Genomic DNA, 72089 nt, shown 5'->3' on the forward strand with positions numbered 1-72089 from the left:
TTGGATGCCATGCCTTCTGACTTTCTGAATGAGTCTACCATGGGATAGTTTATCAAACACCTTACTGTAATCAATATACACCACATCCACTGCTCTACCTTCATTAATTTGTTATGTCTCTTCCTCCAATAATTCAATCAGATATATGAGGCAGGACCTGCCCATCACAAACCCATATGTGTGTGTGTGCATTCATCTACGTACTGTTGAGAACCGCTTGTTCTTGCCAATAACACCCATGCACCATCACTCAGGGAATTGGGCTATAATATATATCTTTAGTGTGGCTGTATGTTTTACTGGTATCTTACATGCGCTATATGCACCTGTGCTGTGTGTGACTGCTGGTACTGTGACTTGCACCTTGGCCCTGGAGTAACACTGTCTCGTTTGTTTGTTCATGAGTATTCATGTATGGTTGAATGATAATTAAACTTGAACTACTCACTGAATGGAATCAAGCTTATTTGGAAGCTTGATTTTTAATGAGGCCTGTGGAGTTAAGCAATAACTGTACAAGAAAGATTTGCTCTGTACCTAGTTAGACAGCTGATCTGAATCTTGGTGCTTCATTAGAGTTGAAATATCTGAAAGTTCATAAACTTGCAGTGCTGTGCATGCTATTTTGTTCAATCAGTGGTTAATGGTACTAATCCATCAAAAAATATAAATTTATAAGGAGTTGGAGGTCAATATTACAAGTAAATTAAGAATGTTGACATTTGTGTACCTTATCCATTCTGGGAAGTTAATAAGGCCTTTGACTGATATATTGCAAATATATATGTGTGACTCCACCATGATGCTGGGATAGATCATTATCAATCTGCTTTCTAATTAGTGTAGAGCAATTTTCACTTGCAGCATATTGACTACATGTAGGTAACCCGGTGTCACAGCGAAAGAGCTGCTTCCAGTCACCGGATACTGACCTATGCTGACCTTGGGTGACGTCTGTATGGAGTTTCACATTCTTCCTTGTAATCCTGTGGGTTTTGTCCTATTCCCATCTCCCAAAAATATTGCTGCCTGATACTTCATTGGCCAAATTGCTCACTGTGTGAAGTTGGTTGATAGAAGGTGATGAAAGCTGATGGGAATATGAAGAGAGAAGAAAATACAAAATACGATAATATAAAACGGGTGATGGCCAGCCCAGAGTCTGTGGGCTGTATGGGCTTTTTCTCTTCTCTGTAAAAAGGGTATTGTCTGTAGAAGTATTTCTGAAGATTAGTCAACCAACTACATCGGAGACAGCACACTGCTGTATAACAACTTCAATGGAGCAAAAGCATTTTATTGTTCTTCAGAGGAACAAAATAGAATAATTATTGTCGCAAACAACAGGAATTCTGCAGATGCTGGAAATTCAAGCAACACACATAAAAGTTGCTGGTGAACGCAGCAGGCCAGGCAGCATCTCTAGGAAGAGGTGCAGTCGACGTTTCAGGCCGAGACCCTTCGTCAGTCACAATAATTATTGTGACTGCTGGCACAGTGTTTTACACCTAGGCCCTGGAGAAGCACTGTCTCATTGGGCTGTATTCATGGCTGTATTCAAGGGCAAAGTCAAAGAAGAAAATTGTCAGGGAAATCTCAAAGGGAAAAAGAGTGTAGGTAAGTGGAAAGGTTCAGTAAAGACTTCCAAAGCCTTGGACTTAGCTGAATAGAGTAGCCAGCACTGCTGGAATGAGATCAAAGCAAGAGTTGAAGGACTGATAAGAGTTGGAGGCCAGAAAAGATTACAGAGTTACAGACACAATGGAAAAGCATGAGATAATGTTAAAATGAACACGTTGCTCAGCAGGAAGCAAATTGGCCAGCCAGCATGTAGGAAAAGGAACATGCATAAAAGTTGCTGGTGAACGCAGCAGGCCAGGCAGCATCTCTAGGAAGAGGTATAGTCGACGTTTCGGGCCAAGACCCTTCGTCAGGACTAACTGAAAGAAGTGCTAGTAAGAGATTTGAAAGTGGGAGGGGGAGGGGGAGATCCGATATGATAGGAGAAGACAGGAGGGGGAGGGATGGAGCCAAGAGCTGGACAGGTGATTGGCAAAAGAGATAGGAGAGGGTCATGGGACGGGAGGCCTATGGAGAAAGAAAGGGGGAGGGGGGAAGCCCAGAGGATGGGCAAGGAGTATAGTGAGAGGGACAGAGGGAGAAAAAGGAGAGAGAGAGAAAGAATATACGTATATATATATATATATATAAATAAATAATGGATGGGGTACGAGGGGGAGATAGGACATTAGTGGAAGTTAGAGAAGTCAATGTTCATGCCAGCAGGTTGGAGGATACCCAGACAGAATATAAGGTGTTGTTCCTCCAACCTGAGTGAGGCCGTGGATAGACATATCAGAATGGGAATGGGACGTGGAATTAAAATGTGTGGCCACTGGGAGATCCTGCTTTCTCTGGCGGACAGAGCACAGGTGTTCAAAAGGTGTAGGTGTGGGAAAAGGATTCATTGAAAGCTAAGGTATAACCAACTGATAAACTAGTTTAATCAGGAATAAAACTAGGGATGACACCCAGTAATGTGTTGGTGTGGTTGAACCAATACAAACAAATGCTCGCATGATGGTTTCAGCAGTGGAGAATCTTAATTAAATTAGAATAGCAAACAGAAAATAATTGCTAGAATTTAGCTTTTATCCATACATGTACATTTGTGAATGGTTCCTTCTTTTGACTTCATTGTGCTTTGATTAAAAATTCAATAAGTACTATATAGTAACAGATGAGCTAATGAATGAAAGGAGATCGAATTAAATGGAATGCATTGTGTGGGGATAGATCAACAGAAAGTAATGAAAAATTAAATAAAACAAAATGTAAACATTGTGTACTTAGTACAAGCCTAATATTTCTGACAGGCTGTATCACTGTCTGGTATGGAGGAAGGGGTATGGGGGCTATTGCACAGGACCAAAAAAAGCTACAGAATATTGTAAAATTAGTCAGCTTCATCTTAGGTTCTAGCCTCCATAGTATGCAAAACTCCTTCAAGGTGTGGTGCCTCAGAAAGGTGGCATCCATTATTAAGGACCCCCACCACCCAGGGCATGCTGTCTTCTCATTGTTACCGTCAGGAAGGAGGTACAAAAGACTATAGGTACACACTCAGTGATTCAGGAACAGTTTCTTCCCGTATGCAATATGATTCCTAAATGGTCATTGAACCCATAAACACAACTACACTCTTTATATATATCATTATTACTTCTGTTTTTGCACTATTTAAAATCTATTCAATATATATACTTACTATAATTGATTTTTTAATACTGATTTTCATGTATTGCCTTGAACTGCTGCTGCTAAGTTAACTAATTTCTCGACACATGCCGGTGATAATAAACCTGATTCTGATTTCCTAAAATAGATTGAAAACTTCACATGAAAATAAAGAAGGGTAAAAGGGAGATGAAATTTTGGTTAGACAGTAAATTCATGAAATTATAATGAAGTAAATATTGCATGATGTATTATGGGATCATATATTTATGTAATTCTTCCACAACCTGTCATGAGCCCTGCCAGCCTTGTGCCCATATTTGTTAATTGCTGTCTTATCGAGAGTCATTCAGTTTATATGCTTTCTGTTGAATCTTGTCAAGTTTATTTTGACTGCCATGGGTTTTCACCCTATTGTGATTATTTAAGGTAGACTCCCAATTAGTGCAGGTCATGGGGTTCTTGTGTGTGTTTTCAGAATGATTCATCTTGAGGTGTCACTTGGTCAAACCATCATTTCAGTTGGAGTTCTGATGAATAAACTCCTATTTCGGTCTTAACATGGGAGTTTGTCATTCTTCCACACCTGGGTTCAGTCATCAGTCAGCGCACCCTGTGACAGAAGGACCCCATGCCATAAATTAACCCAGCGGAGATTCAACGGATCTTGGGCATCGGATGACCGGAGGAGAAGGAGCCTTTTATTCTCAGCACTTGTCCCAAAGCTACATTCCAAGGTTCACCAGTCCAAAATGTTCATAGTCATCAATATTTCCTGAGTCTCCCATGGGCCTCCATGTTTCCAAGGATTATTCCATGTTTCCGAGTTTGATTCCACGTTCCCAAGTTATATGCAATATCCCTAAATTTCCCAGCTCTGTTGCAAAAACATAGAAACCATAGAAACTCCACAGAAACAGGCCATTTGGCCCTTCTTGGCTGTGCCGAACCATTTTCTGCCTAGTCCCACTGACCTGCACACGGATCATATCCCTCCATACACCTCCCATCCATGTCTCTGTCCAATTTATTCTTAAATGTTAAAAAAGAACCCGCATTTACCACCTCGTCTGGCAGCTCATTCCATACTCCCACCACTCTCTGGGTGAAGAAGCCCCCACTAATGTTCCCTTTAAACTTTTCCCCCCTCACCCTTAACCCATGTCCTCTGGTATTTTTCTCCCCTTGCCTCAGTGGAAAAAGCCTGCTTGCATTCACTCTATCTATACCCATCATAATTTTATATACCTCTATCAAATCACCCCTCATTCTTCTACGCTCCAGGGAATAAAGTCCTAACCTATTCAACCTTTCTCTGTAACTGAGTTTCTCAAGTCCTGGCAACATCCTTGTAAACCTTCTCTGCACTCTTTCAACCTTATTTATATCCTTCCTGTAATTTGGTGACCAAAACTGAACACAGTACTCCAGATTCGGCCTCACCAATGCCTTATACAACCTCATCATAACATTCCAGCTCTTATACTCAATACTTTGATTAATAAAGGCCAATGTACCAAAAGCTCTCTTTACGTCCCTATCTACTTGTGACGCCACTTTTAGGGAATTTTGTATCTGTATTCCCAGATCTCTCTGTTCTACTGCACTCCTCAGTGCCTTACCATTAACCCTGTATGTTCTACCTTGGTTTGTCCTTCCAACGTGCAATACCTCACACTTGTCTGTAATAAACTCCATCTACCATTTTTCAGCCCATTTTTCCAGCTGGTCCAAGTCCCTCTGCAGGCTCTGAAAACCTTCCTCACTGTCTACTGCACCTCCAATCTTTGTATCATCAGCAAATTTGCTGATCCAATTTACCATATTATCATCCAGATCATTGATATAGATGACAAATAACAATGGACCCAGCAGTGATCCCTGTGGCATACCACTAGTCACAGGCCTCCACTCAGAGAAGCAATTCTCTACCACCACTCTTTGGCTTCTTCCATTGAGCCAATGTCTAATCCAATTTACCACCTCTCCATGTATACCTAGCGACTGAATTTTCCTAACTAACCTCCCATGCGGGACCTTGTCAAAGGCCTTACTGAAGTCCATGTAGACAATATCCACTGCCTTCCCTTCATCCACTTTCCTGGTAACCTCCTCGAAAAACTCCAACAGATTGGTCAAACATGACCTACCACACACAAAGCCATGTTGACTCTCTCTAATAAGCCCCTGTCTATCCAAATGCTTGTAGATTCTGTCTCTCAGTACTCCCTCCAATAACTTACCTACTACTGACGTTAAACTCACCGGCCTATAATTTCCCGGATTACTTTTCGATCCTTTTTTAAACAACGGTACAACATGAGCCACTCTCCAATCCTCCGGCACCTCACCCGTAGACAGCGACATTTTAAATATTTCTGCCAAGGCCCCCGCAATTTCAACACTAGTCTCCTACAAGGTCCGAGGGAACACTCTGTCAGGTCCCAGGGATTTATCCACTTTAATTTTCCTCAAGACAGCAAGCACCTCCTCCTTTTCAATCTGTACAGTTTCCATGATCTCACTACTTGATTCCCTCAATTCCATAGACTTCATGCCAGTTTCCTTAGTAAATACAGATGCAAAAAACCTATTTAAGATCTCACCAATTTCCTTTGGTTCCGCACATAGCCGACCACTCTGATCTTCAAAAGGACCAATTTTATCCCTTACGATCCTTTTGCTCTTAATATACCTGTAAAAGCTCTTTGGATTATCCTTCACTTTGACTGCCAAGGCAACCTCATGTCTTCTTTTAGCCCTCCTGATTACTTTCTTAAGTATTTTCTTGCACTTCTTATACTCCTCAAGCACCTGATTTACTCCCTGTTTCCTATACACTTCATACAACTCTCTCTTCTTCTTTGTTAGAGTTGCAATATCCCTTGAGAACCAAGGTTCCTTATTCCTATTCAATTTGCCTTTAATCCTGACAGGAACATACAAACTCTGCACTCTCAAAATTTCCCCTTTGAAGGCTGCCCACCTACCAATCACATCTTTGCCAGAGAACAACCTGTCCCAATCCACACTTTTTAGATCCTTTCTCATTTCTTCAAATTTGGCCTTCTTCCAGTTCAGAATCTCAACCCTAGGACTAGATCTATCCTTGTCCATGATCAAATTGAATCTAATGGTGTTATGATCACTGGAACCAAAGTGCTCCCCTACACAGACTTCCGTCACTTGTCCTAACTCGTTACCTAACTGGAGATCCAATATTGCATCCCCTCTAGTTGGTCCCTCTATATATTGATTTAGAAAACTTTCCTGAACACACTTTACAAACTCTAAACCATCTAGACCCCTAACAGTATGGGAGTCCCAATCAATGTATGGAAAATTAAAATCCCCTACCACCACAACTTTATGTTTCCTGCAGCTGCCTGCTATCTCTCTGCAGATTTGCTCAGATCAGTTTCAAATTTACTGGCCCTGTCTCGAATTCCACAGCACTCTCTGGGCTGTCAGATGCTGGCCTTAGGGAGTGAGGTACTGTCATGACCCTGCTAGCTCTGTGCACCCGCGTTTGACTCTTTGTTGTATTATCAAGAGTCATTAAACCTTTGTGCTTTCGGTTTAATCTTGTCAAGTTTCTTTTGACTGGTGTGGGCTTTTGGCCCACTGTGATTATCTAAAGCGGATTCTCAATTAGCACTTACTGTGGTGTGGGTGTGTGTAACACCTTGTACTGTTTCATGCTAATGTAATGGTTTCTCTGTAGCAGCAGTGTTTGGGTTATGACTAGAGATAACGGGGACTTTGGAATGTGCACTGGCCAATGAGAGGAGATGATTTTCTTTCTTGTGTGCACAGGCAAAGGTTTTGCAGGCTTTGTTTTGGTGGAAGATGGAGAGAGAAAATGCCAGAACGGGGAAGTTGTAGTCTGCAGGACGGAGTGGACCTGGAATGGGGTCGGGAGTCGATGCCCGGGGGGGGGGAAAATCAATGGAAAACAAACAGACGGGAAAACAGTGAGCTCCAACATTGTGCATTAGACTGTCTCATGAGAATGTGCCCTATTTAGAAACATAGAAACATAGAAAATAAGTGCAGGAGTAGGCCATTCGGCCCTTCGAGCCTGCACCGCCATTTATTATGATCATGGCTGATCATCCAACTCAGAACCCCGCCCCAGCCTTCCCTCCATACCCCCTGACCCCTGTAGCCACAAGGGCCATATCTAACTCCCTCTTAAACATAGCCAATGAACTGGCCTCAACAGTTTCCTGTGGCAGAGAATTCCACAGATTCACCACTCTCTGTGTGAAGAAGTTTTTCCTAATCTCGGTCCTAAAAGGCTTCCCCTCTATCCTCAAACTGTGACCCCTCGTTCTGGACTTCCCCAACATCGGGAACAATCTTCCTGCATCTAGCCTGTCCAATCCCTTTAGGATCTTATACGTTTCAATCAGATCCCCCCTCAATCTTCTAAATTCCAACGAGTACAAGCCCAATTCATCCAGTCTTTCTTCATATGAAAGTCCTGCCATCCCAGGAATCAATCTGGTGAACCTTCTTTGTACTCCCTCTATGGCAAAGATGTCTTTCCTCAGATTAGGGGACCAAAACTGCACACAATACTCCAGGTGTGGTCTCACCAAGGCCTTGTACAACTGCAGTAGTACCTCCCTGCTCCTGTACTCGAATCCTCTCACTATAAATGCCAGCATACCATTCGCCTTTTTTACCGCCTGCTGTACCTGCATGCCCACTTTCAATGACTGGTGTATAATGACACCCAGGTCTCGTTGCACCTCCCCTTTTCCTAATCGGCCACCATTCAGATAATAATCTGTTTTCCTATTTTTGCCACCAAAGTGGATAACTTCACATTTATCCACATTAACTTGCATCTGCCATGAGTTTGCCCACTCACCCAACCTATCCAAGTCACCCTGCATCCTCTCAGCATCCTCCTCACTGCTAACACTGCCACCCAGCTTAGTGTCATCCGCAAACTTGGAGATGCTGCATTTAATTCCCTCATCCAAGTCATTAATATATATTGTAAACAACTGGGGTCCCAGCACTGAGCCTTGCGGTACCCCACTAGTCACCGCCTGCCATTCTGAAAAGGTCCCGTTTATTCCCACTCTTTGCTTCCTGTCTGCTAACCAATTCTCCACCCACACCAATACCTTACCCCCAATACCGTGTGCTTTAAGTTTGCACACTAATCTCCTGTGTGGGACCTTGTCAAAAGCCTTTTGAAAATCCAAATATACCACATCCACTGGTTCTCCCCAAAAAATTTCTTTTTTGTTTCTTTACTAACCCTATAGTCAAATTAAGAATTACCAAGCTCAATCGTTTAATTGCATATTGTGTACTGTTTGTTATTTTATGGTACTGATTTCTAACGGGGGAACATATCACGCAGCATCCACCCAAACAAGATTTCTCAAGTTTGTCCGGGCTGGAGGCTGTCTCCCCCTAGATTAAGCCCTAGCCAAACCTGAGGGTTACAAATGTATGTGTGTTTGTGTGTGTGTATGCGTGTGTGTATGCATGTGTGTGTGTGTGTATATTCTGCGTGTGTGTGTGTATGCATGTGCGTGTGTATGTGTGTATGCGTATGTGTGTGTGTGTGTGTGTGTGTGTGTGTGTGTATGCCTGTGTTTCAAGAGGATTTGTCTTGTGCTGTCACTCAGTCAAACCAACAAAGTTCAGTTGGAGTTCTGATGAATAAACTCTTTTTTCTGTTTCCACATGGGAGTGTGTCATTCCTCCACAGCTGGGTTCAATCGTCTGTCAGCGCACAACATCACACAACCAGAAGGTATTTGAAAATGATTCACAAATTATAAATGCTTTTGAGGTGTGTTCACTTTGCAATGTGGGGAATTGGATGAACTGTTGACATGCAACAGCTCAGAGTAATAGTAGAATGGGCAATTAAAATGTCAGAGAAACAGAAGCTCACAGTTCCTTCTGTGAAATGAACGCAGATGCTCTGCAAAACGGTGACCCGTCCTTATCTGTGAGGGAGACCACATTGATATTGAATGCAGTGGATTAAACGTGTGAGAGTGAGTGAACTACCACTTCATCTGGATGGTCTTGCAATCAAAGTTCAAAGTAAATTTATTATTGAAGTACATACATGTCACCGTATACAACCCGGAAATTCATTTTCCTGTGGGCATTCACAGCACACACTGTACAAGCAACACAATGGAATCAATAAAATACCATCCCCGACAGGATGGACAAACAAGCAGTGTGCAAGAGACAACATACTGTGCAAATACAGAAAGAAAAAGGAAGAAATAATAATAACTCCACGAGTGCATGTGCAATTCTGATCATTTTGATAAGAAGTATACACCACCAAACTGAAATGAGAGCACAGCACAGACAAACAAAATAGTTATCACTATTGAAGAAAAAGTTAACCAATGGAAGAGCTGGACCCTCCATTGAAGATATCCCCATGATCTGAGCAGACTAGATGTTGACAAGGAAGCTTGGCTCAGAGTTGGAGACCTCGTCCAAGAAACAGAGGGGTTCCTTGTGGCAATGCGCGACCAGGTGGTTAACACAAAAAATATCTGAAATATATAATAAAAGATGGTAATTCAAAATGATAAACACAGAAAATGCCAAGGAAAACCAGAAACAATCCAACACATTACAGGATCCTGTATCAGTTTAGCACAATCTGATTACTTGAACATGCACAATCAAGTGGCCAACATCATTCACCAACAAATTGCTTTCAAAATCAAACTCATAAAATAAATGATGCCCTACTATAAATACAAGCCTGATACAGTTTTAGGGATAGAATACCACAAATTATATTATAACTGATTTGTTTATACATTAGGACAATCCATAATAACTGTCCTGGCATAATAATACAGAATAAACAAGCAAGAAAACTTAACTTAATAGAATTAGCCATTCCAAACAAACATAACTTACAGAAATCAGAAAGTGAAAGACACCAGAAATATGCCGAATTAAAAGAGTAAATTGAAAGAATTGGGAACGTGAACAGGGGATAGATACATTCTCCCAATAGTAATATCTACAAATGGTATCATCCCCAAGTCACTACCAAAGAGTATCAAACAATTAGGCCTACACAGCAATATCTATGTAAATATTCAAAAAAACACAATATTACCCATCACTAGAATAGTCTGAAAGTTTATAGTCCATAAAATAGAAATTTACAGCACATTACAGGCCCTTCGGCCCACAATGTTGTGCCGACCATGTAACCCACTCTAGAAACTGCCTAGAATTTCCCTACCGCATAGCCCTCTATTTTTCTAAGCTCCATGTACCTATCTAAGAGGCTCTTAAAAGACCCTATTGTCTCCACTTTCACTATTGCTGCCGCAGTGCATTCCACACACCCACCACTCTCTGTGTGAAAAACTTACTCCTGACATCCCCTCGGTACCTATTTCCAAGCACCTTAAAACTATGCCCTCTCGTGTTAGTCATTTCAACCCTGGAAAAAAGTCTCTGTCTATCCACATGATCAATGCCTCTCATCATCTTATACACCTCTATCAGGTCACCTTTCATCTTCTGTCACTCCAAGGAGAAAAGGCCAAGTTCACTGAACATATTCTCATAGGGTATGCCCCCCAATCCAGGCAATATTCTTGTAAATCTCCTCTGAACACTCTCTATGGTACCCACAAGTTGAGAAAGGAGAGTGCTTGGCTATGCCCATCCCTCAGGTTTCACCAGTTTGAGCTGAGAAAAAATAAATTGCAATAACATTGATTAGAAATAAGGACTCAATTTGTGGACATGAGACGACGAGTCCTGAAAGTGAGCCCATAGGTTGTGTGAACAGTTCAGTAATGGGGTTATTTTCACCGTTTTAGAGCCTAATGGTTGGGGTGTGCCAATATCAATGTCAAGGGCGGGTCGTGCCTTATGAGCCTGATTGAATTTTTTGAGGATGTGACTAAACACATTGATGAAGGTAGAGCAGTGGATCTAGTGTATATGGATTTCAGTAAGGCATTTGATAAAGTTCTCCATGCAAGGCTCCTTCAGAAAGTAAGGGGGCATGGGATCCAAGGAGACCTTGCATTATGGATCCAGAATTGGCTTGCCCACAGAAGGCAAAGGGTGGTTGTAGATGGTTTGGATTCTGCATGGATGTCGGTGACCAGTGGTGTTCTGCAAGGATCTGTCTGGGATCCTTCCTCTTTGTGATTTTTATATGTAACCTGGATGGAGAAGTAGAAGGCTGGGTAGTAAGCTTGCTGATGACACAATGTTTGGGAGTGCTGTGGATAGTCTGGAGGGCTGTCAGAGGTTACAGCGGGACAACAATAAAATACAGAACTGGGCTGAAAAGTGGCAGATGGACTTCAACCCAGTTAAGTGTGAAGTGGTTCATTTTGGTAGGTCAAATTTGAAGATAGAATATAATATTAATAGTAAGAATCTTTGCAATATGGAGGATCTGAGAGATCTTGGTGTCCATTTCCATAGGACACTCAAAGTTGCTGCACAGGTTGACAGTGTTGTTAAGAAGGTGTATGGTGTGTTGGCATCCATCAAACATGGGACTGAGTTCAAGAGCCGTGAGGTAATGTTACAGCTATATAAGACATTGGTCAGACCACACTTGGAATACTGTGTTCAGGTCTGGTCACCTCATTACAGGAAGGATGAGGATACTACAGAGAGAGTGCAGAGGAGACTTACAAGGATTGTGCCTGGATTGGAGGGCGTACCTTATGAGAATAGGTTGAGTGAACTTGGCCTATTCTCATTAGAATGATGAAGGATGAGAGGTGACCTGAGAGAGGTGTATAAGATGATGAGGGGCATGATTGTGGGGATAGCCAGAGGCTTTTTCCCAAGGCTGAAATGGGGTTAACACGATTGAACATACTTTTAAGGTGCTTGGAAATAAGTACTGAGGGGATGTCAGGGGTAAGTTTCTCACACAGAGAGTGGTGGGTGCATGATATGCACTGCTGGCGGCAGTGGTGGAAACAGATACAATAGGATCTTTTAAGAGCCTCTTAGATAGGTACATGGAGCTTTTAAAAACAGAGGGCTATGCCCTAGGGAAATTCTGTCATGGTCCCGACAGTTGATTCCTCATATTCTCCTAATTCCCTTTTCCCCGTGTTCTCCCGAGCTCCTTGATTGTGGCACCTGATTCTCATCTAAACCTGCAGCATAAATACCCTGGCTCTGCATCCACTCATCGCCAGATCGTTGTTTCAGCAAATGTGGTAATTCACGATCCCGGCCACTTAGGATTGTGTATTCTAAGTTTTCTTTCAGTACTGAGGTTTGCTGTACAGCTCCAGTCACGCTCCGTGTCAAGGTAAGTTTTTGCCTGCAACCTGCCTTTCCGTTCACTCTCCCATTCGCCGTTCAGCCTCCAGCAAGGCTCCGTGTCAAGATAAGTATTGCCTGCCACCCGTCTTTCCGTTCATCCTCCTGTTTGCCGTTCAGCTCCAGCCACACTCACAGGCCTCACCTGTATCCCCACTCTGTCTCTGTGCCAGTGTTCTGCATTTGGGTCCTCCCGTTCTTTGCAACAAATTCTAGGCAGACTCTAGAATAGGTTACACGGTGGGTACATCGTCGTCGGCCAAAGGGCCTGTAATGTGCTGTAACTTTCTATGTTCTATGCAATAACTGTTCTTGAACCTGGTGGCATGAGCCCTGAAGCTCCTATACCTTCTTCCTAATGGTAGCAGTGAGAAGAGAGCATGGCCCGAATGGTGGGGGTTCCTTGATGATGGATGCTACGTTCTTGCGACAGTACAGGTGTCCCCCACTTTTCAAACGTTCACTTTACAACACCTCGCTGTTACAAAAGACCTACATTAGTTACCTGGTTTTGCTAACAGAAGGAGTTTTCACTGTTATGAAAAAAGGCAGCGCGCGATAAAAGGCAGTGCGCGCCCCGAACAGCCAAGCTCCTCCCCCGGAACTGCATTCTAGCCAGCATTGCTTAAACACGTGCCTGTGAGCATCTGTGTTTTATGTCAATTTATCTTGAGCATCCGTTAGCAAGATGAGTTCTAAGGTATCGGAAAAGCCTAAAAGAGCTCATAAGGGTGTTACACTTAGCGTAAAACTAGACATAATCAAGCGTTTCGATCGTGGTGAACGAAGTAAGGACAAAGTGAGTTTGACTTGTGGAAGCTGACGAAGATGATGTTGAAGAGGTTTTGGCATCCCATGACCAAGAACTGATAGATGAAGAGCTGATGCAATTGGAAGAGGAAAGGATAATCAAAACCAAATGCAGTAGCGAACGGACCAAAAGCGAAGTCGTCCAGGAACTGAACGTGAAGCAACTGTGTGAGATTTTCACTGCAATGATTGCAGAAAAGTACAATTTTAATTTTGAAAGGGTACGTAGGTTCAGGGCATATTTGCAGGATGGTTTGAGTGCTTACAAAGAACTGTATGATAGAAAAATGCGCGAGGCTAAGCAGTCAAGCATACTGTCGTTTTTCAAGCCTTCCACATCAGCCACAGCAGACGACGAACCTCAACCTTTGACATCGAGGCAGGCAGTCATAGAAGAAGATGACCTGCCTGCCCTGATGGAAACAGACTACGATGAGATGACACCCCAATGTCACATCACCCTAACCTCTGGGCCGCGGACCGATACTTTGCAGCAAAGAATGCAGTGGTGCAGTGGTAACCGGGACGCACCCAGCACATCTTTAAGAAAAAAGCCGAAATAAACATGCTAATTAATTAGGTGCCGCCCAGCAGTCAGCCCAGATCAGAGGCGATTGCTGATTGTGTCGCCTCTGATCTGGGCTGACATTTATGTGCCGGGCGGCACCTAATTAATTAGCCTGTTTATTTCGACTTTTTTCTTAAAGATGTGCTGGGTGCCTCCCGGCTACTGCTGCACCACTGCATGCTTCGTGGATCGGTATCGGTCGGCGGCCTGGAGGGTGGGGAGCACTGCACCACCCAAACTCCGACAACTCAGCCTAACACACCATCATCAGTGTGCTCTGCGCTGTCTTCCCGATTCCGGTAAGTGATACTGCACTGTACATACAACACACATCAAAGTTGCTGGTGAACGCAGCAGGCCAGGCAGCATCTCTAGGAAGAGGTACAGTTGACGTTTCAGGCCGAGACCCTTCGTCAGGACCACCAGCAACTTTGATGCGTGTTGCTTGAATTTCCAGCATCTGCAGAATTCCTGTTGTCTGCACTGTACATACGTTGTTTCTACTTTATATATGCTGTGCATTTTTATGTGTTAGTTGGTATGATTTGGCAGCTTCATAGCTTAAAGGTTACAGGAGAGAGTTTCTGCCGAGAGAGCTTGCATGAGATTTTTGCTATGGTGGACAGTGCAACAATGATTGTAGAGAAGTATTTCTGTTTTATATAGGCTGTGTATTTATCACATCATTCCTGCTTTTACTATATGTTACTGTTATTTTAGGTTTTATGTGTTATTTGGCATGATTTGGTAGGCTATTTTTGGGTCTGTGAACGCTGTCAAATTTTTCCCATATAAATAAATGGTAATTGCTACTTCACTTTACGACATTCCGGTTTACGGACCGTTTCATAGGAATGCCCTACCTCCGGATGGCGGGGGAAACCTGTACTACATTTCGATGTGCTTAATGGTGGTTTTGGCTTTACTTGTGATGAACTGGGTCATATTCATTACTTTTTGTTGGCTTTTTCAATCAAGGGCATTGGTGTTTCTCTACTTGGCCATGTTGCAACCAGTCAATATAGTCTCCACCAAACATCTGTAGAAGTTTGCAAACCTCTAGATGACATGCCAAATCTTCACAAACTTCTAAGGAAATAGATACACTGCTGTGCTTTCTTCAAAATGGCACTCTTGCTAGAGTTGATAAATAGAATCCTGATATATGCATCTTCACTGTCCAGAAGTTCCAGGTTTGAATGAAGAACCAATAAAATGGCAGACAATGACGGTGGTAAAGCAGGATATCATGGTGGGAACTCCTTCATTTCCTCCTACACAGCCCATAACCTTCAGTTTCCTTACAAGTATGCCTCTATCTAAGAATCCTATTGTATCACCTACAGAATGCAAAAGCATCTAGAATTGGAAGAATGTGGAGGTTTAGTAAAACAGGGTGTAGGAGATTGAGGATATCGAGAAGGACATGTCTGGTGAAGGAACAGTTCAATGTCGGTCAGTAACTATAGAGTGACGGGTAAACTAAACCAAACCTATAGACAACTGAGTATCCGAGTGAGGCGATGCTTATCGCTTTTAGTCTCAATTCAAAAGAGTTAACTGAGCTTGTCTTATTAGCTGCGGTTATAAAAGACAAACGTTAGAAGAAAGCTGAAATATTGCCTTGTATTGGTCGTAATATCAGGGAGCTATTAAATAACTGTCTCATCGTTTAGGATTTATCTTTGACTAAGCCTGGCTATTACTGTTTTTTACAGACCTGTGCAGCATTCAATAGGTTGATCTAAATGTATGTTATTTGGCAAAGCAACTGCTCCGATGCCCATCTATCTGATACATTTCCATCTACAATTTAATGAAAACCTTATCATTGATCATGCCCTTCCATTTATTTGTGTTACACTGATCATATTTCAAAGCAAATTAATTCCAGTTTAGTCGTTCTCAGAAACAGTTGGAAGCATTTCAGAGCAGATTTTGTAGAACCACTGATAGTACATTACAGAAGGAAGCTATTCAGCCCTTCAATGCATATATTTTGCTTCAAATACTTACCATATTTCTCTTTGAAAATCAAAGTTGAATATTCTTCTGCAACTCTGAAGCAAATGGTTCCTGATCACAAGTCATCATAGTATGACATCATAAATCTGGTTTCAGGTCCCTTTATCAAGGGGAACCAAATCTTTTTAAAGTTCAAAAGTTCAAGTTTCGAAGTAAATTTATTATCAATGTACACATATGTTGCAATATACAACTCTAAGATTCATTCTGGATAGTTACTCTGCCTAGGTCTTTGATCATGTCAAACACTTCTATAGAATCACATTTTACCGTCTCTCTTTTAAGGAAATTCACTCAAACCTCTCCGGGCTGGACCCATAGATAGCCACACCTCTTGCATTCCACTGGTATGTTCTTTCTGCATCCTACGTGAGACAGACACACCTCTATGGAACTGCCAGCTGACATGATCATTATACAAGTGGTGGCCAAACTAATGTCTTATACAGGTTCTAAACAACTTCCACAGCTATGATATTAATAATGTAAATTTTAATTAATTTATCTTTAATATCCATTGAGCTACAGAATCAGGTTTAATATCACTGGCATATGTCATGACATTTGTTGCTATGAGGCAGCAGTGCATTGTAATTCATAATAATAAAAACTAGAGATTACATTAAAAAGTATATATAAAAGGAAATTAAATAAGTGAGTGAAAAATATTGATGTAGTGTTCATGGGTTCATTGTCCATTCAGAAATCGAGTGGCAGAGGGGAAGAAGCTGTTCCTGAAATGTTGAGTGTGTGTCTTCAGGCTTCTGTACCTCCTCCCTGATGGTAGTAATGACAAGGGGGCATTTCTGCTACTGCCTGTAAGGAGCTTGTATGTTCTCCCTGTGACCACGTGGATTTCCTCCGGGTGCTTCAGTTCTCTTCCCACAGTCCAAAAGCATACCAGTAGTAGGTTAATAGGTGAAATGATTTAAACAGACTGTATGAATCATTTTCAAACCAAAACAAGTTACCAAAGAGCTATCAGATTCTCTACCTCAATGCATGAAGTAAAATGATGCTTTATATAATGAGAATGAATAGATAAAAGCTTGTGGCAGCTCACCCACGCAGCAAGCGAACCGGCTCCAGCAGTCACTGACCAGCCCGCAGCCAGTGGCAACCGAGAGGACTCTGAGCGTGGGGCAGACCTCGGCCCGGAAGCTGACATCACTTCCGCTCTGTAAAGGGTGGGGGTTGCTGGGAGCGGGTTATATAAGCGCGCGCCGATTCAAACAGTAAAGGTTTTTCACCCAGACCCTGCTCGAGTCAGTGTGTTGTTTTCGCTTGTAGCCTGTCAGCGCGACTACAAGCTGTTGGAAAGAAAATTGTGGAGAAATAGGGAAAAAAAGGACAAAGAAGTGAAATTTCCCAGGGATCCTCCTGATTTTACAATCATTACCCTAGACAGCAAAGATGAATTGTTAGTCATAGAGTCATAGAAACATACAGAACAGAAACAGGCCCTTCAGCCCTCTAGTCCATGCCAAACCATTTAAACAGTCTACTCCCATCTACCTGCCCCCAGACCATAGGCCTCCACACCCCTACCATTCAAGTCCTTAACCAAATTTCTCTTAAGCATTGAAATCAAGCTTGCATACACCAGTTGCACTGGCAGCTCATTCCACAGTCTTACAACCCTGTGAGTGAAGTTTCCCCTCATGTTCCCATTACACTTTTCAGCTTTCACCCTTAACCCACGACTGGGGTAACGTATCACATAGTCCCACTCAACCTCAGTGGAAAAAGACTGCTTACATTTACCTTATCTATACCCCTCAAAATTTTGTATACCTCTATCAAATCTCTCAATCTTCCATGATCTGAGGAATGAAGTCTGAACCGATTGAATCTTTCCTCATAACTCAGACCCTCCAGTACTGGTAACGTCATTGAAAATTTTCTCTGTACCCTTTCAACCTTATCTAGATCATTCCTGTAGGTAGGTGACCAAAGCTGTTGCCTGCTTAACAGCACTAAACATAATATATATAATAACAGCTACTAGTCATATTCTGCTTCTAAAATACAATGCACTGCCACAGCGTTTTTAAGCACTTTCTGGGTGTAAAATTCTAGATATTGGCGAGACTCGACGCAGACTGGGAGACCGTTTTGCTGAACTCTGTCCGCCAGAGAAAGCAGGATCTCCCAGTGGCCACACATTTTAATTCCACATCCCATTCCCATTCTGACATGTCTATCCACGGCCTCCTCTACTGTAAAGATGAAGCCACACTCAGGTTGGAGGAACAACACCTTATATTCCGTCTGGGTAGCCTCCAACCTGATGGCATGAACATTGACTTCTCTAACTTCCGCTAATGCCCCACCTCCCCCTTGTACCCCATCCGTGATTTATTTTTGTACATACATTCTTTCTCTCACTCTCCTACTTCTCCCTCTGCCCCTCTGACTATACCCCTTGCCCATCCTCTGGGGTTCCCCCAACCTCTCGCCTTTTCCTTCTCCCTGGGCCTCCTGTCCCATGATCCTCTCATATCCCTTTTGCCAATCCACTGTCCAGCTCTTGGCTCCATCCCTCCCCCTCCCACTTTCAAATCTCTTACTAACTCTTCCTTCAGTTAGTCCTGACGAAGGTTCTTGGCCTGAAATGTCGACTGTACCTCTTCCTAGAGATGCTGCCTGGCCTGCTGCGTTCACCAGCAACTTTGATGTGTGTTGCTTGACATGACATATTTTTAATTTCTAATGATAACTCATCAGAATGACAAATGAGAATCTGGCAAATTCACACACAAAATTCTCATTAATTATTGCATTATTTATTATTCAGTGTCTTATGTTAAATGGAAAATCGAGTCATATATTATTTCTCTGATTAGTGATTTTCTTCAATACATTGATTCAAAATACTCAGAGTTTCCTGAAAGATTAAACAACATTAAAGATTCTCACCATCTGGGATAAGCTCTCTTTTCATTACTTCATCGGGGACCAGGGAGGAGTTACAGGAGCCTGAAGGCCTACTTTTAAAGTAAGTTTTATTATCAATGTACATATGATATATGCCATCATATACAACCCTGAATTTCATTTGCCTGTGGGCATACTCAACAAATCCATAAAATTTTAACTATAACAGGATCAATGAAAGATCAACCAGAGTGCAGAAGATAACAGAATGTGCAAATGAAACTATAAATAAATAGCAATAAATAATGAAAACATGAGATAAAGAATCCTTAAAGTGAAATCATTGGTTGCAGGAACAGTTCAATGATGGGGCAAGTGAGTGTAGTTATCCCCCTTTATTCAAGATTGTGATGGTCGAGGGGTAATAACTGTTCAGTGATTTAAGAGTATCTCCTTCCTCTCCACCACTAGATTTCTGAATGGTCCATGAACCCCCGAACATTTCCTTAATATTACTTTTATTTTGCTCTGATATATATTTTATAATTTAAAACTGCTGTCACAAACAGCAAATTTCACATCATATAAGAGCAATATTAGACCTGATTATGTTTCTGAACTACTACAAAGAGACTCCAAAAAATTACAGAGCTGGGCCAGTTTCTTTAAACATTAAAAGAACTGGTTTAAAGATAGCTGGTGAGCCGAGAAATGAATATCTCTAGCTTCAGTGAAGATAATAGCCATTGAAATTAGAAATTAGATGTCCATTTAGGAATGAGAAGGCAGAGGGGAGGAAGCTGTTCCTGAATCACTGAGTGTGTGCCTTCAGGTTTCCGTACCTTTTACCTGATGGTAACAGTGAGAAAAGGGCATGTCCTGGGTGCTGGAGGTCCTTAATAATGGATGCTGCCTTTCTGAGACACCCCTCCTTGAAGATATCCTGGGCACATTTTAGGCTAGTATCCAAGATGGAGCTGACTAAATTTACAACTCTCTGCTGCTTCTTTCGGTCCTGTGCAGTAGCCCCCCCCATACCAGACAGTGATGCAACCTGTCAGAATGCTCTCCGCGGTACATTGTGACGGGGTCCTAAATTACCCCTATGAACTGTGCTTGCTTACCCCTATGAATTGTGCTTTTGAAAAGAGAGAGAGAGAGTTATTTAACACTGACATCTTGTTTTTAAGTGAGAGAGAAAGAAAGAGAGAGGGAGACGAAGACTGCTTTGAAATTGTGTTATGAAACCCTAAGGTTCATAATTCCTGCGGACTGTCACTTTAAGGCACGAGGAAGAACTGAGACTAACTTCTGGATTTCTGCTGTTTTCAGAGAGGGAAGGCACCGAGCAGCTTGTAAGTTGCTATGGTGACCGAGGGCGGTGCTATTTGATGGACAATCGAAGTTATGGTTTCTCTGGAGCATGTTTATACTTCCCAAGGACATGGTCTGCTAGTGCATTCTTACACAGACAGAGAAGGGAAGAGTTACTTGAGTGACAGTTGGTACTCAGTACAGAGAGATAAATAGGAGGTCAGATGATAGACCTGCAACACCTTTTTGGACACTGAGTGAGCTTTGTTGTACCCACAGAAAAAGTGGGTATTTGGAGGATCGATCAGGCGGAACGATCAGTGGTTCTTGCAGTGAGAAAAGGGAGTGACTGGTAGGGAGTTGTCCGTATTTCCAACTCTTGCCTGGGTTGATAATTCCACCACAGAAGAACGGTCCCCTTTGTTGAAGTCACAGTCGGTGAATTTTAAAGGATTTCGGAGGACAACGGGAAGATTGATGGCGTCAGCTCATCTGAAGACTCAAATCTCTCCCTCTCTCTCTCTCCATCACTATTCAACTCAATATCACGAACTGAACTGAACTTTACTCATTATCGTAAGACTATCTATTTACCCCTAGACTTGAAGAAGCTTGGTTTTCCTATATATTCCACACTTACTTATATATAATCATTGCTAACCTGTTTGATTTATCTGCATTTATATTACTGTATTGCATAGTTACTAACAAATATCATTAGTTAATAGCAATACCGGACTGCAAAGTGTTTTCTATTTCTGCTGGTTCTTTAACCCGTCACGGGGTACATGACTACATCTATAGAAGTTTTTGAGTGTATTTGTTGACATGCCAAATCTCTTCAAACTACTAATGAAGTATAGTCACTGCCTTGCTTTCTTTATAACTGCATCAATATTTTGGGACCAGGTTAGATCCTCAGAGATCTTGACACCCAGGAACTTGAAACTGCTCATCTCTCTACTTCTGATCCCTCTAAGAGGATTGGTATGTGTTCCTTCGTTTTACCCTTCCTGAAGTCCACAATCAGCTCTTTCGTCTTACTGACATTGAGTGCCAGGCTGTTCCTGCGACACCACTCCACTAGTTGGCATATCTCACTCCTGTATGCCCTCTCATCACCATCTGAGATTCTACCAACAATGTTTTATCATCAGCAAATTCATAGATGGTATTTGAGCTATGCCTAGCTATGTATATAGAGAGTAGAGCAGTGGGCTAAGCACACACCCCTGAGATGCACCAGTATTGATCGTCAGCGAGCAGATGTCATCACCAATCCACACAGATTGTGATCTTCCGGTTAGGAAGTTGAGGATCCAATTGCAGAGGGAGGTGCAGAGGCCCAGGTTCTGCAACCTCTCAATCAGGATTGAGGGAGTGATGGTATTAAATGCTGAACTATAGTTGATGAACAGCATCCTAACACAGGTGTTCGTGTTTTCTGGGTAGTCTAAAGCCATGTGAAGAGCCATTGAGATTGTATCTGTCGTTAACCTATTGTGGTGATCGGCAAATTGCAATGGGTCCAGGTCCTTGCTGAGGCAGGAGTTCAGTCTAGTCATGACCAGCCTCTCAAAGCATTTCATCACTGTTGATGTGAGTGCAACCAGGCGATAGTCATTAAGGCAGCTCACATCATTCTTTTTAGGCACTGGTATAATTGCTGCCTTTTTGAAGCAAATGAGAACTTCCGCCCATAGAATGAGAGGTTGAAAATGTCCTTGAATACTCTTGCCAGTTGGTTGTCACAGGTTTTCAGAGCCTTGCCAGTTAATCCATCAGGACCTTCCACCTTGCGAGGATTCACTCTCTTTAAAGACAGCCTACCATCGGCCTCTGAGACAGAGATCACAGGGTCATCAGGTGCAGCAAGGATCTTCACTGCTGTAGTTATATTCTTTCTTTCAAAGCGGGCATAGAAGGTGTTGAGTTCATCTGGTAGTGAATCATCGCTGCCATTCATTCAATTGGGTTTCGCTTTGTTTGAGGTAATGTCTTGCAAACCCTGCCAAAGTTGTCATACATCTGATGTCGCCTCCAACCTCATTTGAAACAGTCTCTTCACCTTTGAAATAGTCCTCCACAAATCATACCTGGTTTTCTGGTACAGGCCTGGGTCGCCAGACTTGAATGCCACAGATCTGTTTCAGCAGATGATGTACCTCCTGGTTTATCCACAGCTTTAGCTGGTTCTATAATTTTTATTATTCACAGAACTGGGCTGAAAACCATGGAAGTATATATTTCTGATATTTCATCTGTGGTAGTTGTGCTCCATATAAGGTTGAATTATAACAGCAATATTTTGAATTAAATAGCCTATTAACCAAAATTTCTTTTCATTTGTACTGTCTGTACTGGAGACTGTCTTCATTTAAATTTATTCTTTTATGAATGTGGGCCAATAGTCCCTCATCATCATTATCTACCATGTCATATGATGTAGGCAATCATGGTCTCGACCCTAATGGAAGCACATTTTTTAGCGCAACACTTGACAGTACCAGCAACCCAGGTTAATTCCCTCTCGCTGCCTGTATGGGATTTGTACATTTTCCCCACGACCATACGTGTTTCCCCTAGGTGCTCCAGCTTCATCCTACAGTTCAAAGGCATACCAGCTGGTACTTTAATATGTTATTTTAACTTGTCAGTGACTTGGTTAAGATTAAATAGCGGGATTGCTTGGTGGCACGGCTCAAAGAGACAGAAAATTCTATTCCGCTCTGTGGCTCAATAAATAATCAAATTTTGTTTTTGGTAAATTTTTCTGCAGAAGTGGTTTGCCCTTGCCTTCTTCTGGACAATGTCTTTACAGGACATGTGACCCCAGCCATTATCAATACTCTTCAGAGATTGCCTGCCTGGTGTCAGTGGTCGCATAACCAGGACTTGCGATATACCCCAGCTGCTCATATGACCATCCACCACCTACTCCTAAGGCTTCACATGACCTTGTCTGGGGTGAACAGGTGCTACACCTTGCCCAAGGGTGACCTGCAGGCTAGCAGAGGGAAGTAGTGCCTTACACCTCCTTTGGTAGAGACGTATATCCACCCTGCCACCCAGATGCTTTACTATCCAATACCAATTGCCCTAAGTACAGGAAGTGGTAAAGAATCCATCTACCGATTGTGCTAGATTACCAAATGGGCCAGACAGAGTAAGGATACCAGATTTCCCTCCTTAAGGAGCAATACAGGACCTTGTGGATTCCAATTTAAAATCCGGATGTTCCATAGCTGCTTCCCAAAGACTTGCAATTTTTTTAAATACCAAATTTACTCAATTACTCCAATGTAGGTTCAGCATCTAGTCATAGTCATAGGCATAGTCATACTTTATTGATCCTGGGGGAAATTGGTCTTCGTTACAGTTGCACCATAAATAATTAAATAGTAATAAAACCATAAATAATTAATAGTAATATGTAAATTATGCCAGGAAATAAGTCCAGGACCAGCCTATTGGCTCAGGGTGTCTGACCCTCCAAGGGAGGAGTTGTAAAGTTTGATGGCCACAGGCAGGAATGACTTCCTATGACGCTCTGTGTTGCATCTTGGTGGAATGAGTCTCTGGCTGAATGTACTCCTGTGCCCAACCAGTACATTATGTAGTGGATGGGAGACATTGTCCAAGATGGCATGCAACTTGGACAGCATCCTCTTTTCAGACACCACCGTGAGAGAGTCCAGTTCCATCCCCACAATATCACTGGCCTTACGAATGAGTTTGTTGATTCTTTTGGTGTCTGCAACCCTCAGCCTGCTGCCCCAGCACACAACAGCAAACATGATAGCACTGGCCACCACAGACTCGTAGAACATCCTCAGCATCGTCCGACAGATGTTAAAGGACCTCAGTATCCTCAGGAAATAGAGACGGCTCTGACCCTTCTTGTAGACAGCCTCAGTGTTCTTTGACCAGTCCAGTTTATTGTCAAATTCGTATCCCCAGGTATTTGTAATCCTCCACCATGTCCACATTGACCCCCTGGATGGAAACAGGGGTCACCGGTACCTTAGCTCTCCTCAGGTCTACCACCAGCTCCTTAGTCTTTTTCACGTTAAGCTGCAGATAATCTGCCATGGTGAACTCACCAAATCAGTTATAATTACCCTTAAATGATTGCTGAGTCAACATGAACTGGAAACACTTAGAGCAGAGGGCGAGTTCCTGTGTCTAAAGAGGATGCTGAGTCACGGCAGGGTACGGAAACTGCACTGCAGCAGACAGCAAGGCTCGACAATAGGGAGTCCAAACCACTCCACACATCACCAGCACCAGCCGATCCGCCATCAAGGACATATATACGGAAAGGTGCCGGGAAGCATCATGAAGCATCTCACCCAGCCTGCTCATGGAGTGTTTGTTCCTCTTCCATCACGGGAAGGCAACATAACATCCCCACCAGGACCAATAGACTCAAAAACAATTACTTGCCCAAATAGTAAAGCTGATCAACAACTCCACCCACTAACCCATCCATCCTCTACCCCCACCCCATCACTTTATCATTTTATGTATTGACATTCCTATGCCGTAAAGTGTCACTTCATAAACATACAAACTATCAATGTATAAGCTATTTTATGTAATTATATTCATCCTGTTTTTTAAATTATTGTTTTATTTACCATATAACCATATAACAATTACAGCGCGGAAACAGGTCATCTCAGCCCTTCTAGTCCGTGCCGAACTCTTACTCTCACCTAGTCCCACCGACCTGCACTCAGCCCATAACCCTCCTTTCCTGTCCATATATCTATCCAATTTAACTTTAAATGACAACATCAAACCTGCATAGAGTTTTTGATAGAGATTATCTGATAGAGTTTTTTTTTGTACTGCCTCAGATTCAGAGTAATAATTATTTTGTTCTCCTTGACACTTGAGTACTGGTAATTATGTCAAATAGACTTGAGAGCTGAATAGTTCCATAACAATAACCTTAGTTCCTGAATTTTCAAAGGCTTTCATGAATCCACAACGCAAAAGTTTGGATTACAAAACTATGTATTTTTTAAATTCACTGAATACCTCAACTTTAACCACAGTGAAGGATGCCCTTTACTTATTTAAACAAATGCACCCTCAACCACACATTCAGGACCTAACAGTCAATTTGCAGTCAATCCATCAACAGCACCAAACGTGGTGAGTTCATTCTCTTCGCATCGTTTTTTTCCTTGAAAACAGGAGCCAGTGCGCAGGCACAGGAAGCGTCAGAGGAATCAGAGGGTCAGAGGCAGTGGAAGGCAGGTAGAGAACCACCAAATGTGATGAGTTCCTTCTCTTTGCATGGGGGGGGGGTGTTCTCAATTTTTAAACCGTAAAAGAGAGGTAGGGACAAGTAGAGCAGCCACTGTTGGAGCAGCCACCATTGGAGTGGGGGCCAGAGTCAGAGTGGGAACTTAGAGGCTTTGACTCGAGGCTTCGACGAGAAGAGGCTGAGGCCAGAGAAACAGCTAAGAAGGGTAGGTTTTCTTTTCATTATTGCTGATTTGGTCTTGGTTGCCCATGGTTCAGAGTAGGCAGGAATGATATTCCAGTGGAATGCTCCTCCTGTAGGATGTGGGAATTCCTGGAACCTGATGGTCTCCCCGATGACTACACTTGTGGGAAATGCAACCAACTCCAGCTCTTGAAAAACCTTATTAAGGAGCTGGGGCTGGAGTTGGATGAACTGAGGATCATCCGGGAGGCAGAGCAATTGATAGATAAGACTTTTGAGCAGGTGATTACACCCAGAGTGCAGAATTCAAGCAGTAGATGGGTGAACACGGAGAGAGGAAAGGGAGACAGGAGTTAGTGCAGGGTCCCCCTATGACCATTCCCCTCAGCAACACGTATACCTTTTTGGACACTGCTGAGGGGATGTCCTGTCTGGGTAAGACAGTAGCAGCCAGACCAATAGTACTGTGGTTGGCTCTGAGCCTCAGAAGGGTAACGTGAAGTCAGGCGGAGCAATAGTTATAGGGGGCTCGATAGTTAGGGGGACAGACAGGAGATCTGTGGCAACAAAAGAGATGCCAGGATAGTGCGTTGCCTCCCGGGTGCTAGGATCCAGGATGTCTTTGAGTGGTTGCAGAATAATCTTGATGTGGAGAGTGAGCAGCCAGAGGTCGTGGTACATGTTGGTACCAGTGACATAGGCAGAAGAGGGGTAGAGGTTCTGCACAGTAATTTAGGGAGTTAGGAAGGAGACTGAAGAGCAGGACCTCCAAGGTAATAATCACTGGATTACTCCTTGAGCAAGGAGCTAGAGAATGCCAGAACAGGAAGATAGCACAGACAAATGGTGCATGGGGCAGGTTTCAAGTTCTTGGATCATTAGAACATTTTCTGGGAAAGGGGTGACCTGTACAAGTGGGATGGGTTGCACCTGAACTGGAGGGGAACCAACATCCTGGGAAGATGGTTTGCTAATGCGATCGGGGAGGGTTTAGATTTGAAGGGGGTTGGGAACCAAAGTGAAGAGGCAGAGGATGGGGAGGTTGGAGCACAAGTAGAGACAGCTTGTAAGAGTTTGTGAGGAAGGAGAGGCAGATGATGGTGCAAAGATGCACTCAGCCTGAGGGTTTGAGATGTTTCTACTTTAATGCAAGGAATGTCATAAACAAGGCAGATGAACTTCGAGTGTGGATCAATACAACGAACTATGACATTATGACCATTACAGAGACTTGGATGTCCCAGAGGCAGGAATGGTGGCTGAGTGTGCTGGGCTTCAGATGTTTCAAAAAGGACAAGGAGGAAGGCAAAGGAGGTGAGGGCATGGCACTGCTGATCAGGGATAGTATCTCGGTTGCAGATAAGGAGGAAGTCAGGGAGGGATTGTCTACTGAGTCAGTGTGGGTGGAAGTCAGAAACAGGAAGGGGCAATAACTCTACTGGGTGTTTTATAGACCCCCCCAGTAGTAACAGAGACATTGAGGAGCAGATAGGGAGGCAGATTCTGGAATGGTGACAATAATAATAGGGTTGTTGTGATGGGTGATTTTAACTTTCATCAGGGAAAAGGATCTTGGCAATTTTGGGGATGATTTACAGCAGACTAAAACACTTGAGCATATAGACATTAAGAAAGAGGATGTGCTGGAGCTCTTGAAAGGTATTAAGTTAGATAAGTGACCAGGATCAGACAAGATCTACAATGGGAAGTGAGGGGGGAGATTATTAACCCTCTAGCGATGAACTTTGCATTATCACTAGGGACGGGAGAAGTACCAGAGGACTGGAGAATTATAAGTGTTGTTCCCTTGTTCAAGAAAGGGAGAAAAGATAATCTAGGAAATGATAGACCAGTGAGTCTGACTTCAGTGGTGGACAAGTTATTGGAGAAGATCCTAAGAAGCCATTAACGGTGACTCCTTTGCAGGCATCTTCAGAAACAGCTCTATTCCTATCTTTAATATCTCTTTTTTTCCTTTTCAGGGTTCCTTTGAAGACCCTGACCTGGAGTTATACACAGACTTTGGTTCTTTGTGGGAATGGGACCCGCTCTCAGGGCCTCACAACCGGCCATTTTTCGGTAGGCCAAGAACGCCTGGAAAACTGGAGCACCTTCAGGGTGCTGGATTTTCATGCTTCTGGAGGCAGGCGGATTCAAGGTCGGTGCCGCCGCAGAAAACTGTTATGTCATGGGGGTACACGGAAGATTGAAAACAGCGAGCTGGCTGCTGCCCAGAGGCACAGAGCTTGGAAAAAGCTCGGAAACAGACTTTTAACACCATAAATCGGTGAGATTTTTTGTTATGTCCCACCTCTTGCTGTGACACCTCTTTTTCCCTTATTAGTGAGAGAGAGAGAGCCTGTGGCATGCCAAATACCAGGTGAGCGAGTAGTCTTTGGGATACTGCAAAGACTGCTTTAGTGATGCTTTGCTACACGCTGAAATGCTCGTTGGAGGGTGCAGATGGTTTTTTGCTGGTGGGAGAGGGGCTGGTCACCACTTAGCTGCTGCTTATGCATGGGAGGGGGAGCTTTGGGGTTCTAACATTTAACTGTCATTCATTCTTTGGAGTACTCCTCTGTTTTCATGGATATTTGCGAAGAAAAAGGGTTTCAGGATGTTTCAGGATTTTGTATACATTTCTGTGACATTAAATGTACCTATTGAAACCTATTGATTAGGGATAGTCAGCATGGCTTTTCAAGGGCAGATCATGCTTTATGATCCTGATTCAATTCTTTGAGGATGTAACAAAACACATTGATGAAAGTAGAGCAGTGAATGGAGCGTATATGGATTTTATTCAAGCACTTGTTATGTCATGGTCCGGTCCGTAAAGTCCATACTCCAGTTCACGGTCCAGTCCATAGTTCCTTATTCCAGGGTTTCTGGTTTTCCCCAGTTTCTGTTGTAGGCACATGATTCTCGTTTTGGGGCTGAGACATAAATACCTCTGCAAACGAGGGATTTCCCTACTGGACTGTTCAGTTCTCCTCCTTGTCTTTTCCCCTTTGCCTGATGCTCTGCCTGGATACCTCGCCTGACTCTGCCTGCTCATCTAGCCTGGATACCCCACCTGTATCCCCTGCCTGTATCGCTGAAGTTTCAATGCCGGAGCAAGACCGGAGCCTTGTTAGGTCAAGATAAGGAACTGTCTTTTGTTGTGTGGAATTGTCTCTCTGTGTCCACACCTTCGCTAGGTGGGTCTGGCTGTTTGCTGCCACCTTGTGTTGGGATCTGTCTCTACATGTTCAGCATTCTGTGTATGAGTCCCGGCCCTACGTCTTGCTCCCAAGGAGGGGTCTCGGCTCTGTGTTATGTGTATGAGTCCTGGCCCTATGTCCTGTTCCCAAGGAGGGGCCTGGCTCTGTGTTCCGTGCTCCTGTCTCTTCTAGTCCAAGGCTCCGTGCCCCTGAAGGCCCTCGTCCAGTCCGTGCCTAGTCCAGTCCTATCTGAGTCCTGTCCATGTGCCTTTCCCTGTCCTTGTGTCTCACCCTACCCAGGAGTTCCTTACCCGGGCCATGTCCAGTCCTGCAGCCTCATCTTGTCCTTGCCTAGTTCTGGAGTCCAAGCCCGATTCAAGTTCCAGGTTCTGGGTCCTTGCCCAGTCTCTGGCTCGGAGTCCATACACAAGCCTGTCTCCAAGCCCCCAGCCTCCGGTCATGTCATGTCCTTACCTGGTTCTGGGGCCCGAGCCCGAGGCAAGACCCAGGTTCTTTGTCCAGTCTTTGGCTCGGGGTTCAAGCCCAGGCCCGAGCCCGAGGCAAGACCCAGGTTCTTTGTCCAGTCTTTGGCTCGGGGTTCAAGCCCAGGCTCCTAGTTCATAGGTCCTTGTCCGATTTCCCTGTTTCTTGTCCATGTCCTAGCCCAGGTCCTGCATCCTTGTCCTATTCCTTGTACTTCAGTGTCTGTGTCTTGCATTTGGGTCCGTTCCCAACGCCCCTATTGTGACATGATAAGGTTCATTCTCATTCAGAAACGATGCTTATTTATGCCATTCAGAAAGTATGGAGGCATGGGATCTAAGGAGACCTTACTTTGAGGATCCAGAATTGGCTTGCCCACAAAAGGCAAAGGGTGGTTGTAGATGGTTTGTATTCTGCGTGGAAGTAGATGAGCAGTGGTGTTCCATAGGGATCTGTTCTGCGACCCCTCCTCTTTGTGATTTTTATAAGTGACCTGGAAATAGAAGGGTCAGTTAGTAAGTTTGATGATGATACAAAAGTTGGGGGTGTTGTGAGTAGTCTGGAGGGTTGTCAGAGGTTACAGCAGGACATCATAGGATGCAAAACTGGGCTGAGAAGTGGTAAGTGGAGTTCAACTCATAAGTGTGAAATGGTTCATTTTATTTGAAGACAGAATATAAGATTAATGATAAGACTCTTGGAGGCATGGAGGATCAGAGAGATCTTGGGGTCCATTTCCATAGGACACTCAAAGCTGCTGTGCAGGTTGACAGTGTTTTTAAGAAGGCACATGGTATATTGGCCTTCATCAACTGTGGGATTGAGTTCAAGAGCTGTGTGGTAATGTTACAGCTATATAAAACATTAGTTAGACCCCACTTGCAGTACTGTATTCAGTTCTGGTCACCTCACTACAGAAAGGATGTGGGCCCTATAGAGAGTGTAGAGGTGATTTAGAAGGATATTGCCCGGATTGGAGAGTGTACCTTATGAGAATAGGTTGAGTGAACTTGACCTTTTCTCTTTGGAATGATGGAGGATGAGAGGTGGCCAGATAGAGGTGTATAAGATGATGAGAGGCATTGATCATGTGGGTAGCCAGAAGCTTTTTCCCAGGGCTGAAATGGGTAACAGAAGGGGGCATAGTTTTAAGGTGCTTGGAAGTTGGTACGGGAGGAATGTCAAAGGTAAGTTTTTTTTTTACACAGAGTGGTAGGTGTGTGGAATTCACTGCCAGCAAAGGTGGTAGAGGTGGATACAATAGGGTCTTTTAAGAGACTCTTGGATAGGTAGATGGAGCTTAGAAAAATAGAGGGCTATGCGGTAGGGAAATTCTAGGCAGTTTCTAGAGTAGGTTACATGGTCGGCACAATATTGTGGGCCAATAGGTCTGTAATGTGCTGCAGATTTCTATGTTCTAACATCTATCCACCACTGGTAATATGCGTGCACGGTTAGGAATGGGTGTTAGCAAATTGTCAGTTTCCTTAAGACAACCAATGAACTCAGACTGTAATTTATTTAATTTTAGTTTATTTAGATACAGTATGGATCAGGCCCTTCTGGCCCTTTGTGCCAGCTGATTTAACGCCTGTCTAATCAAGGGACAATTTACAATGACCAGTTAACCTACCATCTGGTACGCCTTTGGACTGTGTGAGAAACCAGACCACCCAGAGGAAACAGGCAACCATGAGGAGAACGTAGAAACTCCTTACTGACAGCAGTGGGAATTGAACTCAGATTGCTGGGACTGTAGAGTTGTGTGCTAACTATTATGCTATCATACTACACTTTGACCAGCTACAGGAATAAGAGAGCCATTACATGGACACACCACCAGGTAATGCAGGATCATCTCTAAGTCGTGCACCACATACAGAAATATATTAAACACGAGCAAGTCTGCTGATGCTGGAAATCCAAAGTGACACACAAAATGTTGGAGGAACTCAGCAGGTCAGGCAGCATCGCTGGACATGAAAAAACAGTCGACGTTTTGGGCTGAGAACCACCTTCTTGACTGGGAAGGAAGGGACGAGGTGGCAAAATAAACGTGGGGGAGGGGAGGCGATGGAGAAGGAGAATATCTGGAAGGTGATAGGTAAATCCAGGTGGGTGGGAAAGATATAGGGCTGGCGAGGAAGGAATCTGATAGGAGAGGAGAGTGGACCATAGGAGAAAGGGAAGGAGGAGGGGACCCAGCGGGTGGTGATAGGCAGGTGAGGAGAGATATGGGGCCAGATTGCAGAATATGAAAAGAGGGAGGGGAGGAGAAATTTTTTTTTACTGGAAGGAGAAATTGATGTTCATGACATCAGGTTGGAGGATACCAAGATGGAATTTGAGGTGTTGCTCCTCCACCCTGAGGATAGCCTCCTCTTGGCACAAGAGGATGCCATGGACTGACATGTTAGGAACAAGAATGAGAATTGGAATTAAAATATTTGGCGATGGGAAGTTTGGCTTCCCAGTGGAAATACATTGCTGTTTTTCAGAAGTTGCTCAGTTGCCTTTCTAGAAATAGCCACTTCAAAGTGCTGTGGGAGATTTTTGTCTTTAAACACTGCAGCAGAAAAAGAAGGAAACTTCTCATCACCTTTTGAAAGTGAATTAGGAATAGTCCTTAAATAGCAAGCAGTCAGCTGTCCACACATTTCTTAAGACAAAAAGAATACAAAGGAATCAAACCCACATAGTTTTGGCTTTTCAGTCCCTGTGCTGCTGATTTTCTTTTGATAACAATCCCTGAACACAACATCCAATTGAATCAATTTATCTATGTAACAATCAATCAAATTAATTTATGTACACAACATCCAATCAAATCAGTGTATTTATTCATTCCATTAAATGGAAAATCCTTTAATAATCAAATGTTTACCCATCAGAATAAATTTATGTATATTTGCCTGTCACATTGAATTCTCTAGGCAGCTGTAGTGGATCTAATGAAAAGTGGCTCTTTGCAGTGAAGGGGGCTACAGGCTGCAGAAACAATGCAACTTTCGGATTTGGAGAGCTCAGTTTTTGGTCTGCACTGTCCTGCCATGAACCGTGCCAGTCTGACAAGCAAATGGAAGGTACAGGGGAAAAGAGAGTGATGGATCATAAAAAATGCCATGTGCAAGAGGGTGACTGACTCATGCTTATTTTTCCAAATTGCTGCCACTAAACATTAGCTATTGCCTTTGGCAATCTCATAAACCTCTCATAAATCTTGCAGGGAAGATTGCAGTACCCAGAAAATCCCAGCAGACACTAAAAACCAGAGCCATGATGCTGGCATTTCTGATTTTGAAGAATGAAATTCCACTCAGATTTTTTTTTTTCCCTTTTTTCAATAGAAACAAAGACTTTGGCCATTGTGGCTATGCCACAAGTTCCATGCCAGTGTTAGCCATAAAGCCTGTGGACAGCGCTGTGACGCACAAAGCCTATGGCAGTGGCTATCACAAGTCTGCTGTTGTGTTAGCAGTCAGTGTACATAAGAATGAGCTGGGTGCAGCCTGCAAGTGTTGACACACATTCCAGCACCAACATAGCATGCCTGGAATGCTCAGCAGAACAACACAGAACACAACAACAGCAAGCCAAGCTTCAATCCTCCTACACACCCACCCGCACACACAGAAACCGACAGTCCTCCAAACATAATCTCCAGGCTTTGACTCCAGCCTTAAGTCTTTCATACTGATTCCAGGGCGGCTGATGATGGGACTCTGAACTCTAGGATTGAACTCCAGGCTCACTGATTCTCCAGCCCTCATACGTTCTGCTCAAGTAGCCCACCTATCCCAGTGCCTACCGATCTGGGACAGCACGAAATCTACAGCTGTCTTTGTGTCCTTCATCACCCATCCATTTCACTGGCCTTTGAGTGCAAACAGAGGCCTAGACTCTGGATGTTGTTTGTCACCCTTCTATCTAGCTGGACAGAGGCCTGGACTCTGGATGTCGTTTGTCACCCTTCTATCTTGCTGGACAGAGGCCTGGACTCTGGATGTCGTTTGTCACCCTTCTATCTTGCTGGACAGAGGCCTGGACTCTGGATGTCGTTTGTCACCCTTCTATCTTGCTGGACAGAGGCCTAGACTCTGGATGTCCTTCATTATCCATCCATATTGCTAACTTTCAAACACAGAGACCTTAGCCCAACTTCAGACTGCTTACTTACCTGCCCCGAACCCCAACCTGGCCTGTAACTCCACACTTTCTCCGCAAAACCATCACTACCAACAATTAAGAATAAATTAGGAAGAGAAAGTCTTATTCATTGCATTGACCTTTTTCACTATTTCCCCCGGTATCTCTCATCGGCAATCACAGGATCTTCCTGGTCCTGGATGTCAAGGATTTCGCACCTCTCTGCAGTCTGTTCACATTCACAAAGCCACATCACAAATCTGCAAATCCCTACCACAGTTTCAGGCCTGAAGCAAATTTTTGAATATCTCCCCGAGTGAAGCTGTGACTTCCACCAGTGCCAGTTAGATCCGTTGTGCTAATGACTCTTGGAGTTGCATTTCATGAATGATATTAACATAGTAAACAGGAATGGTGCAGGCTGAGCACTGAAATCATGTTAATGAGGTGTGCAATTGAACTTCAGGTGTGGGTCACTCACAAGAGTTCAAACTGGTGTGGATTACCCTTGAATTGTCAATATTGTCTATGTTTCAGCAAATTTGAATTTTCAGGCCACTAATTTTGAATTCCTAGCAACTTTACAGGAAACAATCTTCATCTTAATTGGAGTAAACGGGATTTCAGCCTCGCTTTGCGTCAGCTGACAGCTGAGCCAGCAGACTCCCTCACCGACCTTCTCAAAGCAGCTGGAAAAAGCTATTATCAGGTAACAACTTTAAAATTAGTTTTTTTTTACTCTGTTGATGAAATGTCTCAAATTAATTAATGCTGCTGGCAGCTCAAATTGTGGGAACTGTTTTATATATGAAGCGTTTTCTACATCCTCTGGTAACTTCATATAACTGATACTAAGAGATAATATAATCAAATCTAAAACCGGATGGCTGTAGTGAAATGGACTATTGGCAGGTGGAAATTGATTACTACTAGTGATAGTGTCACTTCAATCTGTCATTGTCAGGAAAATCGAAGCCAATGAATTAGAACACTATCTGCTCACTTCGCAGACCTAGGTGAGAATCCAGCTCCTGCTGATTGCATGGACTGAAGGCTGTTTTAAACGAAATGGATTCTGCACATTTGACCAAGATGCTGTTTAAGCCAAAATATTCTGCTGCTGCACATTGACTAATTTTACTGGAAGATGCCTTTACAGTTACAACCATCGGAAATAGAGATTACGTTCCATTATGCTGTCGGGCATAATGCTGAAATAGAGATGGTGCACATTTGAAACTGCATTCATTAGCGTATGTAATATTAGTCGTGAACAATGGCTGTTACTTTAAAGCTTAAAAGTCACTTCAAAGCTCGTCTTATGTGACTAATTCAAAGTTCAAAGTAAGTTCATTATCAAAGCACATACATGTCACCATATACAACCCTGAGATTCATTGTCTCATGGGCATTGACAATAAACACAAAGAAGCATAATACAAGCAATGAAAGACCACACACACCGGACTAACAACAAATGTGCAAAAGATTGCAAATTGCAGAAATACAAAAAGAGAAAAAAAAGTAATAATCAATAAAGAAACAATAAATTTCAAGAACCTGAGATGAGTCCGTGAAAGTGAGTCCATAGGTTATGGGAACAGTTCAGTATTGGGGTGAGTGAAGTTATCCGCTTTAGTTCAAGAACCTGATGTTTGAGGGGCAATAACCGTTCCTGAATCTGGTTATGTCAATCCTGAGGCTCCTTTATCTTCTTCCTGATGGCAACAGTAAGGAGAGAGCTTGTCCTGGATGGCGGGAGCCTCTGATGATGGATGCTGTTTTCCTGTGATAGCACTCATTGTAGTTGTGCTCAGTGGTGGGAGGGCTTTACCTGCGATGGACTGGGTAGCATGCATTATTTTTGTAGGCTTTCAATTCTTGGGCATTGGTGTTTCCTTATCAGGTCATGATTCAATCAGTCATTATACTCTCCACTGTATAGAAGTTTGCCAAAAATTTAGATAACATACTAGATCTTCGCAAACTTCTAAGGATATAGAGTTACTGCCATAGTTACTTTGTAATTGTACTTATGTGTGGGACCCAGGATAGGACTTCTGAAATGATAACACTGAGGAATTTAAAGTTGCTGACCCTGTCCACCTCTGATCCCGGATGAGGACTGGCTCATGGACCTTCGATTTCCTCCTCCCGTTGTCAGTAATCAGCTCTTTGGTTTGCTGACACTGAATGGAAGATTGCTGTTGTGATACCAATCAACCAGATTTTAAAATCACCCTCCTAAATGCTGATTTGTCACCACCTTTGATTCAGCCTATGACAGTGATGTTGTCAGCAAACTTAGATATGGCACATTTGAGCTGTGCTTAGACTCAAAGTCATAAGTATAAAGCGAGTAGAGCAGGTGATAAGCACACAACCTTGTGGTGTACCTGTGCTGATGGAGATCATGGAGGAGATGCTGCCGATCAGAACTGACTGGAGGCTGCAAGTGAGGGAATCAAGGGTACAGTTGTACAAGAAGTTATTGAGGCCTGGTCTTGGAGATTACAGATTAGTTTTGAGGGGATGATAGTGTTAATTGTCGAGCTGTAGTCGATAAAGATCATCCTGATACATGCACCTTCACTAGACACTAGAATAGTACAGCACATTACAGGCCCTTCGGCCCTCGATGTTTTGCCAACCCATATATTCCTTTAAAAAAAGTACTATACCCACACTACCCCGTAACCCTCTATTTTTCTTTCATCCAAGTGCCTGTCCAAGAGGCTCTTAGATACCCTTAATGTTTTAGCCTCCACCACCATCCCTGGCAAGTCATTCCAGGCACTCACAACCCTCCGTGTAAAAAAACTTACCCCTGATGTCTCCCCTAAACTTCCCTCCCTTAACATATGCCCTCTGGTGTTTGCTGTTTGTAACCTGGGAAACAGGTCCTGGCTATCCACCCTATCTATGCCTCTCATAATCTTGTAGACCTCTATCAAGTTCACTCTCCAGGTAATCCAGGGCTTTGTGAGGAGCCAATGAAATGGCATCTGCTGTTGACCTGTTGTAATGGGAGGCAAATTTGAGTGTATTTAAGTCACTTCTCAGGCAGGAGTTCATAGGTTACATCACCAACCTCTCAAAGCATTCATCACAATGGATGTCATTGCTTTCTGCATCGCAACAATATTTTGTGGAATGATCCAAAGATATTTTGTGAAGAGTCCTTGAATAAAGCCACACATTTGCTTTCAGTTACTCATATCTCAGATGTATAAGAACGCACACTCTGCAATGAACTTTGTGGGAAGAATTCACTGAGAGTACGAAAAACTTTGTGGCTCTGAGATTCTATAGAGTGAATGTTAGGGGTCAAATGTTTTCTACTACTTTTGGTTCTCATATTCTAGCACAAAAAACAGCTCAGTGATCAGAAACAGAGAGAAAATTGTGCACAATATTTGCAAGAGAGCTTCTCAAAGTGCAACCTTACCTTCCTGTTGTGAGAGGTGGAGGGGAAGGAGGCATGCCAACGGGGCAGGCACTGGTGAAACTGCACGGGCCAATTCCCTGCACAGAGAACGCAAGAGCATTGATGAACTCCAACCATATCATTGACCTCAGTGGATGATGGAGGTGGGAGGTCATCAGGGGCCTGTGAGCCACTAAGAGCAAAGGGCCCAATTGTCAAGCTGTATGAACACAGTAAGACGACCCTGCCTTACACAAGTCCTGGACTCAGCTGGCTCCAGCTGACAGTACCCGGTATGGGCCCCTATCCAGGGTTACAGATCCCACTGCCTTGTGGGTATCTTCGGGAGAAGAGAAGGCTAAGGAGTAAGCCCTTCACAAATCCGGAGTGGAGCCCCTAAGGCGGTTGGATGATGTATCACGTCACCTCCCAGCAGCTCCTTCAGCCAAGCTGATGCCAAACGTACTGCTTCGCATTCCTGTGGACCACATCCGCGAGGCCGAGAGGGGGATCTTGATGTCTGGAAGCCCAGGATCTCTGTATTCATCGCCCAGGTCTGCGCCCCCGAACGGGCGCATCCATCGTCTACTTAGACAGACGGAGCCATTACATGAACACTATGCAATGCAAATTTTTCATGGCACCTCAGTACATGTGACAACAATAAACCAATTCCAGTAAGAATGTGTAGTGTTGTAGGTATGTGTATTTCTGCATAAATTTATTGGCATGATTGCAGATAGACACACTTGAGTGCATGACCATTGAGCAGATTGTAAAAGATCAACATTGGTTCAACTACCTTCCAATCTACTTTTATATTTCGTCTTGGGAAGGTATATACAGGTAAAACTGACAACATTACAGTGTATTTTTGAGCATAATTTTATCCTCTCTCGGAGCTTGTTCAATAAAGTTTTCACCTTTTAAGGACAACAGTTTCATATGTTCAAAATAGAATAGAACAGAAATTTATTGTTATTGCTCAGGACAATGAGATTGCAGTACTAGTCTAGTCCATGCAAAACAGATATTTACAATGGATGTGGCATGTCTTAATTTAAAAAAATCCCACATTTACATGTAACAATGATTATGATAGTCCACAACTCTTTCTTGGAAACTAGTGATATGGGTACCTTACCCCCAGCTGTGTAACTCAACTTATTGAATTATAAATAAATGATAGTTTAGTTGTTTCATAAAAATAAGTAACTGTGCAACAATGCTTAAGTTAATCAGTCACCAGCACACAAATTGTTCTGATGCTGTCAGCCACTAAAATCTAGCTAATAAAAATGATAAATGCCAAGAAACTAATTGCTGTATAGAAACAAGGGTCTAGAAATTGGTCTTGCTAATAATGTTCTCTGCACAAAGATCTATAACGAGTGGATATGGTCCAGTCAATCATGGATAAACTGCTCCTCACCATCAAACACATCTACACGGATCACTGTCACAGGAAAGTGGCATCCACCATCCGAGAACCCCACCACCTAGACCATGCCCCCATTTCACTGCTGCCATCAGAAAGAAGGTACACGAGTCTCAGGACTCACATTCACACCATCAGTTTCAGGAACAGTTATTTCCCCTCGACCATCAAGCTTTTAATCCAGAGCAATAAGTTGACTCTATGTACCCCATCAACTGTTCCCACAACCTTCGGACTCATTGTTAAGGACTCTTCATCTCATGTTCTCAATATTTATTGCTTATCAATTTAGTATTATTATTATTTCCATTTTCTCTCTTGTCTTTTGCAAGTTGGTTTTTTGTCCACCCTATCTTTCACTGATTTTATTATGGTTCTTGGATTTACTGAGTATGCCTGCAAGATAATGAATCTTAGGATTATACATGGTGAAGTATCTGTACTTTAATAATAAATTTAATTTTAACTAATATTATTGCTTTTTCCATAAAGTAAGTTTTTTTTTAACAACTAATGTAATTTTAGATGCACCATAGAAGGCTTCCAATTTTGATGCATCAGTGCTTGGCAGAACAAATGCTCTCAGCCCAAGATCACATGAAACCACAGAGAGCATGAATGCCAGCCTTCCCTCCCTTGTCTACACTTTTTGCTGCCTCAGTGAAATAGCTAATGTAATCAAAGACTCCCTCCCAGCCCAGATGTTCTCTCTTCACCCCTCTCCCATTGAAGAAACATAAGCAAGAAAGTGTGTACCACCAGTTTCAAGAACAACTTCTATCCCATGTTACAAGACCATTAACCAGACCTGTCCTATGACAAGATAGACTCCTCACCTCACAATCTACCTTCTCATGGCCTTGCATCTTATTGTCTGTCTGCACTTTCTCTGTAACTGTAACACTTCATTCTGTACTCTATTAATGATTTACCCTTGCACGGCCTTGATATTTTGATTCAATGAAATGATCTTTTGGAAAACAAAGTATTTCACGATACCTCTGTACCTGTGACAATGATAGTCCAATTTTTCATCGTGTTTTAATTGCTCCACTGTGCTAATTAACACTAATTTCTGCATTAAGTCCTGCACCTGTTTTGTTCTTTGTTGCAAGTATGGCATCACACATTCAGAAGCTTTTTAAAATTTTATAAGTAACATGAGGGAACTAGCTAGTAGAATAAAGCTACATCATGAATCAAGTTGTGATAAGTAAAGACATTTTTGCCGTCTGAAACAATGCCTTAAAGTAACAGCAACACACATCAAAGTTGCTGGTGAACGCAGCAGGCCAGGCAGCATCTCTAGGAAGAGGTACAGTCGACGTTAACAGGCCACATTTTCATTGTAACATAGGAAAAAGAAGTTCCCATCTTGCAATGTCGCTTTTAATCATACGGCAACTGTAACATGTGGAAAGAGAAGGTTAAAGATAAAATTACCAGACTAAGGGTGAGTTTGGCCACTGAATCAAACAAAGAAGCAAAATAGATGAATTTTATGTTGCTTGGGCACTGAAAATCAAAGCCAGCAGTAACTGTATGCAAAGAAGTGTAGCCTGAAATAACATAGCACAAAGTCGTTCAAGACCACAGAGTGATTAGATTAGATTAGATTATGAGGACACTCAGTCCTCGTTTATTGTCATTTAGAAATGCATGCATTAAAAAATGATACAACATTCCTCCAGAATGATATCACAAGAAAACACAGGACAAACCAAGACTAAAACTGACAAGCAATACACATCAAAGTTGCTGGTGAACGCAGCAGGCCAGGCAGCATCTATAGGAAGAGGCGCAGTTGACGTTTCAGGCCGAGACCCTTTGTCAGGACTAACTGAAGGAAGAGTTAGTAAGAGATTTGAAAGTGGGAGGGGGAGGGGGAGATCCAAAATGATAGGAGACGACAGGAGGGGGAGGGATGGAGCCAAGAGCTGGACAGGTGATTGGCAAAGGGGATATGAGAGGATCATGGGACAGGAGGCCCAGGGAGAAAGACAAGGGGGGGGACCCAGAGGATGGGCAAGGGGTATAGTCAGAGGGACAGAGGTAGAAAAAGGAGAGTGAGAGAAAGAATGTGTGTATATAAATAAATAATGGATGGGGTACGAGGGGAAGGTGGGGCATTAGCAGAAGTTAGAGAAGTCAATGTTCATGCCATCAGGTTGGAGGCTACCCAGACGGAATATAAGGTGTTGTTCCTCCAACCTGAATGTGGCTTCATCTTTACAGTAGAGGAGGCCGTGGATAGACATGTCAGAATGGGAATGGGATGTGGAATTAAAACATGTGGCCACTGGGAGATCCTGCTTTCTCTGGCGGACAGAGCGTAGGTGTTCAGCAAAGCGGTCTCCCAATCTGCGTCGGGTCTCGCCAATATATAGAAGGCCACATCGGGAGTACCGGACGCCGTATATCACCCCAGCCGACTCGCAGGTGAAGTGTCGCCTCACCTGGAAGGACTGTCTGGAGCCCTGAATGGTGGTAAGGGAGGAAGTGTAAGGACATGTGTAGCACTTGTTCCGCTTACAAGGAGAAATGCCAGGAGGGAGATCAGTGGGGAGGGATGGGGGGGACGAATGGACAAGGGAGTCGCGTAGGGAGCAATCCCTGCGGAAAGCAGAGGGGGGGGGAGGGTAAGAAGTGCTTAGTGGTGGGATCCCGTTGGAGGTGGCGGAAGTTACGGAGAATAATATGTTGGACCTGAAGGCTGGTGGGGTGGTAGGTGAGAACCAGGGGAACCCTATTCCTAGTGGGGTGGCGGGAGGATGGAATGAGAGCAGATGTGCGTGAAATGGGGGAGATGCATTTGAGAGCAGGGTTGATGGTGGAGGAAGGGAAGCCCCTTTCTTTAAAAAAGGAGGACATCTCCCTCGTCCTGGAATGAAAAGCCTCATCCTGAGAGCAGATGCAGCGGAGACGAGGGAATTGCAAGAAGGGGATGGCATTTTTGCAAGAGACAGGGTGAGAAGAGGAATAGTCTAGATAGCTGTGAGAGTCAGTAGGCTTATAGTAGACATCAGTGGATAAGCTGTCTCCAGAGATAGAGACAGAAAGATCTAGAAAGGGGAGGGAGGTGTCAGAAATGGACCAGGTAAACTTGAGGGCAAGGTGAAAGTTGGAGGCAAAGTTAATAAAGTCAACGAGCTCAGCATGCGTGCAGGAAGCAGCGCCAATGTAGTCGTTGATGTAGCGAAGGAAAAGTGGGGGACAGATACCAGAATAGGTACAGAACATAGATTGTTCCACAAAGCCAGCAAAAAGGCAGGCATAGCTGGGACCCATACGGGTGCCCATAGCTACACCTTTAGTTTGGAGGAAGTGGGAGGAGCCAAAGGAGAAATTATTAAGAGTAAGGACTAATTCCGCTAGATGGAGCAGAGTGGTGGTAGAGGGGAACTGATTAGGTCTGGAATCCAAAAAGAAGCGGAGAGCTTTAAGACCTTTCTGATGGGGGATGGAAATATATAGGGACTGGACAGCCATGGTGAAAATAAAGCGGTGGGGGCCAGGGAACTTAAAATCATCGAAAAGTTTAAGAGCGTGAGAAGTGTCACGAACATAGGTAGGAAGGGATTGAACAAGGGGGGATAAAACCGTGTTGAGGTATGCAGAAACGAGTTCAGTGGGGTAGGAGCAAGCTGAGACAATAGGTCTGCCAAGACAGGCAGGTTTGTGGATCTTGGGTAGGAGGTAGAAATGGGAATTGCGAGGTGTGGGAACTATAAAGTTGGTAGCAGTGGATGGGAGATCCCCTGAGCGGATAAAGTCGGTGATGGTGTGGGAGACAATGGCCTGGTGCTCCTTAGTGGGATCACGATCGAGGGGTAAATAAGAGGAGGTATCCGCGAGTTGTCGCTGTGCCTCAGCAAGGTAGAGGTCAGTACACCAGACTACAACAGCACCCCCCTTATCGGTGGGTTTAATAGTAAGGTTATGATTAGTGCGGAGGGAGTGGAGAGCAGAGCGTTCAGAAGGAGTGAGGTTGGAATGGGAATAAGATGCGGTGAAGTCGAGACAGTTGATGTCCCGTCAGCAGTTAGCGATAAAGAGATCCAGAGCAGGCAGAAGACCAGAGCGGGGTGTCCATGAAGAAGAGGAGGGTTGAAGACGGGAGAAGGGGTCATCCGTGGGGGTGGAAGAGTCCTTGCCGAAGAGGTAGGCTCGGAAACGGAGACAACGGAAGAAGAGTTCCGCATCATGGCAAACACGGAACTCGCTGAGGTGTGGGCGAAGGGGGACAAAGGTGAGGCCCTTACTATGGACAGAGGTACTAAAACTGACAAAACCACATAAATATAACATATAGTTACAACTGTGCAATGCAATACCATAATTTGATAAAGAGCAGACAATGGGCACGGTAAAAAAAAAGTCACCAAGTCCCAATAGCCTCATCATCTCACACAGGCGGCAGAAGGGAGGAACTCTCCCAGTCATGAACCTCCAAGCACCGCTAACCTGCCAATGCAGCACCATTGGAAGCACCCGACCACAGCGGATTCTGAGTCCGTCCGAAAACTTCGAGCCTCTGACCAGCCCTCCGACACAGCCTCTCCGAGCACCATCCTCTGCTTCGACCCCGCCCCGGCCGCCGAGCAACAAGCAAAGCCGAGGACTAGGGGCCTTCCCCTCCGGAGATTTCAGATCACACAGTAGCAGCGGCAGCAAAACAGGCATTTCAGAAGTTTCACCAGATGTTCCTCCGTGCTCTCACGTCTGTCTCCATCAAATCAGGATTGTGTACGGCCCCTACTTGACAGATAACAGACATCACCAGCGGAGTGGCCACTGGGAGTGGCATCGCGCCGCGATCTTCTCCTCCTGCCTGGTCCAGGGACAGCTCAGCGGCAAGAGCAGATCGTAATCACCAGCCCCCTTTCAACACCATCGACCATCTCAGATTTCTCCTTCCGCCATATCTGGCAAAGTGACTTTTTCAGCCATTGTGGTCATTTTGCATTTCAAAGCTCCATTTTCTCTGTTTCCAAGACTCCCTCTACCTCAACAATCAAAGGTTAACTCTAGCAGACCTATTCTATCAATGAACTCACCAATACCCTAATCACCAAAATACAAATAATTGGAAATATTTTTAAAGGTTGATCATCCTTATTATTTGGACCTAGTAAATACATTACATATTGTGCATTATAGGCTAAGTTAACATTGTTCAACAATTAATGCCACAACTGACTTCTGATATTTGAATGCAACAAATATGAACCACAAATTAATTTTACTTACTTATTGAGATATAGCACAGAATAAGTCCTTTGAGCCATGCGACCTAGCAATCACCAATTTAATCCTAGCCTAATCACAGGACAATTTACAATGACAAATTAACCTACCAACTGGTACATCTTTGCACTGTGGGAGGAAACTGGAACACCCAGAGGAAACCCACACAGTCATGGGGAGAACGTACAAACTCCTCACAGACAGTGGTGGGAATAAGTACAATGAAGCACAAAACACTGAAGAAAATTCTTTGCAAATCAGTTCTTCAATTGCTGTTCGATATTGCTCAAATTTCCTGAGGTCAAAGAAGAAAGACACTTTCTCTATGCCAGCTCGAAGAAAAACCCATCTATCCCATTCCTCCGCTGACTTTTCTATTCTCCCTGAAATGTCCATTAACTCTCCTCCCACCCATCTACAGCTGGGACAATATACAGAGTGAAAATATGTGTTCAGAGGGTTTTAGACACCGAACGGTAACCCTATACAAGATCTGGGATAGCGACAAGACAGCAAGGAGCTAAGAGTAAGTTCCCAAATAACAAATGAAGACTGGGCAGCTGCTGCACTCACTGAATCAAAGTGCAAAGTTCAAAGTAAATTGATAGTCAAAGTACATATATAGAAACATAGAAAACCTACAGCAGAATACAGGGTTTCGGCCCACAATGCTGTGCTAAACATGTACTTCCTTTAGAAATCACCTAGGGTGACCCATAACCCTCTATTTTTCTCAGCTCCATGTACCTATCCAGGAGTCTCTTGAAAGAACCTACTGTATCTGCCTCCACCAATGTCTCTGCTAGCCCATTCCACACACTCACCACTCTCTCTGTAAAAAAAATTACCCCTGACATCTCCTCTGTACCTACTTCCAAGCACCTTAAAACTGTGCCCTCTCGTGATAGCCATTTCAGCCCTGGGAAAAAGCCTGTGACTATTCACACGATCAATGCCTCTCATCATCTTATACATTTCTGTCAGGTCACCTCTCATCCTCTGTCGCTCCAAGGAGAAAAGGCCAAGTTCACAACCTATTCTCATAAGGCATGTTCCCCAATCCAGGAAACATTTTGTAAGTCTCTTCTGCACCCTTTCTACAGTTTCCACATCCTTCCTATAGTGAGGCGACCAGAACTGAGCACAGTACTCCAAGTGGGGTCTGACCAGGGTCCTATGTAGCTGTAACATTACCTCTCAGCTCTTGAACACAATCCCACGATTGATGAAGGCCAATGCACCGTATGCCTTCTTAACCACAGAGTCAACCTGCGCAGCAGCATTGAGTGTCCTATGGACTTGAACCCCAAGATCACTCTGATTCTCTACACTGCCAGCAGTCTTACCTTTAATCCTATATTCTGCCATCATATTTGACCTACCACAATGAACCACCTTACACTTCTCTGGGCTGAACTCCATCTGCCACTTCTCAGCCCAGTTTTGCATCCTATCGATGACCTGGTGTAACCTCTGACAGCCCTCCACACTATCCACAACACCCCCAGCCTTTGTGTCATCAGCAAATTTACTAACCCATCCCTTCACTTCCTCATCCAGGTCATTTATAAAAATCACGAAGAGAAGGGGTCTCAGCACAGATCCCTGAGGCACTCCACTGGTGTCTGACCTCCATGCAGAATATGACCTGTCTACAACCACTCTTTCCCCCTGTGAGCAAGCCAATTCTGGATCCACAAAGCAAGGTCCCCCTGGATCCCATGCCTCTTTACTTTCTGAATAAGCCTTGGTCCCCCTCGAATTCAAGTGCAACCTATCCTTTTTGTACAGGTCATGCCTGCCCCAAAAGAGGTCCCAATGATCCAGAAATCTGAATCCCTGATCTGTGCTCCAATCCCTTAGCCACGCAATTAACCTCCACCTCACTCTATTTCTGTACTCACTGTTGCGTGGCACAGACAGTAATCCCGAGATTACTACCTTTGAGGTTCTGCTTCTCAACTTCCTTCCAAACTCCCTGTAGTCTGTTTTCAGGACCTCCTCCCTTTTCCTACCTACGTCATTGGTACCAATATGTACCATGTCTTCTGGCTGTTCACCTTCCCACTTCAGGAGATCGTAGACGTGATCAGAAACATCCCAGACCTTGGCACCTGGGAGGCAAACTATCATTCATGTTTCTTTCCTGTGTCCACAGAATCGCCTGTCTGACCCCCTAACTATAGAGTACCCATTCACTGCTGCCATCCTCTTCCTTTCCCTACCCTTTTGAGCCACAGGGCCAGACTCTGTGCCGGAGGCACGGCCACTGTTGCTTCCCCCAGGTAGGCCGTCCCCCCCAACAGTACTCAGACAGGAGTATTTATTGTTGAGGGGGACAGCCACTGGGGTACTCTCTAGTATCTGACTCTTACTGTTATTGCCAAAACCCCGTTGAGGCAAAGCTCTCTACTCTGACACCTGCTCTAGAAAGCTGTCTTCTTTTTAAATTCTTCCCACCAGTCTAACTCACTGATGTGCATGTGTCTGCTCAGCCATGCCTTGATCGAGCCGCTGAAGAAAAAATGCTCTCCTTTTAAATTCGTCCTGCCGGTCTAACTCACTGACGTCCACACGCCTGCGCAGTTGTGCCTCAATAAAAAAAGATTGTTACCATATACAACCCAGAGATTCATTATCTTGTGGGCATACTCAATAAGTCAATAATAGAATAATAAGCATTGTAGAATTACTGAAAGACTGCATCAACCTGAGCATTCAACCAGACAGCAAACTGCAAATACCTGAAGAAATAATAACAATAATAAATAAATAAGCAATAAATATTGAGACTATGAGATGAAGAGTCCTTGAAACTAAGTTCATAGGTTGTGGGAACAATTCAATGATGGGGCAAGTGAAGTTGAGTGAAGTTAACCTCTTTGATTTAAGAGTCTGGTGGTTGAGGGGTAATAACTGTTCTTGAACCTGGTGGTGGGAGCTCTGAGGCTCCTGTACCTTCTTCCTGATGAAAGACGAGAGAACATGACCTTGGTGGTGGGGGTCCCCGATCGTGGATGCTGGTTTCCTGTGCTCAATGGTGAAGAGGACTTTACCTGTGATTGACTGGCCTGTATCCACTAATTTTTGTTGGATTTTTCATTCAAAGACATTGGTGTTTCCATGCTAAGCTGTGATGCAGCCAGTCTCAAACACACCTCTATAGAAGCTTGTCAAAATTTTAGATGTCATACCAATCTTTACCAGCTCCTAAAGAATTAGAGTCAGTGCCGTGCTTTCTTCATAATTACACTAATGTGCTGGGCCCATATCAGGTCCTCAGAAATGAAAACACCAAGGAATTTAAATTTGCTGACCCTTTCCAGCTCTGATCCTCCAATGAGGGCTGGCACACAGACCCCTGGATTCCTTCTCCTAAAGTCAATAATGGGCTCCTACGAGGAAATCTGCAGATGCTGGAATTTCAAGCAACACACATAAAAGATGCTGGTGAATGCAGCAGGCCAGGCAGCATCTCTAGGAAGAGGAACAGTCGACGTTTCAGGCCGAGACCCTTGGTCAGGACTAACTGAAGGAAGAGTTAGTAAGAGATTTGACAGTGGGAGGGGGAGATCCAAAATGATAGGAGAAGACAGGAGGGGGAGGGATAGAGCCAAGAGCTGGACAGGTGATTGGCAAAAGGTATATGAGAGGATCATGGGACAGGAGGCCCAGGGAAAAAGACAAGGAAAGGGGAGGGGGGAACCCAGAAGATGGGCAAGGGGTATAGTGAGAAGGACAGAGGGAGAAAAAGGAGAGAGAGAAAAAGAATGTGTATATAAATAAATAAATAACGGATGAGGTACGAGGGGGAGGTGGGGCACTAGCGGAAGTTTCAGAAGTCAATGTTCATGCCATTAGGTTGGAGGCTACCCAGATGGAATTAAGTCACACTCAGGTTGGAGGAATTATGTCTATCCATGGCCTTCTCTACTGTCAAGATGAAGCCACACTCAGGTTGGAGGAATTTTCTCAACCTGTCTCTTGCAAAAATGCCATCCCCTTCTCGCAATTCCTCCGTCTCCGCCGCATCTGCTCTCAGATTGAGGCTTTTCATTCCAGGACAAAGGAGATGTCCTCCTTTTTTAAAGAAAGGGGCTTCCCTTCCTCCACCATCAACTCTGCTCTCAAACGCATCTCCCCCATTTCACGCACATCTGCTCTCACTCCATCCTCCCGCCACCCCACTAGGAATAGGGTTCCGCTGGTCCTCACCTACCACCCCACCAGCCTCCAGGTCCAACATATTATTCTCCGTAACTTCCGCCACCTCCAATGGGATCCCACCACTAAGCACATCTTTCCTCCCCCCCCCCCCCACTTTCCGCAGTCACTTCTCACTTGTCCATTCGTCTCCCCCATCCCTCCCCACCGATCTCCCTCCTGGTACTTATCCTTGTAAGCGGAACAAGTGCTACACATGCCCTTACACTTCCTCCCTCACTACCATTCAGGGCCCCAGATAGTCCTTCTAGATGAGGTGACACTTCACCTGTGAGTCGGCTGGGGTGATGTACTGCGTCCGGTGCTCCTGATGCGGCCTTCTATATATTGGCGAGACCTGACGTAGACTGGGAGACCGTTTCACTGAACACCTACGCTCTGTCCGCCAGAGAAAGCAGGATCTCCCAGTGGCCACACATTTTAATTCCACATCCCATTCCCATTCTGACATGTCTATCCACGGCCTCCTCTACTGTAAAGATGAAGCCACACTCAGGTTGGAGGAACAACACCTTATATTCCGTCTGGGTAGCCTCCAACCTGATGGCATGAACATTGACTCTCTAACTTCCGCTAATGCCCCACCTCCCCCTCATACCCCATTCATTATTTATATACACACATTCTTTCTCTCTCTCTCTTTTTTCTCCCTCTGTCCCTCTGACTATACCCCTTGCCCATCCTCAGGGTTTCCCCCCACCTCTCCCTTTTCCTTCTCCCTGGGCCTCCTGTCCCATGATCCTCTCATATCCCTTTTGCCAATCACCTGTCCAGCTCTTGGCTCCATCCCTCCCCCTCCTGTCTTCTCCTATCATTTTGGATCTCCCCCTCCCCCTCCAACTTTCAAATCTCTTACTGTCTCTTCCTTCAGTTGGTCCTGACGAAGGGTTTCGGGCCGCAACGTCGACTGTACCTCTTCCTAGAGATGCTGCCTGGCCTGCTGCATTCCACCAGCAACTTTGATGTGTGTTGCTCAATAATGGGCTCCTTGTCTTGATAACATTGAGTTAGAGGTTGTTGCGGCTCCACTCAGTCAGATTTGGAGACCCATCTCTCTCCTGAATGTGGATTACAAGATCCTGTCCAAGGCTATCGCCAACAGGGTCAAGTCTGCTCTAGGACAGGTGATTTACCCAGACCAAACCTGTGCTGTACCGGGCAGGAAGATCTCAGACAGCCTCGCGCTGCTGAGGGACACCATCGCCTACGTGCAGGACAGTGGGGTGGACGCCTGCCTAGTCAGCTTGGACCAGGAGAAAGCCTTCAACAGGATATTGCACACGTACATGGCAGACATGCTCTCCAAAATGGGATTTGGGGAGGGAATCCGGAATTGGATCAGACTGCTCTACACAGACATCCGTAGTGCAGTCCAGGTCAATGGGTGGGAAACAGACAGCTTCCCCATCAGGTCTGGAGTCAGGCAGGGCTGTCCCCTATCCCCTGTCTTGTTTGTCTGCTGCATAGAACCCTTTGCGGAAGCCATCAGGAGGGATGAGAGCATAAGAAGGGTGACGCTGCCAGGCAGTGGAGGGACCCAAGTGAAAACCTCCCTGTACATGGACGACGTCACCGTCTTCTGCTCTGATCTGAGGTCAGTTCGCAGGTTGATTGGCACCTGCGAACAGTTAGAGCTAGCGTCGGGGGCCAGGGTCAACCGCACGAAGAGCGAAGCCATGCTCTTCGGCAACTGGCCCGACCGATCCAGTGTCCCCTTCACCATCAGGTCTGACCACGTGAAGGTGTTGGGGATCTGGTTCGGAGGGGCTGAGGCGTGCAACAAGAACTGGCAGGAGCGGACTGCCAAGGTGAAACAGAAACTGGGACTGTGGGGAGGGCACTCCCTGTCGATAACGGGCAAGAACCTGGTCATCAGGTGTGAGGTGCTCTCAGGGCTGCTGTACTTGGCGCAGGTCTGGCCCGTCCCCCGCAGGTCTGGCCCGTCCCCCGCTCCTACAGCTCGGAAATCACCCGGGCTGTCTTCAGATTCGTCTGGGGATCCAAGATGGAGCGGGTGAGACGGACCGTCATGCACAAGTCCCTGGACAACGGGGGCAAGAACGTCCCCAATGTCGCCCTCACCCTGATGGCCAGCTTCGTATGTGGCTGCATCAGGTTGTGTGTAGAACCCAGGTATGTGGCACCAAGTACCACTATGTGCCCAGGTTCTACCTGTCGCCCTGGCTACAAAGGATGGGTCTGGCCCCACTCCCGCGCAACGCCCCAGTCAGCTGGTCATTGCCGGCATACCTGTCCTACGGAGCAAAGTTCTTCCAGGAGAACGCCTTTGACCACAGGGCCATCAGGCAGTGGTCGGCACGTAGTGTCCTGCAGGCACTGCAGGAGAAGGACGTGATGGACACAGTGGGGTGGTTCCCTGAGCAGACTGTCCAGTTCATCCAGCAAAATGCCTCATCGCCAGATCTCACCAACAGGCACCAAGCCCTCGCCTGGCTGGCGGTGAGAGGGTCCCTCCCAGTCAGAGCCCTTCTGTACGCCCGGAACATCGTCTCCGTACCCCACTGCCCACGGGAGGACTGCAGTGAGGAGGAGTCTGTGACCCACCTCTTTGCACACTGCCAGTTCGCAAAGAGGGTGTGGAGGAGGATGGACGGGCTAGTGTCACGTTTTATCCCCAGCAGCTGCGTAACAGAGGACTCTCTGATCTACGGGTTGTTCCCGGGGACGCACACGGAGACCAACGTCCGGTGCTGCTGGCAGATCATCAACTCGGTGAAAGACGCTCTTTGGTCGCCCCGAAACTTGATGATCTTCCAGCACATGGAGATGTCCGTGGGAGAATGCTGCCGACTGGCACATTCTCGGTTGCAGGAGTACGTGCTGAGGGACGCACTGAAACTCGGTGCAGCCACCGCAAGGGCCCGGTGGGGAAGGATGACAGTATAGGTTTCTCCACCCGTGGGAGTGGGAGGGGTCGGTGGGCGGGGAGTATACCCCTCAACAATGATATGGTAAGCTGAACTACTGGAGTGCCACGTGATGGCTATGAATACGGATATGTACTAACTATAATGGAAACCTACGTAAAGGATGAAAAGTTATTGAATGGTTTATTGTATATATTTATTTTTGAATAAAGTATATTTTGAAATAAAAAAAAATCTCCCTCCTGTATGCTGGTTTGTCTTCTCATTTGATACAGCCTGTGACAGCGGTGTCATCAGCACATTGAAAATGGCACTGGAGCTGTGCCTAGCCACACGGTCATGAATTGAGTAGAGCAGTAGGTTAAACACACAGTCTTGTGGAGTAGATGTCAATATAAGATTGGATAATAAGAGATTGAAGGCCAAGGAAAAATAACTGTTAAGCTTCAAATCAGCTACAAAACGTGTAATTGGGTGAAGAGAGAATAGCAGAGGGATTTGAATCAAAGGTGAAACATTTGAAAACGGGACGACATGGAAGAGCTGACTCAGGTATGAGAAAGAAATTCAGTGGAGATGGACAGAAGGTGAGGGGGAGCATTTGGGGCATAGCAGGGTGTCTGAATCTGGAGACGGTAAATACACAGATAAGGAAGAAAGTCAAAAGCTCCAAATTAAGAAATAAATCTGGGACAAAGCCAAAAAGTGGGAGCTGCTAAAGAGAATAAAAGGCACAGGACTGAGCAATACGAGCATATGGAGAAAGAACTAAAGGAGTAAATAATGAAGGATGCTCAGGAGTATGTCACAAATATAACAGGACACCCAGAGCTGTGGATTGAGAGACTGGAGGCCACAGAGGCTGATCAATGGCTGAGAGAGGCATCAGTGTCTGAGTCAGGAGGCAAGACACCAAACAACACCAGTGAGTTCTCTGCCTGGCAGTGAAGATGCATAATATCCTTGAAAGTGTAACTGTTGCTACTTCACCATCACATCATTACTGTGCGAATTCTCAGGATTTTCTTCAGTCACAGACTCTTTAACTTCCCTATAATTTGAGAACTCTTATCTCAATTCTCGTTGAGCGTAAATGGAATGGTAAAGCAATGGAGAATGTGTTTAATTGGATTGCTCTGCTTGCGGGTGTTATTATAGTCAATTCAAGTACAGAGTGAGTTTGTAATATTTATAAATGCACTTTAAAATAAAAGATTTATGTGGTATCAGACAAGTCTCTGAAAGATTTATTGATGAGAGTCACAAGAAGAAAGCTTGCCTTTGACGACATTGTGAGGACAAGAGAGATCTTGCACTGAGATTGAATTCTAACGATTTCATTATTTGTTATACTTCCTTCCATGTGGTGCAAGAGTTAAATGGTAGTTCAAAGTTCGAAATTCGAAGCACATTTATGATCAAAGTATGTATACATTATACAATCCTGAGATTCGTCTCCTTACAGGCAGCCACAAAACAAGAAACCCAGAAGAATCCATTAAGAAACCAACAGACATCCAGTGTGGAGGGAGAGAGGGAGAGAGAGAGGGGGAGAGGGGGAGAGGGGGAAATCATGCTAACAATTACAGGAAGCAAACAACATTTAGAATGAAGCCCAGCACAGCTGAAGCAGGGCCACAGCCTCAGACTCAGAGAAGGTGTGTGTGGATTCATAGTTGGAAGAATGATGAGGTAGGCAGGTGGTCAGATTTTCCCTCCATCCAACTTTCACCATGCAAGCAATTCACGGCATTTTCAAACAGAAGTTTGCTGCTTGTTTCTTTTGTATTCCAAATGATCTGCAGTTTCCAGTTTTAGAGTTATTAGATATATTGAGGCCACACTCAACTGTATTTTATAGAAAGAAATGAACTGACTTGCAAATTTGAGATAGAGGTCTTTTTCAAGATTTGTATTTCTCAGTAATGGAATGTTGCATAATTGTTTGTTACATTGCTGATTAAATAAACCCAACTGTTATCTCTGCAGTCGCAAATAAGACAGCAAATTTTAGAAATAGAATTCACTTTGTGCAGGACCTATTTAGCACAACGTTGGAAAGACTGGTCACCCACAGATTGCTTAGCAAAGTTGTGAACTGAGGGGCACTTTGGGAGGCAGCCCGATCTTCAGGTCCATGTCTGCAGCAACGGAACTGCTGTAGCTGCACAGCAATATTTAACTCAAAGAGGCTTTGCAGAGAAACAGCAAACAAACCCTGAGACCCTGCTGGCTGAATCTGTGGGATCCTGCAGCATGCAGAGACGGACACACTTAACATGAAGGATTTGAAACCCTTTGTAGGACACATGCATGGATTTCTTCCAATTAGCAAGGTTTTTCATTTATAAGACTGGAATTACTTGCCTGTCAATATTAAAAAGTTCAAAAATGAAGTCCATGGAGTGATAGATTGTTTTAATATGTTACTTCCAGAATGGCCAGGGCATCCAATTGCGATCTGCTTTGTCTACATATTGTTACTTTGATTTTGGAATCCGTGCAGGGTCAAACCACCAATGTGTCGATTGCAGAATAGTGGACTAAAGTTTTATCCTGCAATTATTCTATTTAACAATAAATGAGCGTACGAGTTCATTGGACAATCAAAGGGATTTGTGTGATGGTGATCTAACCGAATGGTCCAGATGCAAATTCCACACCCCGCCCCACCTCAAAGAAACCAGGAAGTTCAGTTAATTAAACAAATTTGGAACCAAATAGTTTCTGTAATGGTGATTACAAAAATACTGAATTGTTCACTAATACAATAATTCAATTAAGGAAATTTGCCAAGTTTCCCCTGGCTCTATTGTATCTGCCTCTTGTGCCCTCAAATAGTATGGAATGGGTAGTCCATCTCAGCCAAGATTCCCACCATCACAGAAATTAGTTTACAACAAATTTATTTCGATTCACTTTGATGTCTGGAAACGATGAGAGCAACAGATACGGCATAGGCAAGAGAGCAGACAACTGAAAGTCTTTGTTCCTGAGCAGGAGTTCACAAACTGGGGTTCACGAACCCCTCGGTTAATAGTTGCTGTCCATGCTGGTTGGGAATCCCTGTTCCAGAGCTAATCATATTGTCAAAAAATACAAATCAGGCCCTTCAGCCCAACACTTTCAAGATAACCATTAGGTACGTAACTATACTAATCCCATTTACCTGCGCCTGGTCCATAGCTTTCTATGTCTTCAAGATATATTTTAAATCTAATGAGAACACATCAATACTGCCCACTTAGTCAGTGTGGCACAGATTCCTACTATCAAATGGTTGAAAGAATGCTTTGTCAGAATCCTCTAAGCCTCTTCCTCCTCACACTAAACCATGCCCACTAGCTTTAAACTTCTGCTTTGGGGACTGTTCCCTACTTCTATTTAATGTACATTACTGTGCAAAAGTCTTAGACACATAGCACAGTACTGTATTTGTCAACATGGATGGAGCAGACAACAAGTCACTTTTATTGTCATTTATTGTCATTTTATTGTCATTTCAACCATAACTGCTGGTACAGTACACAGTAAAAACAAAACAACGTTTCTCCAGGACCATGGACCTGGAGGTCCTGTCCTTCAACTTTGCACCTAACTCCCTAAATTATCTTTGCAGGACTTCCTCCTTCTTCCCATCCACGTCATTGGTCCCTACATGGACCACGACATCCGGCTGCTCACCCTCCCTCCTGAGAAAACCGAGAACTCAATCCAAGATATCGCCGACCTTCGCACCAGGGAGGCAACAGACCATCCGGGTTTCTCGATCTCTTCCACAGAACCTCTTATCTGTCCCCCTAACTATCGAATCCCCTATCACTACTGCTCTCCTCTTTTCCCTCCTTCCCTTCTGAGTTGAGGGTCCAGTCTCGGTACCAGAGATGCAACCACTGCAACTTGTCCCTGGTAGGTCATCCGCACCAACAGTATCCAAAACGGTATATTTATTGTTGATGGGAACGGCCACAGGGGTGCTCTACTCTTTCTGTCTATTCCCCTTCCCTCTCCTGACAGTCACCCAGCTACCTGCCTCCTGACTTTTAGAGGTGACTATCTCCCTGTAATTCCTGTTTATTTCTGCCTTTGCCTCACAAATAATCTGAAGTACATCCAGCTCCAGCTCCAGTTCTCCAGTTTGTCAGGAGCTGCAGCTGGATGCACCTTTTACAGGTGTAGTCATCAGGGACGATTGTGCTCGCCCTGACTTCCCACATACTGCAAATGGAGCACTCGACTGACCTAACTGCTGCCTCCATTACCTACTCCTAAGTTAATTAGAGTAATTAAAGGACCTTACCCGGCCTTACCTCATTTGGACTGAAGCTCATCCTCAGCCTCTGCTCACTGAAGCCTCTCGAGCTGAAGCCTTCCTACTCTGTCTCCCACGACTCCGTCGCCCGCTCCGTTAATCTGCTCGCTTTTTAAACTCGCCCGCTATCTCACGGGTCGACTTTCACGCGCTTGCGCAGTCATGCCCCGTTCAAACTGTCGAAGAAATGACATTTACTCCAAAAACATTTGATACTATGTCCTTTTAAATAATAATATTCTAGAATTTTGTTCCTCCATTTCAGTGCTCAAATTATGCCACTATCCAATATTAAATGTAGAAAATGTTGAAAATACTCAAGCAGCTTGTCCAAAAATGGAAAAATCAATATATATAACCATTATGGTTGAAGACCTTTAATCATAAAATGCTGAGGAACTCAGAAATTGGGACAGCATTTATGGAGGTGAATAAACAGTCGAAATTTCAAACTGAGAAGCTTCATCAAAATTGGAAAGAAGGAGAGCTGAAACTGGAAAAAGATAGGGGAAGAAGAAGGGGGAATATTGTTATCCTGACTTCTGTCCCCTTCCTTTCCAGCCTGATGAAGCGTCTTGGTCTAAAATGTTGAATATTCAAAGTTCCAAATTCAAGGTAAATTTATTATTGAAGCAATAAATATGTTACCATTTATAACTCTGAAATTCATTTTCTTGCAAGCAATCTCAATAATCTATAGAATAATAACCATAACAGAATCAAAGAAAGACCACACCGACTTGGATGTGGTGACAACAAACTATATGCAAAAGACAACAAACTGTTCATTTACAAAAAGAAAAAGTAATAATAGGAAAGTAAGCAATAAATATCATGAACATGAGATGAAGAGTCTTTGAAAGTGAGTCAATTTCTTCCTCTCCATAGGTTCTGCCTGACCTGCTGATTTCATACAGCCTTATGTTTGTGTTGCTCAAGACTGCCAGCAATGCAGAATCTCTTGTGTTTGTCTTTCATCAGAATCATACAGCCACATCGCTGGCATTTACCTCATGAGGTAGGTAATTACTCTGGCACCATCTGCTCTAAAAAAAAATGACATATCCAATCCATCTAATTGCTTCCCAAACAGTCTGCTTTGAATTGTCAACAAAAGGATGGCAGCTGTGATCAGTAGTGCTGCTAGGCACTTGCTATAAACCTGCTCACTGATGTCCTGTTTAGCTAGGTTTTCTCTCCTGGCCCTAGAGGAGTGTTGTTTCGGCTGTCTCTTTTCATGGGTATTCATAGAACATAAAGCACAGGAACACACAATTCAGCTCACAAAGTGGTGCCAAACCAACTAAAAAATAAATCAAAAACACCCAGACACTAATCCCTCCTACCTACTCAATGTCCATACACCTCCATTTTCCTTACATCTCTATGCCTATCCGAATGTCTCTTAAAAGCCTCCAATGTATTTGCCTCCTCTGCCATACCAGGCAGCACAATCCAGGCATCCATAACCCCTGAATAAAAAACTTACCCCTCGCACCTCCCTTGAGCATACTCAAACCGCCCCTCCCACCTTCAATGCAAACCCTCTGGACTTCTGCGAAACAGATACTCTCTGTCCACTATATCCATGCATCTTATAATCTTGTAAACCTCTGTCAGATCTTCTCTCAGCCTCTGGCACTCCAGAAAAAAACAGTCCAAGTTTATCCAGACTCTTGTGAGAGCACATGCCCTCTAAATCAGGGAGTATTCCTGTAAACCTCTTCTGCACCTTCTCCAAAGCTTTAACATCCTTCCTATAGTAGGGCAACTAGAACTACATGCAATGCTCCAAATGGCTTTGTTGCCAAGTTTGCAGATGATACGAAAATTGGTGGAGGGGCAGGTAGTGTTGATGAAACAGGTAGGCTGCATAAGGACTTAAACAGATTAAGAGAATGGGCAAGAAAGTGGCAAATGAAATACAATGTTGGAAAATGCATGGTGATGCATTTTGATACTGGAAATAAACATGTAGACTATTTTCTAAATGGGGAGAAAATCCAAAAATCTGAGCTGCAAAGGGACTTGTGCAGAACACCCTAAAGGTTAACTTGCAGGTTGAGTCAGTGGTGAGGAAGGCAAATGCAATGTTAGCATTCATTTCATGAGGTCTAGAATACAATAGCAGGGATGTAATGTTGAGGCTTTTAAGGCACTGGTGAGGCCTCATGTTGAGTATTGTGAATAATTCTGGGCTCCTCATCTTAGAAAAGATGTGCTGGCATCAGAGAGGGTCCAGAGGTGGTTCAGAATCAGAATTAGAACAGGTTTATTATCACTGGCATGTGACCTGAAGTTTGTTAATTTAGCAGCAGCAGTTCAATGCAATACGTAATCTAGAAGGAAAAAAGGAAAAATAACACAAAATAAAATAATAATAAATAAATAAATAACAGTATATGTGCATTGAATAAATTATCTAGGCAACTGTTAGTCTCGTGAGACCATGGATTTGTGCCTTGGAAGGTTTCCAGGACGCAGGCCTGGGCAAGGTTGTATGGAAGACCGGCAGCTGCACATGCTGCAAGAATCCCCTCTCCACGCCACCAATGTTGTCCAAGGGAAGGGCACTGGGGCCGATACAGCTTAGAGCAGAGCAATGTGTGGGTAAGTGCTTTGCTCAAGGACACAACACGCTGCCTCAGCTGAGGCTTGAACTAGCGACCTTCAGATCACTAGACCGACGCCTTAACCACTTGGCCACTTCATCACAGATTACTCTGGAGGCCAGGTCATTGGGTGTATTTATGGCAGAGATTAATAGGTTCTTGATAAATTAAAAATCATGTAAAAAACAGAAATAATATATTTTTTAAAAAGAGAGGCAGTATCCAAGGATTCAATGTCCATTCAGGAATCGGATGGCAGAGGGAAGAAGCTGTTGCTGAATCACTGAGTGTGTGCCTTCAGGCTGCTGTATCTCCTACCTGATGGTAACAGTGAGAAAAGGGCATGCCCTGGGTGCTGGAGGTCCTTAATAATGGACGCTGCCTTTCTGAGACACCGCTCCTTAAAGATGTTCGGGATACTTTGCAAGCTAGTGCCCAAGATGGAGCTGACTAGATTTACAACCCTCTGCAGCTTCTTTTGGTCTTGTGCAGTAGCCTCCCCTTACCAGATAGTGATGCAGCCTGTCAGATTGCTCTCCACAAGTACATATATAGAAGTTTTTGAGTATATTTGTTGATATACTAAATCTCTTCAAACTCCCAATGAAGTATAGTCACTGTCTTGCCTTCTTTATAACTGCATTGATATGCTGGGAGCCAGGTTAGATCCTCAGAGATCTTGACACCCAGGGACTTGAAATTCTGGGAATGAAAGGGTTATCATATGAGGAATGTTTGATGACTTTGGGTCTGTGCTCGCTGGAATTTAAAAGGATGAAGGGGGATCTCATTGAAACATTTCAGATGTTGAAAGGCCTACACAGAGTAGATGTAGAAAGGCAGTCTCTCATGGTGGGGGAGCCTAGGACAAGAGGGCACAGCCTCAATATAGAGGGGCGTCCATTTAAAATAGAGATGCGGAGAAATTTCTTTAGCCAAAGGGTGGTGAATTTGTGGAATTTGTTACCACATCCAGCCATGGAGGCCAGGATGTTGGGTGTATTTATGGCATAGATTGATAGGTTCTTGATCGGGCACGGCATCAAAGGTTACGGGGAGAAGGCCAGGGAATGGGGTTGAGAAGGGAAGATAAAGGATCAGCCATGATTGAATGACGGAGCAGACTCGATGAGCCAAAAGGCCCTATTCTGCTCCTCTGCCTTATGATCTTGTGTGGCCTAACCAGAGTTTTATAAAGTTGAAGTCATGTATGGTTGAATGACAATTAAGCTTGAAACTGAACCTTTTCTCCTCACTTTCTTCCATCCACAAACTTCACACACATACTTTTCCCCACTATTCAATGAAATATAAGGTGTTGCTTCTCTACTTTACATCAGGCTTTATCCTGGCAGTGGAGAAGTTCATAGAAGGACAGGTATTCTGGGAATGGGAACAGGAAACATAGAAACAGAGAAAACCTACAGCAAAATACAGGCCCTTCGGCCCACAAAGCTGTGCCGAATATGTCCTTACCTGAGAAATTACCTAGGGTTACCCATAGCCCTCTATTTTTCTAAGCTCCATGTACCTGTCCAGGAGCCTCTTAAAAGACCCTATCGTATCTGCTTCCACCATCATCACTGGCAGCCCACTCCACGCACTCACCACTCTCTGCATAAAAAACTTACCCCTGATATCTCCTCTGTACCTACTTCCAAGCACCTTAAAACTGTGCTCTCTCATGTTAGCCATTTCAGCCCTGGGAAAAAGCCTCTGACTATCCACACGATCAATGCCTCTCATCATCATATACACCTCTATCAGATCGCCTCTCATCCTCCGTCACTCCAAGGAAAAAAGGCCGAGTTCACTCAACCTATTCTCATAAAGGATGCTTCCCAATTTAGACAAAAATCCTTGAAGCTTAGAAGAATGAAGGGGGACCTCATAGAAACATTTCGAATGTTGAAAGGCATGGACAGAGTGGACGTGACAAAGTTGTTTCCCATGATGGGGGAGTCTCGTACGAGAGGGCATGACTTAAGGATTGAAGGGCGCCCATTCAGAACAGAGATGCGAAGAATTTTTTTTAGTCAGAGGGTGGTGAATGTATGGAATTTGTTGCCACGGGCAGCAGTAGAGGCCAAGTCATTGGGTGTATTTAAGGCAGAGATTGATAGGTATCTGAGTAGCTGGGGCATCAAAGGTTATGGTGAGAAGGCGGGGGAGTGGGACTAAATGGGAGAATGGATCAGCTCATGATAAAATAGCGGAGCAGACTCCATGGGCCGAATGGCCGACTTCTGCTCCTTTGTCTTATGGTCTAAATCTCCTCTGCACCCTTTCTATGGCTTCCACATCCTTCCTATAGTAAGGTGACCAGAACTGAGCACAGTACTCCAAGTGGGGTCTGACCAGGGTCCTATATAGCTGCAACATTACCTCTTGGCTCCTAAACTCAATTCTACGATTGATGAAGGCCAATGCACCATATGCTTTTTTAACCACAGAGTCAACCTGCGCAGCAGCTTTGAATGTCTTATGGACTCAGACCCCAAGATCCCTCTGATCCTCCACACTGCCAAGAGTCTTACCATTAATACTATATTCTGCTCTCACCTGTGGCTCCCCGTAGCTGTTTGCATGCAACAGCGGCCACACCCCGGGCAATGGCTTCGATAAGCCGGCTAAACCAGGTGAGGGTAGCCGACGGGTCTCAAACCCTTGATGAGATAGGGAGTTGTCTATCCCAGCATGTGAAGACAGACTCTGGCGGATTGAGTGGACGAGACCAATGGAAGGTCCAACGGTCAAGAAGGCGGTCTCTGCAAGCGCCATGGAACGTGTAGAGCAGGACAAGACACAGATGATGTCCTGGTCATCCACTGCGCCTAGTCCCATCTCCAGCCGTCTAGACTCTGTCTTGCCACTGGACCCAGATGGGAATTGGGAAGAGAGAGTGAGGCTGACGCTGCGCAACTCTCCCTCACTTAAATCCAAATCACGCGCTAGTCTCAACACCATCATTATGGCGTCGAGGTCCTCATCAACGTCAACGATGGACGAACAACTGGATTCTGCCAATATATTTGACTTGCCAAAATGACCCACCTCACACTTACCTGGGTTGAACTCCATCTACCACTTCTCAGCCCAGTTTTGCATCCTATCAATGTCCTGCTGTATCCTCTGACAGCCCTCTACACTATTCACAACACCTCCAAACTTTGTGTCATCAGCAAATTAACTAACCCATCCCTCCATTTCTTCATCCAGTTCATTTATAAAAACCACGATGAGTAGGGTTCCCAGAATATATCCCTGAGGCGCACCACTGGTCACCGATCTCCATGCAGAATATGACACATCTACAACCACTCTTTGACTTCTGTGGGCAAGCCAGTTCTGGATCCACAAAGCAATGTCCCCTTGGATCCCATGCCTCCTTACTATCTCAATAAGCCTTGCATGGGGTACCTTATCAAATGCATTGTTGAAATCGATATACACTACATCTACTGCTCTACCTTCATCAACGTGTTTAGTCACATCCTCAAAAATTCAATCAGGCTCGTAAGGCACGAATTGCCTTTGGCAAACCATGCTGACTATTCTTAATCATATTATGCCTCTCCAAGTGTTCACAAATCCTGCCTCTCAGGATCTTCTCCATCAATGGCCTGCAAATGGGTGCTCAGGATGTCCACTACAGACTTATTGTAGATTTTCTGTGAAACAGGTGCTCTCCTCCCACACCCAAAATCTTTCCACTATTTACAAGGCAAGAGAGTGGTTGAAAAATTGCCTTGATGACTGCAGTTCCAACACTCACAGCTCAGCACCATCCATTGCAACTCCACTTCCAACTCCAACAATTCAGAATTGGGCAAATCAGCTGTAAATCACTCATCTCTGATATTAGCTCAATTCTCTGCCTAGTCACTTCTCTCTCCTTCTCCCTCTCTCTCTGTGCAGCCTGAACTCCCAGATAGACAAGATCTATGCCTCTCTAATACTACCCACCCCATTACATCTCCATTGTGCTTAGCTTCCATTATTATTGCCTAAAGCGATACAAAAGAAAGGAAACTAGTCTTCATCTGATCTCCCACACAGCAACAGCACCTTTTAGCAAACCAGAGCCAAAAGGAATAATTCCATTCAGTACTTCAGCCAACACCCCCAAGTTACATGGAACAGGAACTCAGAAATCTTTAATATTAACAAACATAATCATTTTTTAAAGAATACACATACCCCTGATAATTCTTCATGCCAACAGATGAGAAACACATTATTGTTTATGAGAAGGAGGAGATGATGCTGGCAGCTGTGAAGAATTATACGGCAAGATAAGCCCACTGATATTTCTGCACCTTTTGAACATGACCTGAAAGTAGGGAACACCAGCAGAGGTCAAATGCTCTAGTTAGATGAGCACTGCGACAACAGAAGGCAACGGCAAACCTCTGTTGAAATTTCTGCCTAGTCAATCATGGAAAGAAACAAAAGAAGGAAACCAGACAACAGCGTGAATGGGGTTGAGTCTAATCAACAGAACAACCCCTCGCTCGGTAGGGGTAGTCATGTGCTGCAGGTGACACCAGACCGTCATCCAGAGACTGTAAACAATAGGGAAAGACTAAGGGTAGCAACATGGAACATACGTACACTTTACCAGAGAGGAAAGTTGGACAACACATTAAATGAAATGAAAAGGTTGGAAGTTGATATCTTCGGCCCGTCAGAAATTAGATGGATCAACAGTGGCAAATTCACAAGAATAGTTCTCTGATAATGTATTCTGGAGGTCAACAGCATATGTATGGAGTTGGAATTATTTTAAACAAACAAATATCAAAATGTCTTATGCAATATCCGATCGGCTGCTTTTAGTTAAATTAAGGAGTAACCCTTTTAACATTAGCATAATCCAAGCCTACATGCCAACAAATGACACGGATGAAGAGGATATTAACAAGTTCTATGAAGATCTCGACAGTGCTTATGAGCAATGTAAATCTCAGGATATAAAGTTAGTCATGGGAGATTTTAATGCCAAAGTTGGACAGGAAAGAGTTAATAACATAACAGGACCCTTTGGATTTGGGGAGAAAAATGAAAATGGAGAAAGGTTTACTGATTGGTGGGTTAGAAACAACCAAGTGATCACCAATTCTTGGTATAAAAACTATCCATGTAGATTGTGTACTTGGATTAGCCCTGGAGATAGAACAAGGAATCAAATGGAGTTGATTACCATCAATGAACGCTTTAGAAATAATATCACAAATTCTAAAGCCTACCCAGGAGCAGACTGTGGTTCAAATCACCATCCAGTAATAGCTACCATTAAAACAAAATTAAAGAGAGATAATCCCAGTACAAGAAATCCAACACACCAACAAGGGGTGGATAGCCAAGAAATTCCAGATCTGATGGAACAAAGAAGGTTAGTGAAGAATAATGAAGCTACAGAGAGCTAGACAGACAGACCAGACAATTGTGCAATATTGCAAAGGAAGAATGGCTGAATCAAAAATGCAGTGAAGTAGAAGGCCATATTAACAACAGCAAGGAAATGCACAAGAAAATTAAGGAAATTACTGGAATTAAGAAAAGCTCCTCTACAGGATGCTACAAGATCTACAAGATCAGCAGACGGATCCATACTAACAGATCCAGATAAAGTATGTGAGAGGTGGATTCAGTATATAGAGCAGCTGTTTGAGGATAATAGAGGGGAACCCCCAGATATTAAAAACCCTAATTCTGGGCCACCTATTACCATAGAAGAAATAACTAAAGCAATGAAAAGTGTGAAACACTGGACCTGATGAAATTTCAGTGGAAATGATACAAGCCCGAGAAGACCTGGGCATTGATATTCTTTTTGAACTGTTTAATGGCATATATGAGTCTGGTGTATTGCCTGACGATCTCTTGAAATCAGTATTTACAACTCTGCCAAACATTCCTGGAACTATTGACTGCGAGAATCATAGAACAATCAGTCTTATGAGTCACCTAATGAAGATTTTGTTGAGAGTTGTTCTGAGTCGAATTAAAAACAAGTCAAGTCCAGAAACTTCTAAACTACAATATAGGTTTATTGAGGATACAGGAACTAGGAACACAATTTCCATACCATGAATGCTTTCAGAAAGGGCAATTGAATATCAAAGTGATGCCTTTTTATGTTTTATTGATTTCACTAAAGCATTCAACAAAGTGAAAAATGAAAAATTATTTCAAATTCTCGCTCAACTAAACATTGATGGAAAGGACCAACAACTGCTTCAAAATTTATATTGGAACCAAATGGCAGTGGTAAAAATTGATGATAATATAAGCAGTTGGACTAAAATTCAAAGAGGAGTTAGACAGGGATGCGTTGCCTCACCGGAATTGTTTAATATTGCTAGTGAAATGATTCTCAGAGAAATCGAAGACCGAGATGGGATAAAAATTGGAGGCATTAACATCAACAATATAAGCTATACAGACAATAGCAACCCTAATAGCAAGTGCTGCAGAAGACCTACAAATCCTCCTAGACAAAGTAGTACAAACATGTGCAGATTTTGGTCTAACTGTCAACTGTAATAAAACTAAATGTATAGCAATATCAAAACAGCAGAATACTCCCAACTGCCAATTGTACATTGGTATCCAAGAGATTGAACAAAAGACCAGCTGTAATTACCTTGGTAGCTTTATGTCACAAGATGCTAGAAGTAAAGTAGAAATAAAAAGAAGAATTGCCATTGCCAAAACCAACTTACAAAAAATGAAACCCATTTTTACCAAAAGACACATTTCCGTGACAAGGCTTAGGTTACTAAAATGTTACATCTGGTCAGTCTTGCTGTATGCTTCCGAAACATGGGCTATAACACCAGAACTCCAAAGAAACTTAGAAGCAACAGAAATGTGGTTTCTTAGAAGAGTGCTGAAAATATCATATAGGGATAGGGTAACTAATGAGACAGTTCTCCAACGTGCCCATACAAAAAGATCTATAATGAGAACATTAAAAGAGAGGAAACAAGTTCCTGGGCCATGTCATTAGAAAAGGAGAGAAATAGCATGCCTTACATTACAAGGCCGTGGGCCTAGGAAACGCGGAAGAGGAAGGCAAAGAAGAAAATATATGGACACTGTGAAAGAACTAACAGATCTAAGTGTGCGAGATATCATTGTCACTTCATGGGATCATTCAATGTGGAGAGCCATGATCACCCAAGCGTGTAATACGCAAGACACATGAAGAAGAAGAAGAAAGATAAGCATGAATGCCTCCAGATTGTTATAAACATGCAATGTGGTCCTTAAATCTCTGTAGGAAACAGACCCTGCTTAACTTACCTGACTCAAACTGACATACTACAAGACATAGCCTAGTCAACTATTCAGCTGTGAGGAATTAGTAACAAAGTACTAAAAAGGAAGACCTAATTAACATTTTGAAGACTACAAACAATCCTTATAGAAATTAATTGGTATGCACCTTTCTCAAAATAGTGTTGGTTGCAATAAATTTATGATCTTCAAAGGTTATTTTTATGAAGACCTGACACCTGGCAAAAATACAATAAAAATACTACAAGTAGTAGTATCCTTGCCCTTATACAGTCCATGGGTTTAAGACTACCATCAGTAGATGTGCCCAGACACTGGTGAAATTTCAGCAGTACAGCCTCCAAAAAATCCTTTTCTACTAGAAAGGCAAATACATCAATGTCATTGTCTTCTCCCAACCCAATAAACCCAGTACTGATACTGAATTACACTCAGATGTTTCTATTGGACAGACACGCTGTTTCAGACAGACACCACCAGCCTCCCTCCTCCTCCCTGCTCTGATCCCACTTCTCATCCGTGCCGGGTCTTTAGCATCCCCTCCGACCTTCAACTGTCTGAGGCAGAGCGCTCTATCCTCAGTAAGGGCCTCACCTTTGAACCCCTTCACCCACACCTCAGCGAGTTCCACGTTTGCCATGACGCTGAACTATTCTTCCGCCGGCTCCGTCTTCAAGCCTACTTCTTCAGCAAGGGCTCTCCCACCCCCACTGATGACCCCTTCTCCCGTCTTCAATCCTCCTCCTCTTCATGGACACCCCGCTCTGGTCTTCTGCCTGCTCTAGATTTCTTTATTGCTAACTGCCGACCGGACATCAACTGCCTCGACTTCACCGCACCTTGTCCCCATTCCAACCTCACTCCTTCCGAACGCTCTGCTCTCCACTCCCTCCGCACTAATCCTAACCTTACTATAAAACACGCCGATTGGGGGGGGTGCCATTGTAGTCTGGCGTACTGACCTCTACCTTGCTGAGGCACAGCGTCAACTCGCGGATACCTCCTCTTATTTATCCCTCGATCATGACCCCACTAAGGAGCACCAGGCCAGTGTCTCCCACACCATCACCGACTTTATCTGCTCAGGGGATCTCCCATCCACTGCTACCAACCTTATAGTTCCCACACCCCACACTTCCCGTTTCTACCTCCTACCCAAGATCCACAAACCTGCCTGTCCAGGTAGACCCATTGGCCCAGATTGCTCCTACCACACCGAACTCATTTCTGCATAACTCGACACTGTTTTATCCCCCCTTGTTCAATCCCTTCCTACCTATGTTCGTGACACTTCTCATGTTCTGAATTTTTTCGATGATTTTAAGTTCCCTGGCCCCCACCGCTTTATTTTCACCATGGATGTCCAGTCCCTATATACTTCCATCCCCCACCAGGAAGGTCTCAAAGCTCTCCACTTTTTTTTGGATTCCGGACCTAACCAGTTCCCCTCTACCACCACTCTGCTCCGTCTAGCGGAATTAGTCCTTACTCTTAATAATTTCTCCTTTGGCTCCTCCCACTTCCTCCAAACTAAAGGTGTAGCTATGGGCACCCGTATGGGTCCTAGCTATGCCTGCCTTTTTGTTGGGTTTGTGGAACAATCTATGTTCCGTGCCTATTCTGGTATCTGTCCCCCACTTTTCCTTCGCTACATCGACGACTGCATTGGCGCTGCTTCCTGCACGCATGCAGAACTCGTTGACTTTATTAACTTTGCCTCCAACTTTCACCCTGCCCTCAAGTTTACCTGGTCCATTTCTGACACCTCTCTCCCCTTTCTAGATCTTTCTGTCTCTGTCTCTGGAGACAGCTTATCCACTGATGTCTACTATAAGCCTACTGACTCTCACAGCTATCTGGACTATTCCTCTTCTCACCCTGTCTCTTGCAAAAACGCCATCCCCTTCTCGCAATTCCTCCGTCTCCGCCGCATCTGTCTCTCAGGATGAGGCTTTTCATTCTAGGACGAGGGAGATGTCCTTTTTTAAAGAAAGGGGCTTCCCTTCCTCCACCATCAACTCTGCTCTCAAACACATCTCTCCCATTTCACGCACATCTGCTCTCACTCCATCCTCCCGCCACCCCACTAGGAATAGGGTTCCCCTTGTCCTCAACTGCCATCTCACCAGCCTCCGGGTCCAACATATAATTCTCCATAACTTCCGCCACCTCCAACGGGATCCCACTACTACGCACATCTTTCCCTACCCCCCTTTCTCTGCCTTCCACGGGGATCACTCCCTATGCGACCCCCTTGTCAATTCGTTCCCCCCCCCATCCCTCCCCACTGATCTCCCTCTCGGCACTTATCCTTGTAAGCGGAACAAGTGCTACACATGCCCTTACACTTCCTCCCTTACCACCATTCAGGGCCCCAGACAGTCCTTCCAGGTGAGGCGACACTTCACCTGTGAGTCGGCTGGGGTGATATACTGCGTCCGGTGCTCCCGATGTGGCCTTCTATTTATTGGCAAGACCCGACGCAGACTGGGAGACCGTTTCACTGAACACCTACGTTCTGTCCGCCAGAGAAAGCAGGATCTTCCAGTGGCCACACATCTTATTTCCACGTCCCATCTCATTCTGACATGTCTATCCACAGCCTCCTCTACTGTAAAGATGAAGCCACACTCAGGTTGGAGGAACAACAACTTATTTTCCGTCTGGGTAGCCTCCAACCTGATGGCATGAACATTGACTTCTCTAACTTCCGTTAATGCCCCACCTCCCCTTTGTACCCCATCCATTAATTATTTATTATTATATATATATATTTTCTTCTCTCTCTTATTCTCCCTCTGTCCCTTTCACTGTACTCCTTGCCCATCCTCTGGGCTTCCCCCCTCCCCCTTTCTTTCTGCATAGGCCTCCCGTCCCATGATCCTCTCATATTCCTTTTGCCAATCACCTGTCCAGCTCTTGGCTCCATCCCTCCCCCTCCCACTTTCAAATCTCTTACTATCTCTTCTTTCAGTTTGTCCTGACGAAGGGTCTTGGCCCGAAATGTCGACTGTACCTCTTCCTATAGATGCTGCCTGGCCTGCTGCATTCACCAGCAATTTTTATGCATGTCGCTTGAAATTCCAGCATCTGCAGATTTCCTCATGTTTACAGTATACATATATTGAATACATTTTAAATTGTGTAAAAATAGAAATAATATATATTAAAAAAGTGAGGTAGAATAAATGGCCTCCAAGTCTTTTCGAATTTAATAGAGGGATCATAAACAACACTTCTAATTTCTTCCAAATTTAAACACAGCATAGTTTGTGAGAACCAGTGGAATGTGGTAAGAGGCCATTTATTCCACATTTTCATATGATGTAATTTGACTTTTTCCAAACTTATTCTATTTCTTTGTAATATTTGTTGAGAGGAACGGAGTCATCGACACTAATGGTTCCTTTTTTTATGATGTTACCTAACAGCCGATGTTTTTTTTAGTTTAGTTGATTAACACTGTTTAGGTTAGATTTTTTGGGGGGTTATTTTTTTTCTTTCTTCATGATTTTTTAAAGATTTTTTTTGTTTTATATTGTTCATCTGTATCCTGTATGATTGGGAGTTTTAACATTTAAGTGTCAACTGTGTTTATATTTAACTATGTCAATTACAACAATATATTCCCGATAACTTTGTATCAATGCTATGCTATGTTTATTATTATGAAACTAATAAAAAGACTGAAAAAGAAAGAAAGAAAAAGTGAGGTAGTGTCCAACGCTTCAATGTCCATTTAGGAATCGGATGGCAGAGGGGAAGAAGCTGTTCCTGAATTGCTGAGTGTGTGCCTTCAGGCTTCTGTATCTCCTACCTGATGGTAACAGTGAGAAAAGGGCATGCCCTGGGTGCTGGAGGTCCTTAATAATGGACGCTGCCTTTCTGAGACACCACTCCTTAAAGATGTCCTGGGTACTTTGTACTTAAGATGGAGCCAACTAAATTTACAATCCTCTGCAGCTTCTTTTGGTCCTGTGCAGTAGCAACGCCGCCCCCCCCCCCATACCAGACAGTGCTGCAGTCTGTCAGAATGCTCTCCATGGTACATCCATAGAAGTTTTTGAGTGTATTTGTTGACATGCCAAATCTCTTCAAACTTCTAATGAAGTATAATCGCTATCTTGCCTTCTGTATAACTGCATCAATATTTTTAGACCAGGTTAAATCCTCAGAGATCTTGACATCCAGGACCTTGAAGCTGCTCAGTCTCTCCACTTCTGATCCCTCTATGAGGATTGGTATGTGTTCCTCCGTCCACAATTAGCTCTTTCGTCTTACTGATGTTGTGTGCCAGGTTGTTGCTGCGACACCATTCCACTAGCTGGCATATCTCGCTCCTGTACGCCCCCTCGTCACCACTTGAGATTCTATCAACAACAGTTGTATCATCAGCAAATTTAGAGATGGTATTTGAGCTATGCCTGGCTACACAGTCATGTGTATATAGAGAGTAGAGCAGTGGGCTAAGCACACACCCCTGAGGTGCACCAGTGTTGTTCGTCAGCGAGGAGGATAAATTATCACCAATCCACACAGATTGTGGTCTTCCAGTTAGGAAGTTGAGGATCCAATTACAGAGGGGGTACAGAGGCCCAGGTTCTGCAACTTCTCAATCAGGATTGTGGGAATGATGGTATTAAATGCTGAGCTATAGTCGATGAACAGCATCCTGACGTAGGTGTTTGTGTTGTCCAGGTGGTCTAAAGCCATATGAAGAACCATTGTGATTGCATTTGCCATTGACCTATTGTGGCAATAGGCAGATTGCAATGGGTCCACGTCCTTGCTGCGGCAGGAGTTCAGTCTAGTCATGACCAACCTCTCGAAGCATTTCATCTCTGTAGATGACAATGCTACCAGGCAATAGTCATTAAGGCAGATCACATTTTTTTCCTTTGAGACTGGTATAATTGTTGCCTTTTTGAAGCAAGTGGGAATTTCCACCCATAGCAGTGATAGGTTGAAAATATCCTTGAATAAACCTGCCAGTTGGTTGGCACAGGTTCTCAGAGACTTACCAGGTACTCCATCCGGACCTTCCGCCTTGAGAGGGTTCACTCTCTTTAAAGACAGCCTAATATCGGCCTCTGAGACAGAGATCACCATGTCACCAGGTGCAGCAGGGATCTTTACAGCTGTAGTTGTGTTTCCCCCTTTCTAAGTGGGCATAGAAGGCATTGAGTTCATCTGGTAGTGAAGCAATAGCCATTCATGCTATTGGGTTTTGCTTTGTAGGAAGTAATGTACTGCAAACCCTGCCAGAGTTGTTGTACATCTGATGTCGCCTCCAACCTTGTTCAAATTTGTCTCTTCACCCTGGAGATAGCCCTCTGCAAATCATACCTGGTTTTCTGGTATAGACCTAGGTCGCCAGACTTGAATGCCACAGATCTAGCCTTCAGCAGATGAGGTACCTCCTGGTTCATCCATGGCTTTTGGTTTGGGAATGGAGAGTAAGACTTTGTAGGCACACACTCATCCACACAGGTTTTAATGAAGTCGGTAACAACTGCAGAATACTTATCCAGGTTCGAAGATGAATCCCTGAATACAGTCCAGTCCAGCGATTCAAAGCAGTCCTGTAGGCGCTCCTGTGCTTCCTTTGTCCAAACCTTCTTGGTCCTCACTACTGGTGCTGCAATCAGGTGATCAGACTTCCTGAAGTGAGGGTGTGGAATAGCATGATGGTGGTGTAACAAGGGTCCAGTGGTGTAACATGAGATGAAGGGCTCTTGAATGTGAGACCATAGGCTGTTAGAACATTTCAGTGATAGGATGTGAAAGTGAGTGAGGTTATCTCCTCTGGTTCAGAGCCTGATGGTTGACGGGTAATAACTGGTCTTGAACCTGGTGGTGTGAGTCCGTAGGCTCTTGTGCCTTCTTCCTGATGGCAACAGCAAGAAGAGAGCATGGCCTGGGTGGTGGGAATCCCTGATGATGGATGCTGCTTTCCTGCAACAACTTTTCATGTTGATGAGCTCGATGGCGATGAAGGCTTTACCTGTGATGAAATGCACTGTATCCACTACTTTTTGAGGGATTTTCCATTCAAAGGCATCTGTGTTTCCATACCAGACTGCGATGCAGCCAGTCAGTATACTCTCCACCACACATCTATAGAAGTTTGCAAAAGTTTTTGATGTCACACGGAATCTTTGCAAACTCCTAATGAAGTAAGACTTAAGACCATAAGATATAGGAACAGAATTAGGCCATTCATCCCATCGAGGCTGTTCCGTTATACCGTGGATCCCACTCAACCCCATACACCTGCCTTCTCACCATATCATTTGATGCCCTGACCGATCAGGAAACTATCAACTTCCACCTCAAATACACCCATGGACTTGGCCTCCACCACAGTCAGTAGCAGAGCATTCCACAGATTCACTACGATCTAGCTAAAATAATCCCTCCTTATCTCTGTTCTAAATGGTCGCCCCTCAATTTTGAGGGTGTGCCCTTTAGTTCTGGATACCCCCACCACAGGAAATACCCTCTCCACATCCACCGTATCTAGTCCTTTCACATTTAGTAGGTTTCAATGAGATACCCCCACCTTCTTCCAAATTCCAGTGAGCACAATCAAACGGTCCTCAGGTGTTAACCCTTTAATTCCCGGAACCATCCTCATGAACCTCCTTTGGACTCTCTCCAAAGACAGTGCATCCTTTCTGTGATATATGACCCCCAAAACTGCTGACAATATTCCAAGTGCGGCCTGACTAGTGTCTTATAAATGCTCAGCATTATCTCCTTATTTTTATATTCAATTCCCCTTGAAATAAATGCCAACATTGCATTTGCCTTCTTTACCACAGACTCAACCTGTAAATTAACCTTCTGAGATTCTTGCACGAGGACCCTTAAGTATGAGCCTTCTCCCCATTTTGATTATAGTCCAAACTATTGTTCCTTTAACCAAAATGCATTATCATACACTTCCCAACACTATATTCCATCTGACACTTCTTTGCCCATTCTTCCAATTTGTCTAAGTCCTGCTGCAATCACATTGCTTCCTCAGCACTACCTACCCCTCCACCTATCTTCGTATCATCCACAAACTTTGCCACAAAGCCACCAATTTCATTATCCAAATCATTGACAAACAATGTAAAAAGTAGCGGTCCCAATACTGACCCCTGAGAAACTCCACTAGTCACTGGCCGCCAG

Source organism: Mobula hypostoma, chromosome 6 (assembly GCF_963921235.1).
Source record: "Mobula hypostoma chromosome 6, sMobHyp1.1, whole genome shotgun sequence".
NCBI classification, from domain to species: domain Eukaryota; kingdom Metazoa; phylum Chordata; class Chondrichthyes; order Myliobatiformes; family Myliobatidae; genus Mobula; species Mobula hypostoma.